We start from the raw sequence: 72,089 nt of genomic DNA on the forward strand, positions 1-72,089 counted from the left end.
GCCATAGGTGACAGTAAGGTCCGTGGAAAGAGGTTTTAACAGCTACAGATAAGAGCGTCTGTGTAGCTAAGGCTGGGAGTTCCTTGCTGCATTTCACCATTAGGAGGGATAGAAAGTGTGGCTTCCTTTCCTCTAAACTGACCCACAACCCGGCCACTGTACCCTCCTGCCCTTTGCACACTCAAGCTCATTGTTACTAAGCCATTATACTAGCAAACACTGAGGAAACTTAGTGGCATCCAAAAAGTGTCTGTTAGACTTCCATTAGTGTCCTACTAGTGCAAATCTATTTGCAGCACTTCTGCATTGCACACTCAAGCTCATTGTTACTAAGCTATTATACTAGCAAACACTGAGGAAACTTAGTGGCATCCTAAAAGTGTCTGTTGGACTTCATTATTGTCCCACTGGTGCAAAGATATTTGCAGCACCTCTACATTGCACACTCAAGCTCATTGTTACTAAGCCATTATACTAGCAAACACTGAGGAAACTTAGTGGCATCCTAAAAGTGGCTGTTTGACTTCCATTAGTGTCCCACTAGGGCAAATCTATTTGCATCACCTCTGCATTGCACATTCAAGCTCATTGTTACTAAGCCATTATACTAGCAAACACTAAGGAAACTTAGTGGCATCCTAAAAGTGGCTGTTGGACTTCCATTAGTGTCCCACTAGTGCAAAGATATTTGCAGCACCTCTGCATTGCACATTCAAGCTCATTGTTACTAAGCCATTATACTAGCAAACACTGAGGAAACTTAGTGGCATCCTAAAAGTGGCTGTTGGACTTCCATTAGTGTCCCACTAGTGCAAATCTATTTGCAGCACCTCTGCACTGCACACTCAGGCTCATTGTTACTAAGCCATTATACTATCAAACACTGAGGAAACTTAGTGGCATCCTAAAAGTGGCTGTTGGACATCCATTAGTGTCCTACTAGTTGAAATCTATTTGCAGCACCTCTGCATTGCACACTCAAGCTCATTGTTACTAAGCCATTATACTAGCAAACACTGAGGAAACTTAGTGGCATCCTAAAAGTGGCTGTTGGACTTCCATTAGTGTCCCACTAGTGCAAATCTATTTGCAGCACCTCTGCATTGCACACTTAAGCTCATTGTTACTAAGCCATTATACTAGCAAACACTGAGGAAACTTAGTGGCATCCTAAAAGTGGCTGTTGGACTTCCATTAGTGTCCCACTAGTGCAAATCTATTTGCAGCACCTCTGCATTGCCCACTCAAACTCATTGTTACTAAGACATTATACTAGCAAACACTGAGGAAACTTAGTGGCATCCTAAAAGTGGGTGTTGGACTTCATTATTGTCCCACTGGTGCAAAGATATTTGCAGCACCTCTGCATTGCACACTCAAACTCATTTTTACTAAGCTATTATACTAGCAAAAAATGAGGAAACTTAGTGGCATCCAAAAAGTGGCGTTGTACTCCATTTGTGCCACACTGCTGCCAAGCTATTTCTAGCACCCTCCTGCTCTGTTTTTAATAAGCTATAATAATAGCAAAAATTGCTGCCAGTAAGGCCTGTTTCACACGTCACTGATTCTGGTACGTTTGTGCTTTTTTTTAAACGTACCAGAATCACTGACATACGCAGACCCATTATAATGAATTGGTCGGCTCACACATCAGTAATTTTTCACTGCACGTGTCTCCGTGCGGCGTACCTGCGTGTCCATGATTGCCGCACGGAGACATGTCCATTTTTTTCTGGCATTACTGATGTCCCACGGACCACGCAGTGGTGTGGTCCGTGAAACACGTGCCAGAAAAAAAACGTGCTTTTAAAATAAAAATCATTTTTACTCACCCGGCTCCAGTGATGTCCTCTGCAGCCCGTGCAGCTTGTTGCTTCTGAGCTGGCTCATTACTGTCGCGCATATTCCTGATGCACGACACAGCCGACCCGGAAACAGCTGCTGCGGGGGTCAGCGCCGGCCGGATGCTGCACCGCGGGAGCGATCAGCACCATGGAGAGTGGGAGCGGGCACAGGTGAGTTAATCTCTAAGTGCAATCTTGGGCCACGGAGAACGGAGCCCAGATTGCACTTAAACAACCCACGTGTGCCGTGATTCATGGCATACGGAGGGACATGTGCGTGTTTTACACGCCAGTGAAAAACGTCAGTGTTTTTCACTGACGTGTGAAACGGGCCTTAGTGGCATCCAAAAAGTGGCTGTTGTACTCCATTTGTGCCACACTGGTGCCAAGCTATTTCTATCACCTCTGCATTACACCCTCCTGCACATTTTTGTAAAGCCATTTTAATTTAAAAGAGTGCTGCCAGTTAGTGGCATCCAAAAAGTGGCTGTTGTACTCCATTTGTGCCAAACTGGTGCCAAGCTATTTCCAGCACCTCTGCATTACACCCTCCTACTCATATTGCTACGCAAATTTTATAGCAAACTATAAAACTATATAACCATAGCCAACAAGAAGGTGCCCGGTCTGTAATTATGCTCCGAAAGAGCACACCTCCATGAGTTGAACCCATTGCGGCTTTAGGCCAGAGGTAGGGAGGGAGAGGGCATCGATGCAGGCCGCCACCACAGTTGGTAACGCAGAATATTTAAGAACAGCTCCTGTCCTACCAGTCCTGCTAGTGCAGCACAGTGGCATAAACAGGCCTGCTGCTGCTGATGCGCCTGCTGTCCACAGGTGTGTCCCCTACGCACACGGACAGCGTACTTAATGGCCCCTGTGTTGTTAACAGTGAGTTCCGAGGCTGGGTGGTCATGTGGACCCTGTGACGCTAACAGGGCTCCCAGTCTCCAAATCCGAGTGGCATCTAACTCGGTTCAGGCTACTATTTGTTTCAGAGTCAACCTGCTCTGTATCCTCCATCTAACCTTCCAGTTGCCAACCTCTCCTTTTCCATCTGTGAGCACGGTGGACCCCGAATGGCGATTGAGATATCTACCTTTCTCTTTCTTTTCTTCTTAATATTTTTTATATAGCGGTAGCATAGTATATACCACCTTATCCAAATCTGCCAGTCCCACCATACCAGATGTTGTTTCTTCAGCAAATGTTAATGTTGCTTAACCACCAAACCCACAGACACAAACGTTTTTACCCTTTCCAACACACCTTTTCCCCTTTCCACCAGCATCTGTCCTTTTTCAACTCAGTTTGTATATGACCAAAAATGCAACTCTGCAGAAGCTTTGAGATTCACTCTGTGCACCACTGGTGTTTAGTGGAAAAGCAGATGTAAGATTGCGTACCACCTTCTGCTGATACTCCTGCATACGTGCGTCCCTTTCTATGGCAGGAGTTATTTCGCAAAATTTTGTATTGTACCGGGGATCTAACAGTGTGGCAACCCAGTAGTCAGCATGACTTGTAATTCGTACAATCCGAGGGTCATGTTGTAGGTAGTGCAGCAAGAAGGCGCTCATGTGTCTTGAGCATCCAGGAGGACCAAGTCCTTAGTGTGTTAGTGGCGGAGAGGTGAGAATCGTGCCTCCATCCTCTGCCCTCTCCCCACAATCTCGCACAACCAAAATGTAAGCAAGCTCTCACTAATCTGCTGAGTCTTCCATGCCCATCGCCAGTTCATCCTCCATTTCTTCCTGGGCTCCTGCACCTACCTCAACTGTTTTGCTGATACTATGCGCCCTTGATAATCCCTCTCCCCCACCGTACCATGACTGCCGCCAAGGTGCCGCTGACCGTCTGGATCTTGTAGATCTTGTTATCCCTTCCGCATATGACTCCTACAGTACTTCCTCCCTTCCTCTTGGACCAACACCTGACTCCGAATAATGATTACAGTGTGCTCCATCATGTAGTTGACCAAAATTGTCACGCTGAGAATGTCATCACCAGTGTTAAACATCTGCGTCAACATTTGTAAACTGTGTAGAACGGTGCAAATGTCCTTGATCTGACACCACTCCAGCAGCGTGATCTGCACCACCTCTGGATCAAGTTAGCCCAGGGTATATGTCATAACGTATTTCAGCTGGGCTCTGCGGTGCTGGTACAGACGCTGCAACATGTGCAGATTCAAATTCCTGCGTGTCGGAACATCGCATTTCAGACGTTTAACCGCCAGACCTTAAGACTTCAGGAGTGATGAAAGTTGTTGAGCTGCTGTGTGCGAAGGATGAAAGTGAGCACATAGCAGTGTGCCCGCTGTACAAGGCCATGTAGGCCGGGATGTTGTTTTAAAAATTGCTGGAGAATCAGATTAAACACGTGAGCCATACAAGTCGCGTGTGTCACATTGGCCTGACGAAGGCACGCTGCCATGTTTGCATCATTGCCGCACACGGCTGTTAAGTCACCACCATAGTCCGCTACGTCAATTTGTACTACTGTCGCAAAGTGACGTGTTCCTTTCATGCATAGTGCTGATGATGGGAGAGGAGTCGACGCCAGCGGTGCAGGTGGACGCAGGTTATGCTCACCCACTGGGCTGCGTTACCTTGACATATCCAGAACCAATGGCTGAATGCAGGTGGTGGGTATCTTACAGATAAAGTACCATCATTCAGCTACAACCAATGGGAAGACACAACACCCTTTTTTGGGCCCCTCCTGTCTGCAGACCACTGCCAGACATAGCTATGAACCTCTGGTTACTGTTACCCCCAGTTTAGTTTTATGGGTTTGTGTGCTTGTTACCTGACTACTTTTCCTGCTTGCTGTTTAGGTACCTCGTTGGCCGATTTGCATTTCACCTTTGCTTGTTTTCTGACTAAGTCCTGTCCCTCCCATTCTGTTCCTGTTCCTCAATTAATGATTTGACCCTGCATGACTACTATTCTCTGGAACTATATAGGATATGGAAAAAACATGGCCAAAAGGGGCGGAGCTGTGTTCACATTCAGAAAAAAACTTCATACTAAATAGGATAACTGAAGTGAGCACTAATATATATTATGAGTGCAAGCCAAAAAATACATAGTACATAAGGACAATGCTGCACATCAAAATTAGATAGTAGTATAATGCTAAAAGCATACCGAAAAACATTGAAGCATAAAGCTTCAAGAGGAACGTCAAGACCCACCTCTTCCAACAAGCCTACAACCTACAATAGCCCTCAGTCCAGTAGACCACTGCGCAACCAGCTCTGTCCTCACCTATTGTACCATCACCCATTCCCTGTAGACTGTGAGCCCTCGCGGGCAGGGTCCTCTCTCCTCCTATACCAGTCTGACTTGTACTGTTAATGATTGTTGTACGTATACCCTCTCTCACTTGTAAAGCGCCATGGAATAAATGGCGCTATAATAAATAATAATAATAATAATAATGTAAAATGCCACTTGCTAACTTGAAAGTGTGAATAATGAAATGCATACCTGCCATGAATATTAGGAAAAAAGGAGATATTTAGCAATCGCATTGATCAATGTAACTGAGCCCCAAAACCTCGTCAAGGTATATCTCTATATTGGGGTCCCTAGCTCTATGACCCTAACTGTGTGTCATCTCATTGCAATTAAAAACTGCTGTGTGTGGAGAGGGGTAACCAAGGACTTTCTTATATAGGAGATGGAAAAAACATGGCCGACAGGGGCGGAGCTGTGTTCACATTCAGAAAAAAACTTCATACTAAATAGGATAACTGAAGTGAGCACTAATATATATTATGAGTGCAAGCCAAAAAATACATAGTACATAAGGACAAGGCTGCATATCAAAATTAGATAATAGTATAATGCTAAAAGCATACCGAAAAACATTGAAGCATACAATGAAAAATGCCACTTGCTAACTTGAAAGTGGCAGGTATGCATTTCATTATTCACACTTTCAAGTTAGCAAGTGGCATTTTTCATTGTATGCTTCAATGTTTTTCCCTCTCCACACATAGCAGTTTTTAATTGCAATGAGATGACACACAGTTAGTGTCATAGAGCTAGGGACCCCAATATAGAGATATACCTATTCTCTGGAACTGCAGCCTTCCACAGGTATTGATCAACTTGGGCCCTGTGTCATTCAAAATCACTGTATAGGGGTTAAAGGGTTTCAGGGTTCCAGGTGTCCAGCTTGGTGAGTGGCTTGCCTCTAGCCTATCCTTTACAGCCCGTCTGAGTGTGTCGATCCAGGCAGGCGTTACACCGTGCCCTCGACACAAGGACATGTAGGCCAGGATAGAGTTTTAAAAATTGCTGGAGATTCGGATTCAACACGTGAGCCATACAAGGCACGTGTGTCACATTGCCCTGAAGATGGGCCGCAGACTGTTTAGCATCATTGTCGCACCCGGAATTCCCTGGCTGCTGGTTGAGTGGAGACAACCATTGATGAAACTCGGTCTCACTCTTCAGAGCCAACCGTCCACAACTCCTCAGCGGTGTCTCACATTTCCCCTACATTTCAAAGTAAACATTTGACCGCCTGATGACCTTGAGCTCTGCTGCCAGCATAGTAAGGAGGTGTGTGGGATTCCTTGGGCGCAGTTACAAGGAAGATTGGCCTGACCACACAGGGTTTGGGCTGAGGTGCAGGAACAACACAAGGTTGATGAGGCAGAAGCAGTGGAGGAACTTGTACATACAGAGGAAGGATTGAAACACACAACTCGTGGGGATGGAAAGACTTGTACAGCAGACACTTCTCCATCTATCACCAAAGTTACCCAGTGCCCAGTCAGCGATATGTAACGCCCCTGTCCATGCTTACTGTTCCAAGTATCTATGGTGAAATGCACCCTGTCACACACAGAGTTTCTCAAGAAAGTGGTGATGTTGTGTGCGACCTGCTGTGCTAGCGCGGGCACCCCTTTCTTGGAGAAGGAGTGGCAAATGGCCATCGGCTCTTGGGGCACTGCAATGGGCATAAGGTCTCGAAATCCTCGGTGACAAAAGGGTGTAAAGGCAGCCTTTCTGTAGCCAACAAGTTTGAGATGCTGAAACTAAACCTCTTAGGCATGTCATGCACTTCAAAAATCATGTAAAACAAAAGCGAGGGGACTCCAATCACAGTCTCCCTCGTTGCCACTAATTGGGCCACACACACCACACTTGACTGTCATCAGTTGACCCCCCCTTTTCAAAATGAAAAAGATGCTTTGCATGAAGCACTCTCAAAAATATGCATGCCTTTCGCCTCCCCTGGATGACCCAGGGGAAGAAAAGTCCTCTGAGAGCCATGACTTGTTCATCTTGGTTCTTTTAGAAACACAGCAAGGGGACTCCAACCACAGTCTCCCTTGTTTCCAATAATTGGGCCACACACACCCCACTTGACTGGCATCAGTTGATCCCCCTTTTCAAAATGAAAAATATGCTTTGCATGAAGCACTCTCAAAAATACGCGTGCCTTTCGCCTCCCCTGGATGACCCAGGGGAAGAAAAGTCCTCTGAGAGCCATGACCACATTGTCAGTGGACAGACGCGTGTGCTTATCTGTCAGCAGACCCCCAGTAGCACTGAAGACAGGTTCCAAGAGAACGCTGGCTGCAGGACACGACAAGATCCCCAAGGCGTATGTGTCGAGCTCAGGCAATTTATCCAGATTGGAAGCCTAAAATGAGCAAGGCTCAAGTTGCACAGTAATGGCATCGATGTTCCCTTGCATATACTCATATATCTGTGTCTCCTCCTCTTTTTCCTCGTAACGCTGTTTTGTTTTCGCATGAGAATTTGTTCTTGTCACTTTCCCATGTGTTTGTGTTGTGTTGTGAGTTGTTTGTCACCTTTTGGACACCTTTGAGGGTGTTTTCTAGGTGTTTTTATGTGTTTGTGATTGCCTCCTATTGTTTCCTATGCGGTTCGAGCGGTTCGCCGAACCGGTTCTCCAAACCGAACTCGAACGAGACCTCCGTTCGGCGAACCGAACTCGAGCTGAACCACGACCGGTTCGCTCATCTCTATCACTAAGTCTTGATGTTGGTGACTTGACAAGTAATAGTGGATGACATGTTGTGACACAAACCAACTTATATACTGTATATCACAAATGTGAGTCCACCCCTAACATTTTTGTAAATGTTTTAGTATATATTTTCATGTGACAACACTGAGGATAGGACACCTTGATAAAATGTAAAATAATCAGTGTCCAGTTTCCATAACAGTGTAACTTTGGTGCACACTTGTCTAAACCACTGGAAACAACAGTTAGTACTAAAGTTGAGCGCGGTTCGCGGTTCGAGGTTCTCCAGTTCGCGGCTCGAGTGATTTTGGGGGCTGTTCTAGATCGAACTAGAACTCGAGCTTTTTGCTAAAGCTCGATAGTTCTAGATACGTTCGAGAACGGATCTAGCAGCAAAAAGAACAGCTAATTCGTAGCTGGCTTTCCGCTGTAATAGTGTAAGTCACTCTGTGACTCACACTATTATGAAATTTCAGTGTATAGTGTGCAGGAACAGCGCATTCAGATCACTGCTGTATGGATAATGGCGATCGCTATTTTTTTTTTTTTTCCTTGTCTTCCTTCCCTAAGCGCGCGCATGTAGTGGGGCGGGCCAGCATGTCAGCCAATCCCAGACACACACACAGCTAAGTGGACTTTTAGCCAGAGAAGCAACGGCATGTGTGATAGGATGTCCATGTCACATGTCCCTGCATTATAAAACCGGACATTTTCCTCCAGCACGCCATTATCTGCCTTCTGCGTCCTTGGTGTCAGTCATCACTGGCGCAGCTCCTATCGCCGATATTGCTGTGTACGCTCTATACACAGCACTATACAGAATAGGGATAGCACTTTCTATCAGTCCTTTTAATTGCTCATACCGGCAGGGTCAGAGCCATAGGTGACAGGTCCGTGAAAACAGAGTTTAACAGCTACACAAGATGACAGCGTCTGTGTAGATAAGGTCAGGGATTTCCTCGCTGCATTTCCCCATTAGGAGGGATAGAATGGCAGGCTTCCTTTCCTCTACCCAGAGACCCACAACCCTGCCACTGTAGCCTCCTGCCCTTTGCACACTCTCACTTATTGTTACTAAGCCATTAAACACTGAGTGAACTTAGTGGCATCCTAAATGTGGCTGTTGGACTTCTGTATTGTCCCACTAGTGCAAAGATATTTGCAGCACGTCTGCCTGCACTGCACACTCAAACTCATTGTTACTAAGCCATTATACTGGCAAACACTGAGTGAACTTAGTGGCATCCTAAACGTGGCTATTGGACTTCTGTATTGTCCCACTAGTGCAAAGATATTTGCAGCACGTCTGCCTGCACTGCAAACTCCAACTCATTGTTACTAAACCATTATACTAGCAAACACTGAGTGAACTTTGTGGCATCCTAAACGTGGCTGTTAGACTTCTGTATTGTCCCAGTAGTGCAAAGATATTTGCAGCACGTCTGCCTGCATTGCACACTGAAACTCATTGTTACTAAGCCATTATACTAGCAAACACTGAGTGAACTTAGTGGCATCCTAAACGTGGGTGATGGACTTCTGTATTGTCCCACTAGTGCAAAGATTTTTGCAGCACCTCTGCCTGCATTGCACACTCAAACTCATTGTTACTAAGCCATTATACTAGCAAACACTGAGTGAACTTAGTGGCATCCTAAACGTGGCTGTTGGACTTCTGTATAGTCCAACTTGTGCAAAGATATTTGCAGCATGTCTGCCTGCATTGCACACTCAAGCTCATTGTTACTAAGCCATTATAATAGCAAAAACTGCTGCAACTTAGTGGCATACAAAAAATGGCTGTTGTACTCCATTTGTGCCCCACAGGTGCCAAGCTATTTACAGCACCTCTGCATGACACCCTCCTGCTCTGTTTTTAAAAGCTAAAATAATAGCAAAAACTGCTGCAACTTAGTGGCATACAAAAAGTGGCTGTTGTACTCCATTTGTGCCCCACAGGTGCCAAGCTATTTACAGCACCTCTGCATGACACCCTCCTGCTCTGTTTTTAAAAGCTATAATAATAGCAAAAACTGTTGCAACTTAGTGGCATACAAAAAGTGGCTGTTGGACCTCTGTATTGTCCCACTAGTGCAAAGATATTTGCAGCACCTCTGCCTGCATTGCACACTCAAACTCATTGTTACTAAGACATTATAATACCAAAAATTGAGTAAACTTACTGGCATACAAGAAGTGGCTGTTGTACTCCATTAGTGCCCCACTGGTGCAAATCTATGTGCAGCACCTCTGCATGACACCCTCCTGCTCTGTTTTTAATAAGCTATAAAGATAGCAAAAAATACTGCCATTTAGTGGCATCAGAGAACTGCCTGTTGGACTTCCATTAGTGTCCCACTGGTGCAAATCTATTTGCAGCACCTCTGCATGACACCCTCTTGCACATTTTGCTACGCTAATTTTATAGCAAACTCAGTGAATTCATTGCTGCATTTGATAATTCGGAGGAATAGAAAGTGAGGCTTCCTTTAGCTTTTCCTTCTGTTCATAGACAGCATCTCCAAGTCCACACCCGAAGAGCAATTTCTCCTCCACGTCTAAGTGTGGAGAGGCAGCTAGTGCGCATGCGTGTGCCGATTTACCCCAGCTGCAGCCTAACTACAGTATTTCGCCTAGTGAGTATGCTTAGCCTGACTGTGCCATTCCTGAGGCTAAGTCTTCATTTCGGGATACAGCGCATGCTCCCACACTTAGTGCGAAAAGCCTCTTTGCACAGGTACTTGCATTCCGTGCCGGGTCTAAGTCCTGTTTTGTGCCTAGACACCATGCTAAAGCTGATAGTCTTTTTCAGAGACTGTATTTCATGAAACTGAGCATGCTCAGGTACTTACTGCATCAGAGACTAGGTCCGGTAATGAACTCTTTGGCCCTGCCCCTGATGTAGGGGGGCCCATATAGACCACAGGGCATCAGGTGTCCTGACGATGTGGCTAGGCCACTCCCAAATGGCTTGCAGAGGCCCGCCCCTATGACTTGTCACCTCATTATTGATGGTCAGACGATAACTGGGGAGGTGTTTGTGTCGTGGCAGCCATGAGGTCATTATTGAAGTTTCGGTTCCAAATAGGACGCCAGTTATGTCACTCATGACGTGTCACTCTGCTTTTGTCTCCAGGAGGTGCATTGTGGTCCACCCTGGTTTGGGGTGGACCAAGGTTATAAAACGGGCTGGAGCCAACAAGGAGGTGCACAGTCTTCTATTATGCTCCGAAAGAGCACACCTCCATGTGTTGAACCCATTGCGGCTTTAGGCCAGAGGTAGGCAGGGATAGGGCGTCGATGCAGGCCGCCACCACAGTTGGTAACGCAGAACGGTTAAGACCAGCTCCTGTCCTACAAGTCCTGCTTGTGCAGCCCAGTGGCATTAACAGGCCTGCTGCTGGTGATGCGCCTGCTGTCCACAGGTGTGGCCCCAATGCACACGGTCAGCGTACTGAATGGCCCCTGTGATGTTAACAGGGAGTTCCTTGGCTGGGGGGGCGTGTGGACCCTGTGACGCTAACAGGGCTCCCTGTCTCCAGATCCGAGTGGCGTCTAACTCGGTTCAGGCAACTAATAGTTTCATAGCCACACAGATCTGTATCCTCCATCTAACCTTCCAGTTGCCAACCTCTCCTTTTCCATCTGGGAGCACGGTGGACATTGACTGCTGATGGGGATATATACCTTTCTCTTTCTTTTCTTATTAATTTTCGTTATATAGTGGTAACATAGTATATACCACCTTATTCAAATCTGCCAGTCCCACCGTAACAGATGGTGTTTCTTCATCAAATGTTACTTTTGCTTAACCAACAAACCCACGGACAAAAACTTTTTTCCCCTTTCCAACACACCTATTCCACTTTCCACCAGCATCTGTCCTTTTTGAACTCATTTGGTATATGACCAAAAGTGCAACTCTGCAGGGACACCGTACTCAATGCCATCTCAGCACAGCAGCCAGCCCTCGGTCCCTCAGATGTGGACAAGTAAAAGACCATTTCCTCCTATCCATGACAAAGCGTTGAGATTCACTCTGTGCAGCACTGGTGTTTACTGGAAAAGCAGATCTAAGAATCCGTACCACCTTCTGCAGATACTCCTGTATACGTGCGTCCCTTTCTATGGCAGGAATTGTTTAGCCAAATTTTGTCTTGTACCAGGGATCTAACAGTGTGGCAACCCAGTAGTTAGCATTACTTCGAATTCGTACAATCCGAGGGTCATGTTGTAGGTAGTGCAGCAAGAAGGCGCTCATGTGTCTTGTGCATCCAGGAGGACCAAGTCCTTGGTGTGTTGGTGGCAGAGAGGTGAGAATCGTGCATCCTTCCTCTGCCCTCTCCCCCCAACCTCGCACAACCAAAATGTGAGCAAGCTCTCACTCATCTGCTGAGTCTTCCATGCCCATCGCCAGTTCGTCCTCCATTTCTTCATGGGCACCTGCACCTTCCTCAACAATTTTTGCAGATACTATGCGCCCTTGTTATTCCCTCTCCACAACCGTCCCTTGACTTCCGCCTAGGTGCCGCTCACCGTCTGGACCTTATTATCCCTTCTGCATATGACTCCTCCTGTACTTCCTCCCCTTTCTCTTGGACCAACACCTGACTCCGAATAATGCATACAGTGTGCTCCATCTTGTAGATGACCAGAATTGTCACGCTGAGAATGGAATCGCTAGTGCTAAAGATCTTCGTCGATATTTGTAAACTGTGTAGAAGGGTGCATAGGTCCTTGATCTGACACCACTCCAGCAGCGTGATCTGCACCACCTCTGGATCAAGTTAGCCCAGGGTATACGTCATACCGTATTTCAGCAGGGCTCTGCGGTGCTGCCACAGACGCTGCAACATGTGCAGATTCAAATACCTGCATGTTGGAACATCGCATTTCAGGCGTTTAACCGCCAGACCCTAAGACTTCAGGAGCGATGAAAGTTGTTGAGCTGCTGGGTGCGAAGGATGAATGTGAGCACATAGCAGCGTGCCCGCTGCACAAGGCCATGTTGGCCGGGATGGTATTTTAAAAATTGCTGGAGAATCAGATTCAACACGTGAGCCATACAAGGCACGTGTGTCACATTGCCCTGACGAAGGGCCGCAGACAGGTTTGCATCATTGCCGCACACGGCTGTTAAGTCACCAATGTAGTCCACTCAATCAATTTGTACTCCGGTCGCCAGGTGACAACGTGTTCCTTTCGTGCATAGTGCTGATGATGGGAAAGGAGTCGATGCCAGCGTTGCAGGTGGATGCAGGTTATGCTCACCCACTGAGCTGCGTTACCTTGACAGATGCAGAACCACAGGCTGAATGTAGGTGGTGGGTATCTCACAGATGAAGTACCATCATTCAGCTACAACCAATGGGAATACACCGCACCCTTTTTTAGGCCCCTCCTGTCTGCAGACCACTGCCAGACAAAGCTATGAACCTCTTGTTACTGTTACCCCCAGTTCAGTTTTATGATTTTGTGTGCTTGTTACCTGTGACTAATTTTCCTGCTTGCTGTTTATGTACCTCGTTGGCCGATCCGCATTTCACCTCTGCTTGTTTTCTGATTAAGTCCTGGCCATCCCATTCTGTTCCTCTTCCTCAATTAATGTTTTGACCCTGCATGACTACTATTCTCTGGAACTGCAGCCTTCCACAGGTATTGATCAACTTGGACCCTGTGTAATTCCAAATCACTGTATAGGGATTAAAGGGTTTCAGGGTTCTGGGTGTCCAGCTTGGTGAGTGGCTTCCCTCTAGCCTATCCTTTACAGCCCATCTGAGTGTGTCGATCCAGGCAGGCGTTACACCGTGCCCTGGTCAGAAGGCCATGTAGGCCGGGATAGTGTTTTAATAATTGCTGGACAACCAGGTTCAACACGTGAGCCATACAAGACACGTGTGTCACATTGCCCTGAAGAAGGGTCGCAGACTGGTTTGCATCATTGTCGCACCCGACCTTCCCTGGCTGCTGGTTGAGTGGAGACAACCATTGATGAAACTCGGTCTCACTCTCCAGAGCTAACCGTCCACAATTCCTCAGTGGTGTCTCACATTTCCCCTACATTTCAAAGTAAACATTTGACCGCCTGATGGCCTTGAGCTCTACTGCCAGCATAGTAAGGAGGTGTGTGGGATTCCTTGGGCGCAGTTCCAAGGAAGGGTGGACTGACCACACAGGGTTTGGGCCGAGGTGGAGGACCCACACGAGGTTGAGGAGGCAGAAGCAGTGGAGGAACTTGTACATACAGAGGAAGGATTGACACACAAGTCGTGGGGACGGCAAGACTTGTACAGCAAACCCTTCTCCATCTCTCAATATAGTTACCCAGTACCCAGTCAGCAACATGTAACTCCCCTGTCCATGCTTACTGGTCCAAATATCTATGGTGAAATGCACCCTGTCACACACAGAGTTTCTCAAGGAATCGGTGAGGTTGTGTGCAACCTGCTGTGGTAGCGCGGGCATGCCTTTCTTGGAGAAGGAGTGACGACTGGCCATCGGCTCTTTGGGCACTGCAATGGGCATAAGGTCTCGAAAATCCTCGGTCTCAAAAGGGTGTAAAGGCAGCCTATCTGTTGCCAACAAGTTGCAGATGATGAAACTCAACCTCTTAGTCATGTCATGCCCTTCGAAAATCATGTAAAACACAGCGAGGGGACTCCAACCACAGTCTCCCTCGTTTCCTCTAATTGGGCCACACACACCCCACTTGACTGGCATCACTTGACCCCCCTTTTCAAAATGAAAAAGATGCTTTGCTTGAAGCTCTCTCAAAAATACGCGTGCCTTTCACGTCCCCTGGATGACCCAGGGTAAGAAAAGTCCTCTGAGAGCCATGACTTGTTCATCTTGGTTCTTTTTTCAAAAGCGAGGGGACTCCAACCACAGTCACCCTGGTTTCCACTAATTGGGCCACACACACCCCACTTGACTGGCATCACTTGATCCCCCTTTTCAAAATGAAAAAGATGCTTTGCATGACGCACTCTCAAAAATACGCATGCCTTTCACGTCCCCTGGATGACCCAGGGGAAGAAAAGTCCTCTGAGAGCCATGACTTGTTCATCTTGGTTCTTTTTTCAAAAGCGAGGGGACTCCAACCACAGTCTCCCTCGTTTCCACTAATTGGGCCACACACACCCCACTTGACTGGCATCACTTGATTCCCCTTTTCAAAATGAAAAAGATGCTTTGCATGAAGCACTCTCAAAAATACGCGTGCCTTTCACGTCCCCTGGATGACCCAGGGTAAGAAAAGTCCTCTGAGAGCCATGACTTGCTCATCTTGGTTCTTTTTTCAAAAGCGAGGGGACTCCAACCACAGTCACCCTGGTTTCCACTAATTGGGCCACACACACCCCACTTGACTGGCATCACTTGATCCCCCTTTTCAAAATGAAAAAGATGCTTTGCATGACGCACTCTCAAAAATACGCATGCCTTTCACGTCCCCTGGATGACCCAGGGGAAGAAAAGTCCTCTGAGAGCCATGACTTGTTCATCTTGGTTCTTTTTTCAAAAGCGAGGGGACTCCAACCACAGTCTCCCTCGTTTCCACTAATTGGGCCACACACACCCCACTTGACTGGCATCAGTTGACCCCCCTTTTGAAAAAGAAAAAGATGCTTTGCATGAAGCACTCTCAAAAATACGCATGTCCTTCCCGTCCCCTGGATGACCCAGGGGAAGAAAAGTCCTCTGAGAGCCATGACTTGTTCATCTTGGTTCTTTTAGAAACACATCAAGGGGACTCCAACCACAGTCTTCCTCGTTGCCACTAATTGGGCCACACACACCCCACTTGACTGGCATCACTTGACCCCCCTTTTGAAAAAGAAAAAGATGCTTTGCATGAAGCACTCTCAAAAATACGCGTGTCTTTCCCGTCCCCTGGATGACCCAGGGGAAGAAAAGTCCTCTGAGAGCCATGACTTGTTCATCTTGGTTCTTTTAGAAACACAGCGAGGGGACTCCAACCAGAGTCTCCCTCATTTCCACTAATTGGGCCACACACACCCCACTTGACTGGCATCAGTTGACCCCCCCTTTTGAAAAAGAAAAAGATGCTTTGCATGAAGCACTCTCAAAAATACGCATGTCTTTCCCGTCCCCTGGATGACCCAGGGGAAGAAAAGTCCTCTGAGAGCCATGACTTGTTCATCTTGGTTCTTTTAGAAACACAGCAAGGGGACTCCAACCACAGTCTTCCTCGTTGCCACTAATTGGGCCACACACACCCCACTTGACTGGCATCACTTGACCCCCCTTTTGAAAAAGAAAAAGATGCTTTGCATGAAGCACTCTCAAAAATACTCGTGTCTTTCCCGTCCCCTGGATGACCCAGGGGAAGAAAAGTCCTCTGAGAGCCATGACTTGTTCATCTTGGTTCTTTTAGAAACACAGCGAGGGGACTCCAACCAGAGTCTCCCTCGTTTCCACTAATTGGGCCACACACACCCCACTTGACTGGCATCAGTTGACCCCCCCTTTTGAAAAAGAAAAAGATGCTTTGCATGAAGCACTCTCAAAAATACGCGTGCCTTTCGCCTCCCCTGGCTGACCCAGGGGAAGAAAAGTCCTCTGAGAGCCATGTCCACATTGTCAGTGGACAGACACGTGTGCTTATCTGCCAGCAGACCCCCAGCAGCACTGAAGACAGGTTCAGAGAGAATGCTGGCTGCAGGACACGACAAGATCCCCAAGGCGTACGTGGCAAGCTCAGTCAATTTATCCAAATTGGAAGCCTAAAATGAGCAGGGCTCAAGTTGCACAGTAATGGCATCGACGTTTCCTTGCATATACTCATATATCGGTGTGTCCTCCTCTTTTTCCTTGTCCAGCTCGTTTGTTTTCGCATGAGTATATGTCCTTGTCACTTTCCCATGTGTTTGTGTTGTGTTGTGAGTTGTTTGTCACCTTTTGGACACCTTTGAGGGTGTTTTCTAGGTGTTTTTATGTGTTTGTGAATGCCTGCCATTGTTTCCTATGCAGTTCGAGTTCGGTTCGTCGAACGTTCGACGAACCGAACTCGAACGGGACCTCCGTTCGGCGAACCGAACTCGAGCCGAACCACGACCGGTTCGCTCATCTCTAGTTAGTACATGTGAAAATAGCAAAATTGTGCCCAAAGTGTCAAATATTTTGTGTGCCCACCATCATTTTCAAGCACTGCCTTAAACCTCTTGGGTATAGAGTTCACTAGAGGTTCACAGGTTGCCACTGGAACTCTCTTCCACTCCTCCAAGACGATATCAAGGAGCTGGTGGATGTTAGAGACTTTCCATTTGAGGATGCCCGACAGATGCTCAATATGGTATAAGTCTGAAAACATGCGTGGTCAGTCCAGCAGCTTTACCCTCAGTTTCTTTAGCAAGTCAGTGGTTGTCTTAGTGTTGTGTTTGGGATAGTTATGATGCTGAAATAATGGCCTATGGCCAAGTTTACAAATGGAGTGGATCATGCTTTGCTTCTGATTGTCACAGTACATTTTGATTTTTATGGTCCTCTCAATGAACTGTAGCTCTGCACAGCCGGCAGCAGTCATGCAGTTTCAAACCATAACACTCCCACCTTCTTACTTGACTGTAGACAAAACAAACTTCTTATAGCCTAGGCCATCTTTATATAGAGCAACAATTATTTTTTTCAGAGCCTCAGAGATTCTTTGCTATAAGATTTTATATTAAACATCCCATGTGTGAGCGTGTGAGCAATAACACCAAATTTAACTCAACTGCTCCCCATTCACACGTGAAACCTTGTAACGCTAAGGGGGTCACGTGAAATTGGGGAGGAAAGATGGCTAATTGGACACAATTTGGACATTTTTAATTAGGGGTATACTCACTTTTGCTGCCAGCGGTTTAGACATTAACAGGATAATTATAGATGAATCCTAGGGGAGCAAGAAACTTATCAACCAAACAAAGCGACAGAGAGTCAGTCAGAAGAGAGAAAGCCCAGGATTTCAGACCTCCCTGAAGGAAGGATATCAAAATCCTTACCCAGTGTTCCTCACTCCCGGAAGAATGTGGGTGAAGCTTAATGTACAATTTGCAGGCCTCCTTAAAAACAAAAAACTTATCCCATCCTCCTGAAAATCTATCCAGGAGTGCCACCTTAGGTTCAGGTATAGAATAGCTGCTCAGGTTGCAAAACCTTGGATCGCAGGTCTTACAGGCCAAGGGACAGGCTTTGCACCCATTCTGCAATGGCCTCTACAGGATCCATATAAGGTTTAGGAGAAAAAATTGGGCAGTGATTACATCACTAAGTGAAAAACAGGATTTTGCCAGGTAACAGGAAAACCCCCAGCAGGTTCTGCAACACACAGGGTATACAGGGGCCATAATACAAAGAGGAACTCTGGCACTAGGGAGAGGGGAGCTGAGTAACCATTTGCACTAACCTGAGGCTGTACCCTGCACTCCCTAATATCCCTATATGGATTCTTTCACCCCATCGCTGGTGACATGCCTAAGCCCTTGCTTGCCCGAAACTCACCCTTGCTAGTTAGCAGGCTGGCAAGGGCAGTAGTCTAACCTCTGCAATAAAGAAAAACAAGGGTAGGATATTGGATATGTGATCCTCCATGAAACACCGGGAAACTTGGTATGAATAATTTTCGTGCTCTTACTACCATTTAACTTCCACCACAGCCCTCTAGCACTTACTATGGCCTTTTTAGGATGGGAGGGCCAATAACCATAGTGCTTTCCATCCTAATTATACTAGCCCCCACTTGTCTACTTTACCGTAGCTGGATATCAAAACTGGGGGGACCTTACTAGAGTTGAGCGCGGTTCGCGGTTCTCCAGTTCGCGGTTCGAGTGATTTTGGGGGCTGTTCTAGATCGAACTAGAACTCGAGCTTTTTGCTAAAAGCTCGATAGTTATAGTTACGTTCGAGAACGGTTCTTGCAGCAAAAAGCCAAGCTAATTACTAGCTGGCTTTCCGCTGTAATAGTGGAAGTCACTGTGTGACTCCCACTATTATGAAATTTCAGCGTATAGTGTGCGGGAACAGTGCATTCAGATCACTGCTGCTGGGATAATGGCGATCGCCATTTTTTTCCTTGTCTTCCTTCCCTAAGCGCGCGCGTGTAGTGGGAAGGGCCAGCATGTCAGCCAATCCCAGACACACACACAGCTAAGTGGACTTTTAGCCAGAGAAGCAACGGCATGTGTGATAGGATGTCCATGTCACATGTCCCTGCATTATAATAACGAGTATCTGCCCATCCGGACGCCATTATCTCTTCTGCGTCCTTGGTGTCAGATATCACTGGCGCAGCTCCTATCGCCGATACAGCTGTATTACGCTCCATACACAGCGCTGGACAGCTTAGGGATAGCACTTTCTATCAGTCCTTTTAAGGGCTCATACCGGCAGGGTCAGAGCCATAGGTGACAGGTTCTGAAAACAGAGTTTAACAGCTACACAAGATGACAGCGTCTGTGTAGCTAAGGTCAGGGATTTCCTCACTGCATTTCCCCATTAGGAGGGATAGAAAGGCAGGCTTCCTTTCCTCTACCCAGACCCACAACCCTGCCACTGTACCCTCCTGCCCTTTGCACACTCCAACTCATTGTTACTAAGCCATTATACTAGCAAACACTGAGTGAACTTAGTGGCATCCTAAACGTGGCTATTGGACTTCTGTATAGTCCCAGTAGTGCACAGATATTTGCAGCACCTCTGCCTGCATTGCACACTCCAACTCATTATAACTAAGCCATTATACTAGCAAACACTGAGTGAACTTAGTGGCATCCTAAACATTGCTATTGGACTTCTGTATAGTCCCAGTAGTGAACAGATATTTGCAGCACATCTGGCTGCATTGCACACTCAAACTCATTATAACTAAGCCATTATACTAGCAAACACTGAGTGAACCTAGTGGCATCCTAAACGTGGCTGTTGGACTTCTGTATAGTCCCACTAGTGCACAGATATTTGCAGCACGTCTGCCTGCATTGCACACTCAAACTCATTATAACTAAGCCATTATACTAGCAAACACTGAGTGAACCTAGTGGCATCCTAAATGTGGCTGTTGGACTTCTGTATTGTCCCAGTAGTGCAAAGATATTTGCAGCACGTCTGCCTGCATTGCACACTCAAACTCATTGTTACTAAGCCATTATACTAGCAAACACTGAGTGAACTTAGTGGCATCCTAAACGTGGCTGTTGGACTTCTGTATTGTCCCAGTAGTGCAAAGATATTTGCAGCACGTCTGCCTGCATTGCACACTCAAACTCATTGTTACTAAGCCATTATACTAGCAAACACTGAGTGAACCTAGTGGCATCCTAAACGTGGCTATTGGACTTCTGTATAGTCCCACTAGTGCACAGATATTTGCAGCACGTCTGCCTGTATTGCACACTCAAAATTATTGTTACTAAGCCATTATACTAGCAAACACTGAGAGAACTTAGTGGCATCCTAAACGTGGCTGTTGGACTTCTGTATTGTCCCAGTAGTGCAAAGATATTTGCAGCACGTCTGCCTGCATTGCACACTCAAAATCATTGTTACTAAGCCATTATACTAGCAAACACTCAGTGTACCTAGTGGCATCCTAAACGTGGCTATTGGACTTCTGTATTGTCCCACTAGTGCAAAGATATTTGCAGCACCTCTGCCTGCATTGCACACTCAAACTCATTGTTACTTACTAAGACATTATAATACCAAAAATTGAGTAAACTTAGTGGCATACAAGAAGTGGCTGTTGTACTCCATTAGTGCCCCACAGGTGCCAAGCTATTTACAGCACCTCTGCATGACACACTCCACCTCTGCATGACAGCCTCCTGCTCTGTTTTTAAAAGCTATAATAATAGCAAAAACTGCTGCAACTTAGTGGCATACAAAAAGTGGCTGTTGTACTCCATTTGTGCCCCACAGGTGCCAAGCTATTTACAGCACCTCTGCATGACACCCTCCTGCTTTGTTTTTAAAAGCTATAATAATAGCAAAAACTGCTGCAATTTAGTGGCATACAAAAAGTGGCTGTTGTACTCCATTTGTGCCCCACAGGTGCCAAGCTATTTACAGCATCTCTGCATGACACCCTCCTGCTCTGTTTTTAAAAGCTATAATAATAGCAAAAACTGCTGCAACTTAGTGGCATACAAAAAGTGGCTGTTGTACTCCATTTGTGCCCCACAGGTGCCAAGCTATTTACAGCACCTCTGCATGACACCCTCCTGCTCTGTTTTTAAAAGCTATATTAATAGCAAAAACTGCTGCAACTTAGTGGCATACAAAAAGTGGCTGTTGTACTCCATTTGTGCCCCACAGGTGCCAAGCTATTTACAGCATCTCTGCATGACACCCTCCTGCTCAGTTTTTAAAAGCTATAATAATAGCAAAAACTGCTGCAACTTAGTGGCATACAAAAAGTGGCTGTTGTACTCCATTTGTGCCCCACAGGTGCCAAGCTATTTACAGCACCTCTGCATGGCACCCTCCTGCTCTGTTTTTAAAAGCTATAATAATAGCAAAAACTGCTGCAACTTAGTGGCATACAAAAAGTGGCTGTTGTACTCCATTTGTGCCCCACAGGTGCCAAGCTATTTACAGCACCTCTGCATGACACCCTCCTGCTCTGTTTTTAAAAGCTATAATAATAGCAAAAACTGCTGCAACTTAGTGGCATACAAAAAGTGGCTGTTGGACTCCATTTGTGCCCCACAGGTGGCAAGCTATTTACAGCACCTCTGCATGACACCCTCCTGCTCTGTTTTTAAAAGCTATAATAATAGCAAAAACTGCTGCAACTTAGTGGCATACAAAAAGTGGCTGTTGTACTCCATTTGTGCCCCACAGGTGCCAAGCTATTTACAGCACCTCTACATGACACCCTCCTGCTCTGTTTTTAAAAGCTATAATAATAGCAAAAACTGCTGCAACTTAGTGGCATACAAAAAGTGGCTGTTGTACTCCATTTGTGCCCCACAAGTGCCAAGCTATTTACAGCACCTCTGCATGGCACCCTCCTGCTCTGTTTTTAAAAGCTATAATAATAGCAAAAACTGCTGCAACTTAGTGGCATACAAAAAGTGGCTGTTGGACTCCATTTGTGCCCCACAGGTGGCAAGCTATTTACAGCACCTCTGGATGACACCCTCCTGCTCTGTTTTTAAAAGCTATAATAATAGCAAAAACTGCTGCAACTTAGTGGCATACAAAAAGTGGCTGTTGTACTCCATTTGTGCCCCACAGGTGCCAAGCTATTTACAGCATCTCTACATGACACCCTCCTGCTCTGTTTTTAAAAGCTATAATAATAGCAAAAACTGCTGCAACTTAGTGGCATACAAAAAGTGGCTGTTGTACTCCATTTGTGCCCCACAGGTGCCAAGCTATTTACAGCACCTCTGCATGACACCCTCCTGCTCTGTTTTTAAAAGCTATAATAATAGCAAAAACTGCTGCAACTTAATGGCATAGAAAAAGTGGCTGTTGTACTCCATTTGTGCCCCACAGGTGCCAAGCTATTTACAGCACCTCTGCATGGCACCCTCCTGCTCTGTTTTTAAAAGCTATAATAATAGCAAAAAGTGCTGCAACTTAGTGGCATACAAAAAGTGGCTGTTGTACTCCATTTGTGCCCCACAGGTGCCAAGCTATTTACAGCACCTCTGCATGACACCCTCCTGCTCTGTTTTTAAAAGCTATAATATTAGCAAAAACTGCTGCAACTTAGTGGCATACAAAAAGTGGCTGTTGTACTCCATTTGTGCCCCACAGGTGCCAAGCTATTTACAGCACCTCTACATGACACCCTCCTGCTCTGTTTTTAAAAGCTATAATAATAGCAAAAACTGCTGCAACTTAGTGGCATACAAAAAGTGGCTGTTGTACTCCATTTGTGCCCCACAAGTGCCAAGCTATTTACAGCACCTCTGCATGGCACCCTCCTGCTCTGTTTTTAAAAGCTATAATAATAGCAAAAACTGCTGCAACTTAGTGGCATACAAAAAGTGGCTGTTGGACTCCATTTGTGCCCCACAGGTGGCAAGCTATTTACAGCACCTCTGGATGACACCCTCCTGCTCTGTTTTTAAAAGCTATAATAATAGCAAAAACTGCTGCAACTTAGTGGCATACAAAAAGTGGCTGTTGTACTCCATTTGTGCCCCACAGGTGCCAAGCTATTTACAGCATCTCTACATGACACCCTCCTGCTCTGTTTTTAAAAGCTATAATAATAGCAAAAACTGCTGCAACTTAGTGGCATACAAAAAGTGGCTGTTGTACTCCATTTGTGCCCCACAGGTGCCAAGCTATTTACAGCACCTCTGCATGACACCCTCCTGCTCTGTTTTTAAAAGCTATAATAATAGCAAAAACTGCTGCAACTTAATGGCATAGAAAAAGTGGCTGTTGTACTCCATTTGTGCCCCACAGGTGCCAAGCTATTTAAAGCACCTCTGCATGGCACCCTCCTGCTCTGTTTTTAAAAGCTATAATAATAGCAAAAAGTGCTGCAACTTAGTGGCATACAAAAAGTGGCTGTTGTACTCCATTTGTGCCCCACAGGTGCCAAGCTATTTACAGCACCTCTGCATGACACCCTCCTGCTCTGTTTTTAAAAGCTATAATATTAGCAAAAACTGCTGCAACTTAGTGGCATACAAAAAGTGGCTGTTGGACTCCATTTGTGCCCCACAGGTGGCAAGCTATTTACAGCACCTCTGCATGACACCCTCCTGCTCTGTTTTTAAAAGCTATAATAATAGCAAAAACTGCTGCAACTTAGTGGCATACAAAAAGTGGCTGTTGGACTCCATTTGTGCCCCACAGGTGGCAAGCTATTTACAGCACCTCTGCATGACACCCTCCTGCTCTGTTTTTAAAAGCTATAATAATAGCAAAAACTGCTGCAACTTAGTGGCATACAAAAAGTGGCTGTTGTACTCCATTTGTGCCCCACAGGTGCCAAGCTATTTACAGCACCTCTACATGACACCCTCCTGCTCTGTTTTTAAAAGCTATAATAATAACAAAAACTGCTGCAACTTAGTGGCATACAAAAAGTGGCTGTTGTACTCCATTTGTGCCCCACAGGTGCCAAGCTATTTACAGCACCTCTGCATGGCACCCTCCTGCTCTGTTTTTAAAAGCTATAATAATAGCAAAAACTGCTGCAACTTAGTGGCATACAAAAAGTGGCTGTTGGACTCCATTTGTGCCCCACAGGTGGCAAGCTATTTACAGCACCTCTGGATGACACCCTCCTGCTCTGTTTTTAAAAGCTATAATAATAGCAAAAAACTGCTGCAACTTAGTGGCATACAAAAAGTGGCTGTTGTACTCCATTTGTGCCCCACAGGTGCCAAGCTATTTACAGCACCTCTACATGACACCCTCCTGCTCTGTTTTTAAAAGCTATAATAATAGCAAAAACTGCTGCAACTTAGTGGCATACAAAAAGTGGCTGTTGTACTCCATTTGTGCCCCACAGGTGCCAAGCTATTTACAGCACCTCTGCATGACACCCTCCTGCTCTGTTTTTAAAAGCTATAATAATAGCAAAAACTGCTGCAACTTAATGGCATAGAAAAAGTGGCTGTTGTACTCCATTTGTGCCCCACAGGTGCCAAGCTATTTACAGCACCTCTGCATGGCACCCTCCTGCTCTGTTTTTAAAAGCTATAATAATAGCAAAAACTGCTGCAACTTAGTGGCATACAAAAAGTGGCTGTTGGACTCCATTTGTGCCCCACAGGTGGCAAGCTATTTACAGCACCTCTGGATGACACCCTCCTGCTCTGTTTTTAAAAGCTATAATAATAGCAAAAACTGCTGCAACTTAGTGGCATACAAAAAGTGGCTGTTGTACTCCATTTGTGCCCCACAGGTGCCAAGCTATTTACAGCATCTCTACATGACACCCTCCTGCTCTGTTTTTAAAAGCTATAATAATAGCAAAAACTGCTGCAACTTAGTGGCATACAAAAAGTGGCTGTTGGACTCCATTTGTGCCCCACAGGTGGCAAGCTATTTACAGCACCTCTGGATGACACCCTCCTGCTCTGTTTTTAAAAGCTATAATAATAGCAAAAAACTGCTGCAACTTAGTGGCATACAAAAAGTGGCTGTTGTACTCCATTTGTGCCCCACAGGTGCCAAGCTATTTACAGCACCTCTACATGACACCCTCCTGCTCTGTTTTTAAAAGCTATAATATTAGCAAAAACTGCTGCAACTTAGTGGCATACAAAAAGTGGCTGTTGGACTCCATTTGTGCCCCACAGGTGGCAAGCTATTTACAGCACCTCTGCATGACACCCTCCTGCTCTGTTTTTAAAAGCTATAATAATAGCAAAAACTGCTGCAACTTAGTGGCATACAAAAAGTGGCTGTTGGACTCCATTTGTGCCCCACAGGTGGCAAGCTATTTACAGCACCTCTGCATGACACCCTCCTGCTCTGTTTTTAAAAGCTATAATAATAACAAAAACTGCTGCAACTTAGTGGCATACAAAAAGTGGCTGTTGTACTCCATTTGTGCCCCACAGGTGCCAAGCTATTTACAGCACCTCTGCATGGTACCCTCCTGCTCTGTTTTTAAAAGCTATAATAATAGCAAAAAGTGCTGCAACTTAGTGGCATACAAAAAGTGGCTGTTGTACTCCATTTGTGCCCCACAGGTGCCAAGCTATTTACAGCACCTCTGCATGACACCCTCCTGCTCTGTTTTTAAAAGCTATAATATTAGCAAAAACTGCTGCAACTTAGTGGCATACAAAAAGTGGCTGTTGGACTCCATTTGTGCCCCACAGGTGGCAAGCTATTTACAGCACCTCTGCATGACACCCTCCTGCTCTGTTTTTAAAAGCTACAATAATAGCAAAAACTGCTGCAACTTAGTGGCATACAAAAAGTGGCTGTTGTACTCCATTTGTGCCCCACAGGTGCCAAGCTATTTACAGCACCTCTGCATAACACCCTCCTGCTCTGTTTTTAAAAGCTATAATAATAGCAAAAACTGCTGCAACTTAGTGGCATACAAAAAGTGGCTGTTGTACTCCATTTGTGCCCCACAGGTGCCAAGCTATTTACAGCACCTCTGCATAACACCCTCCTGCTCTGTTTTTAAAAGCTATAATAATAGCAAAAACTGCTGCAACTTAGTGGCATACAAAAAGTGGCTGTTGTACTCCATTTGTGCCCCACAGGTGCCAAGCTATTTACAGCGCCTCTGCATAACACCCTCCTGCTCTGTTTTTAAAAGCTATAATAATAGCAAAAACTGCTGCAACTTAATGGCATACAAAAAGTGGCTGTTGTACTCCATTTGTGCCCCACAGGTGCCAAGCTATTTACAGCACCTCTGCATGACACACTCCACCTCTGCATGACAGCCTCCTGCTCTGTTTTTAAAAGCTATAATAATAGCAAAAACTGCTGCAACTTAGTGGCATACAAAAAGTGGCTGTGGTACTCCATTTGTGCCCCACAGGTGCCAAGCTATTTACAGCACCTCTGCATGACACCCTCCTGCTCTGTTTTTAAAAGCTATAATAATAGCAAAAACTGCTGCAACTTAGTGGCATACAAAAAGTGGCTGTTGTACTCCATTTGTGCCCCACAGGTGCCAAGCTATTTACAGCACCTCTGCATGACACCCTCCTGCTCTGTTTTTAAAAGCTATAATAATAGCAAAAACTGCTGCAACTTAGTGGCATACAAAAAGTGGCTGTTGTACTCTATTTGTGCCCCACATGTGCCAAGCTATTTACAGCACCTCTGCATAACACCCTCCTGCTCTGTTTTTAAAAGCTATAATAATAGCAAAAACTGCTGCAACTTAATGGCATACAAAAAGTGGCTGTTGTACTCCATTTGTGCCCTACAGGTGCCAAGCTATTTACAGCACCTCTACATGACACACTCCACCTCTGCATGACAGCCTCCTGCTCTGTTTTTAAATGCTATAATAATAGCAAAAACTGCTGCAACTTAGTGGCATACAAAAAGTGGCTGTTGTACTCCATTTGTGCCCCACAGGTGCCAAGCTATTTACAGCACCTCTGCATGACACCCTCCTGCTCTGTTTTTAAAAGCTATAATAATAGTAAAAACTGCTGCAACTTAGTGGCATACAAAAAGTGGCTGTTGTACTCCATTTGTGCCCCACAGGTGCCAAGCTATTTACAGCACCTCTGCATGGCACCCTCCTGCTCTGTTTTTAAAAGCTATAATAATAGCAAAAACTGCTGCAACTTAGTGGCATACAAAAAGTGGCTGTTGTACTCCATTTGTGCCCCACAGGTGCCAAGCTATTTACAGCACCTCTGCATGACACCCTCCTGCTCTGTTTTTAAAAGATATAATAATAGCAAAAACTGCTGCAACTTAGTGGCATACAAAAAGTGGCTGTTGTACTCCATTTGTGCCCCACAGGTGCCAAGCTATTTACAGCACCTCTGCATGACACCCTCCTGCTCTGTTTTTAAAAGCTATAATAATAGCAAAAACTGCTGCAACTTAGTGGCATACAAAAAGTGGCTGTTGTACTCCATTTGTGCCCCACAGGTGCCAAGCTATTTACAGCACCTCTGCATGACACCCTCCTGCTCTGTTTTTAAAAGCTATAATAATAGCAAAAACTGCTGCAACTTAGTGGCATACAAAAAGTGGCTGTTGGACTTCTGTATTGTCCCACTAGTGCAAAGATATTTGCAGCACCTCTGCCTGCATTGCACACTCAAACTCATTGTTACTTACTAAGACATTATAATACCAAAAATTGAGTAAACTTAGTGGCATACAAGAAGTGGCGGTTGTACTCTATTAGTGCCCCACTGGTGCAAATCTATGTGCAGCACCTCTGCATGACACCCTCCTACTCTGTTTTTAATAAGCTATAATGATAGCAAAAAATACTGCCATTTAGTGGCATCATAGAACTGGATGTTGTATTCCATTATTGTCCCATTGGTGCCAAGCTATTTCTAGCACCTGTGCAGGACACCCTCATGCACATTTTGCTACGCTAATGTTATAGCAAACTCAGGGAATTCATTGCTGCATTTGATAATTCGGAGGGATAGAAAGTGAGGCTTCCTTTAGCTTTTCCTTCTGTTCATAGACAGCATCTCCAAGTCCACACCCGAAGAGCAATTTCTCCTCCACGTCTAAGTGTGGAGAGACAGCTAGTGCACATGCGTGTGCCGAAGTACCCCAGCTGCAGCCTAACTACAGTGTTTCGCCTAGTGAGTATGCTCAGCCTGACTGTGCCATTCCTGAGGCTAAGTCTTCATTTCGGGATACAGCGCATGCTCCCACACTTAGTGCGAAAAGCCTCTTTGCACAGGTACTTGCATTCCGTGCCGGGTCTAAGTCCTGTTTTGTGCCTAGACACCATGCTAAAGCTGATAGTCTTTTTCAGAGACTGTATTTCATGAAACTGAGCATGCTCAGGCACTTACTGCATCAGAGACTAGGTCCGGTAATGAACTCTTTGGCCCTGCCCCTGATGTGGGGGGCCCATATAGACCACAGGGCATCAGGTGTCCTGACGATGTGGCTAGGCCACTCCCAAAGGGCTTGCAGAGGCCCGCCCCTATGACTTGTCACCTCATTATTGATGGTCAGACGATAACTGGTGAGGTGTTTGTGTCGTGGCAGCCATGAGGTCATTATTGAAGTTTCAGTTCCAAATAGGACGCTAGTTATGCCACTCATGACGTGTCACTCCGCTTTTGTCTCCAGGAGGTGCATTGTGGTCCACCCTGGTTTGGGGCGGACCAAGATTATAAAACGGGCTGGAGCCAACAAGGAGGTGCGCAGTCTTCTATTATGCTCCGAAAGAGCACACCTCCATGTGTTGAACCCATTGCGGCTTTAGGCCAGAGGTAGGAAGGGATCGGGCGTCGATGCAGGCCGCCACCACAGTTGGTAACGCATAACGGTTAAGACCAGCTCCTGTCCTACAAGTTCTGCTTGTGCAGCCCAGTGGCATTAACAGGCCTGCTGCTGCTGATGCGCTTGCTGTCCACAGGTGTTGCCCCAATGCACACGGTCAGCATACTGAATGGCCCCTGTGATGTTAACAGGGAGTTCCTGGGCTGGGTGGGCGTGTGGACCCTGTGACGCTAACAGGGCTCCCAGTCTCCAGATCCGAGTGGCGTCTAACTCGGTTCAGGCTACTATTAGTTTCATAGCCACACAGCTCTGTATCCTCCACCTAACCTTCCAGTTGCCAACCTCTCCTTTTCCATCTGGGAGCACGGTGGACATTGACTGCTGATGGGGATATATACCTTTCTCTTTCTTTTCTTATTAATTTTCGTTATATAGCGGTAACATAGTATATACCACCTTATCCAAATCTGCCAGTCCCACCGTAACAGATGGTGTTTCTTCATCAAATGTTACTTTTCCTTAACCAACAAACCCACAGACAAAAACTTTTTTCCCCTTTCCAACACACCTGTTCCCCTTTCCACCAGCATCTGTCCTTTTTCAACTCATTTGGTATATGACCAAAAGTGCAACTCTGCAGGGACACCGTACTCAATGCCGTCTCAGCACAGCAGCCAGCCCTTGGTCCCTCAGATGTGGACAAGTAAAAGACCATTTCCTCCTATCCATGACAAAGCGTTGAGATTCACTCCGTGCAGCACTGGTGTTTACTGATAAAAGCAGATCTAAGGGTATGTGCGCACGTTGCTTTTTACCTGCTTTTTACCTGCTTTTTTGCTGCTTTTTCTTCTGCGCTGTTTAATGCCAAAATGCATGTGTTCTTCTATTCAAGCAAAGTCTATGGGAATTTGGGTTTCTTGTTCACACTATGTTGTTCAAAATGCTGCCTTTTTGTGGCAGAACTTTGGTCAAAAACTCAGCTTTGCAGTGCAAAACCCAAATGGCAAAAACAATTGACATGTTGCTTCTTTGAAAAGCTGAGTTTTTGACCAAAGTTCTGCCACAAAAAGGCAGCATTTTGAACAACATAGTGTGAACAAGAAACCCAAATTCCCATAGACTTTGCTTGAATAGAAGAACACATCCATTTTGGCATTAAACAGTGCAGAAGAAAAAGCAGCAAAAAAGCAGGTAAAAAGCAGGTAAAAAGCAACGTGCGCACATACCCTAAGAATCCGTACCACCTTCTGCAGATACTCCTGTATACGTGCGTCCCTTTCTATGGCAGGAACTATTTAGCCAAATTTGGTCTTGTACCGAGGATCTAACAGCGTGGCAACCCAGTAGTTAGCATTACTTCGAAGTCGTAGAATCCGAGGGTCATGTTGTAGGTAGTGCAGCAAGAAGGCGCTCATGTGTCTTGTGCATCCAGGAGGACCAAGTCCTTGGTTTGTTGGTGGCAGAGAGGTGAGAATCGTGCCTCCTTCCTCTGCCCTCTCCCCCCAACCTCGCACAACCGAAATGTGAGCAAGCTCTCACACATCTGCTGAGTCTTCCATGCCCATCGCAAGTTCGTCCTCCATTTCTTCATGGGCTCCTGCACCTTCCTCAACAATTTTTGCTGATACTATGCGCCCTTGTTAATCCCTATCCCCCACCATGACTGCCGCCTAGGTGCCGCTCACCGTATGGACCTTGTACATCTTATTATCCCTTCTGCATATGACTCCTCCTGTACTTCCTCCCCTTCCTCTTGGACCAACACCTGACTCCGAATAATGCTTACAGTGTGCTCCATCTTGTAGATGACCAGAATTGTCACGCTGAGAATGGCATCGCTAGTGCTAAACATCTTCGTCGACATTTGTAAACTGTGTAGCAGGGTGCATAGGTCCTTGATCTGACACCACTCCAGCAGCGTGATCTGCACCACCTCTGGATCAAGTTAGCCCAGGGTATACCTCATACAGTATTTCAGCAGGGATCTGCGGTGCTGCCACAGACGCTGCAACATGTGCAGATTCCAATTCCTGCGTGACGGAACATAGCATTTCCGGCGTTTAACCGCCAGACCTTAAGACTTCAGGAGCGATGAAAGTTGTTGAGCTGCTGGGTGCGAAGGATGAAAGTGAGCACATAGCAGCGTGCCCGCTGCACAAGGCCATGTAGGCCGGGATGGTATTTTAAAAATTGCTGGAGAATCAGATTCAACACATGAGCCATACAAGGCACGTGTATCACATTGCCCTGACGAAGGGCCGCAGACAGGTTTGCATCATTGACGCACACGGCTGTTAAGTCTACAATGTAGTCCACTCAATCAATTTGTACTCCGGTCGCCAGGTGACAACGTGTTCCTTTCGTGCATAGTGCTTATGATGGAAAAGGAGTCGATGCCTGCGGCGCAGGTGGACGCAGGTTATGGTCACCCACTGAGTTGCGTTACTTTGACAGATACAGAACCACAGGCTGAATGTAGGTGGTGGGTATCTCACAGATGAAGTACCATCATTCAGCTATAACCAATGGGAAGACACCACACCCTTTTTTAGGCCCCTCCTGTCTGCAGACCACTGCCAGACAAAGCTATGAACCTCTTGTTACTGTTACCCCCAGTTCAGTTTTATGAGTTTGTGTGCTTGTTACCTGACTACTTTTCCTGCTTGCTGTTTATGTACCTCGTTGGCCGATCCGCATTTCACCTCTGCTTGTTTTCTGATTAAGTCCTGGCCATCCCATTCTGTTCCTCTTCCTCAGTTAATGTTTTTGACCCTGCATGACTACTATTCTCTGGAACTGCAGCCTTCCACAGGTATTGATCAACTTGGGCCGTGTGTAATTCCAAATCACTGTATAGGGATTAAAGGGTTTCAGGGTTCTGGGTGTCCAGCTTGGTGAGTGGCTTGCCTCTAGCCTATCCTTTACAGCCCATCTGAGTGTGTCGATCCAGGCAGGCGTTACACCGTGCCCTCTGCAGAAGGCCATGTAGGCCGGGATAGTGTTTTAAAAATTGCTGGATAACCAGGTTCAACACGTGAGCCATACAAGGCACGTGTGCCACATTGCCCTGATAAGGGTCGCAGACTGGTTTGCATCATTGTCGCACCCGACCTTCCCTGGCTGCTGGCTGAGTGGAGACAACCATTGATGAAACTCGGTCTCACTCTCCAGAGCTAACCGTCCACAGTTCCTCAGCGGTGTCTCACATTTCCCCTACATTTCAAAGTAAACATTTGACCACCTGATGGCCTTGAGCTCTGCTGCCAGCATAGTAAGTAGTTGTGTGGGATTCCTTGGGCGCAGTTACAACGCGGGTGGCCTGACCACACAGGGTTTGGGCCCAGGTGGAGGACCCACACGAGGTTGAGGAGGCAGAAGCAGTGGAGGAACTTGTACATACAGATGAAGGATTGACACACAAGTCGTGTGGACGGCAAGACTTGTACAGCAAACCCTTCTCAATCTCTCACCATAGTTACCCAGTGCCCAGTCAGCAACATGTAACTCTCCTGTCCATGCTTACTGGTCCAAGTATCTGTGGTGAAATGCACCCTGTCACACACAGAGTTTCTCAAGGAATCGGTGAGGTTGTGTGCGACCTGCTGTGGTAGCGCGGGCACGACTTTCTTGGAGAAGGAGTGACGACTGGCCATCGGCTCTTGGGGCACTGCAATGGGCATAAGGTTACGAAAATCCTCGATCTCAAAAGGGTGTAAAGGCAGCCTTTCTGTTGCCAAAAAGTTGCAGATGATGAAACTCAACCTCTTAGGCATGTCATGCCCTTCGAAAATCATGTAAAACACAGCGAGGGGACTCCAACCACAGTCTCCCTCGTTGCCACTAATTGTGCCACACACCCCACTTGACTGGCATCAGTTGACCCCCCTTTTGAAAAAGAAAAAGATGCTTTGCATGAAGCACTCTCAAAAATACGCGTGCCTTTCGCCTCCCCTGGCTGACCCAGGGGAAGAAAAGTCCTCTGAGAGCCATGTCCACATTGTCAGTTGACAGACACGTGTGCTCATCTGCCAGCAGACCCCCAGCAGCACTGAAGACAGGTTCCGAGAGAACGCTGGCTGCAGGACACGACAGGATCCCCAAGGCGTACGTGGCGAGCTCAGGCAATTTATCCAGATTGGAAGCCTAAAATGAGCAGGGCTCAAGTTGCACAGTAATGGCATCGATGTTTCCTTGCATATACTCATATATCTGTGTCTCCTCCTCTTTTTCCTTGTCCAGCTGTTTTGTTTTCGCATGAGTATATGTCCTTGTCACTTTCCCATGTGTTTGTGTTGTGTTGTGAGTTGTTTATCACCTTTTGGACACCTTTGAGGGTGTTTTCTAGGTGTTTTTATGTGTTTGTGATTGCCTGCCATTGTTTCCTATGCAGTTCGAGTTCGGTTCGTCGAACGTTCGACGAACCGAACTCGAACGGGAGCTCCGTTCGGCGAACCGACCTCGAGCTGAACCGCGACCGGTTAACTCATCTCTACTGGAGACTGAGTTTAATAAATGGTTGTCTCCACTCAACTTGCAGCCTGGTAAGGCCGTGTGCGACAATGCTGCAATCCTGGGTGCGGCCCTTTGCCTGGGCAAGGTGACACACTTGCCTTGTATGGCTCACGTGTTGATCCTTGTTGTGCAGCAATTTTTAACACACTATCCCGGCCTAGATGGCCTTATGAACAGGGCACAAAAACTGTCTGCTCACTTCCGCCGTTCAACCACCGCTGCTGAGCGACTTGCATCGCTCCAAAAGTCTTTTGGCCTGCCAGTTCATCGCCTGAAATGCGATGTACCGACACGCAGGAATTCGACTCTCCACATGTTACAGCAACTGTGGCAGCACCGTCGAGCCCTGGTGCAATACATCACAACATATAGCCTGGGCCAACGAGATGCAGAGGTGGGGCAGATCACCCTGATGGAGTGGTCTCAGATCAAGGACCTTTGCACCCTTCTGCACAGTTTTGACATGGCGACGAATATGTTTAGCGCTGACAATGCCATTATCAGCATGACAATTCCAGCCATTTACATATTGGAGCACACGCTAAACACTATTCGGAGTCAGGGGGTGGGACAACAGGAAGGGGAGGAACTGCAGGATGATTCATAAGTGCAAGACACAACAACATCACCAAGGTCCAGACGTTCAGCATCACCAACGCGGCAGGCATGGGACCATAGGGGACTCGGATCAACAAGGGCGCATAGTAGCAGGCAAAATGTTGAGGAAGGTGCAGTAGAACATGAAGAAATGGAGGACAAACTGTCCATGGACATGGAAGACTCAGCGGATGAGGGAGACCTTGGTCAAGTTTCTCTTGAAAGAGGTTGGGGGGAGATGTCAGAGGAAGAAAGAACGGTTAGCAGCTCTATGCCACAAACACAGCGTGGACTTGTTCCGCATGGCTGCGCAAGACACATGAGCGCCTTCTGGCTGCACTACCCCCAACATGACCCTCATATTGTCAAAATTAGAAGTGATGATGACTAGTGGCTTGTCACACTATTAGATCCCCGGTACAAGTCCAAATTTTGTGACATAATTCCAGCCATAGAAAGGGACGCACGTATGCAGGAGTATCAGCACAAGCTGTTACTCGATCTGAGCTCGGCTTTTCCACCAAACAACCGTGGTGCACAGAGTGAATCTCCCAGTTGTAACTTGACCAACATGGGACGGTCTCGTCATCTTCAACAGTCTACCCGTACCAGTAGCACCGTATCTGGTGCTGGTAACAGCAATTTTATTGAATCTTTTCATAATTTTTTTAGACCCTCCTTTGCAAGGCCACCAGAGACAAGTCTGACACATAGTCAATGGCGGGAGAGGATGATACAGGAGTATCTCCAAATGAACATCGATGCCATGACTTTGCAAATGGAGCCTTGCTCATTTTGGGCTTCAAATCTTGAAAAAGGTCAGAGCTCTGCACTTACGCCTTGGAGATTTTGTCGTGTCCAGCTGCCAGCGTTGTCTCTGAACGTGTCTTCAGTGCTGCTGGGTGTGTGCTGACAGATAAGCGCACGCGTCTGTCCAGTGACAATGTGGACAGACTAACGTTCATCAAAATGAACAAGTCATGGATCCACAAGGAATTTACTACCCCTGTGTCATGCTGTAGAGAGTAAATGCTTGTGGATTTTGTGCTTGATGCAAATCTACCTGTGAAGTGTACAACTGGGGCACAAGTGCTGCCACTGAAGGGGTGGGTGTGCGTGGGGCCCAATTTTTGGAAAAAAGGGAGACTCCGCTTGGAGTAACCCTTGCTTACAGTGTTTTTAAAAATGATCCAAGATGAACAGAGCTGGGATCAGGAAAGACTTAGCTACCCACCCCGGTGTCATCCTGGGGACGGTTAAGGATGGCGTATTTTTGAATGTGCTTGATGCAAATCTACCTGTGAAGTGTACAACTGGACAACAAGTGCTGCCACTGAAGTGGTGTCTGTGTGGCCCAATTTTTCGCAGAACCGAACTCGAACGAGACCTCTGTTCGGCGAACCGAACTCGAGCCGAATCGCGACCAGTTCGCTCATCTCTAGACCCTACATCTTTTTTCCTTTTCTATTTTGATATCCAGCCTTGGTAAAGCTCACAAGTGGGAGCTGCAGCCTGCAGCTGTTGTTTCACCTGCTCTGGCTCTCAAAATATGGCAGGAGCATATATAATTTTTTCTAAGTATTAATATTTTTTACTTCTTTTTATATTACCATACAGAAAACTGCCTATTTTTCAAGCACCACTGTATATCTTTTTTATTGTTACGAATTTGTAAAGTCAAACATCAGTTCATTAAATTGGCAAAAATAATTTTAAAGTAGTTTCAGGGCGTGTATTGTTCTAATAAAAAGCCCTATTGTAGTGGGATAGTCACAGTTAAATAAAAGAAACAAACACTTCATAGAAATTCCTTCTAGTTTGAAGAGTTCACACATCACAGATTTTAATAATAGAATTTCCGTGAATATTGTTTATTGTGTTGTAGAAAGAATATCATCATATCATACTTTTGGTATTTTCTAAATCTGTATAATCTACATAAACATTACGCCACATAAGACGTTTTTAAACGTTATGGAATAGCAATTTAAAATTTTATAATCCTTATTTAACCTATCAAGCTGAGCTTGCCAGCAAAATTGGTATACAGGACTACTTTGTCCAAAAAGTCCCAATAAAATATACACCGTGGGATTAATTCAATTCTATGCTTTATAGCCAATATAACCAAATATTACAGCCTACATGTTCTTACCCTGGAAACGGTTCAGTATTCTAGTGAGCTGTAATTACTAGTGGTGAATAATACAACTCTGTGGGCACTTTTACAAGTTAACTTTTTTACTCTTGCAATTATTGCCCTTAGCAGTCAAGCTGGTTTTACAAAAGCTAAACTGCAGTTTTTCTAGTCTGCTGTGTGTTGCATCCTAGCATTGCTAATGTGGATTTCATCCAATTTTACATTATTGGGCTAGGGTTGTTTATAATTTATTAAGCCAACAGGATGTTGTTTGAATTTCACAGGCTTTGTTTTTCTTGCAAAGCACAGCAAAGCATTTATCAGACTCGTGCTAACTAAATAAACTCACCATAGTTATATTTTATACAGAATACTATGAAATCAATGAAGTTTACAGACTACAAAATTTCCAAAAATTAAATTTGCAATGTATCATTTAGATGGGAATCACAAGTACTCTAAGGCTGTGTCCGCACTTTGCGTCGTCCTACTTGCAGTTCAAAACGCACCCTCTGGCAGTAATTGATTTTGCCAAAGTTGCTTTTGGCCACAAAATAGCGCTAAAAACGCATGCGTATTTACCGCGTTTTAGATGCGTTTTTTGCACTTTTTACATGCTTTTCCATTGCGTTTTGAAAGATGCGTTTTGAACATAAAGACACTGCTAAATAAAGTTTAAATAGTCAAACACAATGAAAAAGGGGGAAAAAAGGAACACATATAATTATTTAAATGATAAAGAAAATAGTTATATTTAATAGAATTATAGCGGTTTTTTTACTATTTAGCGGTAAATTAGCATTACATTTATATTTTTCATTAATTTAATTGTCGGACTATGTGTGTGTGTAAAGGGACATATTATTCCATTATTTTTAAGTCAGAAAAGAAGGCATTTTGGAAGTCCAAAACGTCTTGTTTTTGCAGCTAAAAAGCAGGTTAAACGCTAGAATTTTGATATTTCTTGCTTTTTACTACTTTTCATTGACTTCAATGTTAGCAAAATGCAGCCCAAATGGCAAAAACAATTGACATGCTGCTTCTTTGAACGCATGGTTTTTGCCACAAGATATGCAAATTAAACGCTGCGTTTGGAAACGCAAAGTGCGGACTAGAAATCCCCATTTTCCATAGACTTTGCTGTAAAATCAAAAATAATGCATTTTGGCATGAAATCGCTGCAGTTCAAAACGGACCTAAAAAGCACCTGACATGCAGATGGAAACGGAAAGTGCGCACATAGCCTAAATCCTTTAATTGCCTGAAAAAGATATGTTACAGTCTGAGTTCCCATTTCGAGCTTTGTAATGTAAAAGCAGCCTTAGAAATGTAATCCGTGGTAACCAATAGCCCATTTAGCAAAAAAATCTGACTTTTCTGCCTTTTTAATATGTAAATATGTTTAAAAATATCCATTTTTGATGTCAGATATGTCTTGTTGGTGGTGATAATCAAAAAGGAAAAAGCTGTTTTTTACAAGTAGAGGCCCGAAATTGTCCATCTTATGAAGCAGCAAGAGGTTTGGTACTTGTTTAATGAAGACGACACTATAGTATTTTAAGAAGCCTACCAAAAATTATCCTTTTGGGATTAATTATAGATTCAGTTTAAAAGAGAAGAAGCAATGGCTTTTCAACAAGCTGTATAAAAAGTAGGTCTGCATCTTGGAATTAGCAACAAGTTTTCTATTTTCCAGATGAAGAAACAATGGCTTTTTATCATTCAGTCCAAAAATTATTCAATTTTTTTGGGAGCAGAATCAGGTTTGCTGTTTTGAAAGTGAGAACGCAATGGCTTCTTATCCCCTACCCAACATGGCTAATTTCCATTGCATTTTTGCTTTATTCCTTCCTTTATTCCAAGAGCCATATGTTTTTTGAGTTTTCTGCCCACATTGACTTAGGAAGGTTTTTTTTTGCAGGATGACTTGTACTTTTGAATGAATCTACTAATTTTACCACATAATGTACCGGAAAATGGGCAAAAAAATCCAAGTACAATGAAATTGCATTATGACATTGTTTGGTGAATTATGTTTAGTGCATAAAATATGAGATTAAAAAAAAAAAGAACTGCCATTTAGATTTTATTCATCAGTATCATTACAGAGATACCAAATATGTCAAGATTTGTTCATTATTTTAGTGGTGAAAAAATATCAGAGATCTGTAAAAAGAAAGTTTTTATTGTGTCACTATATTCTGAGACATGTAACATTTCCATTTATTGGTTGATAGTGCTGTGTGAGGGTTTATTTTTCGCAGAGTATTACAATATTTTTATTTATACTATTTTGGGATAGATAGATTTTTTTGCAGTGTTCAGGTGATCAAACATGCAATTTTGCCATTTTTATTTTTTTCTGTTTAAATGTTTATCAATCTGTTTTTTTCTTTAGATTTTGATAGATCAGACTCAAGAAATGCAGCAATACCACAAATGTGTTTTTTTTCCAATCTTTTATTATCTTTCTTTTTAATGGGTGGAAAAGGTGGTTGATTTGAACTTTTTTCAACTTTTTTTTCTACTGCATTTAGAGCTGTGATCATCTATTCACTTGTAATATATACAGCAATGCCATTGTACTGCTGCTTACAGAACCATCGTCTCCTTTGAAGCCAAGCTACAGGCTGGGTTTTAAAGGAGCTTCATGATGACTGGCATGAATGTCTTCAACAGATCCAAGCTATCATAGCATAGCAATTTATTGTCATACGACAATGGATCCAGCAGCAACTACACAGTGCAAGGCCAGCAGTGGTAGCTCTGTCAGCAGCAGTACACTGTGGTTAGGTTAAATATGTGTGGCTGGATAATGATAGGATAGGATGAAGCAGGCAAGGAGATTTGTTCAGCACTTTCAGCCATGGCAGTGTCAGTATAGTATAACTATAAATTATAATGAACAGGCTGGGAATGTATAGCTGGCGTGGCTGTCTATAGGAAGAAGCAGTGTCAGGAGCAGCACAGTATAGAATATAGAATATATTTTAAATAAAAATATTTTAGAGTAGGACTGCCCCAAAGAAAATTGCCGTGAAGTGGCTGGGTAGCTCAAGAAATTGCAATTTGTTGCCAAAAATCTCAAATTTTAAAATAGTACAGTTTAGAATTTTTAGTGTAGTGCACATCTTATAATACATGCCATTTTGAGTTTAGTTGGCTTTCTTGTTTTTTCTTCAGTATAGAATATGGCAGAAATGGAGATATCTGGCTTTATACAGTAAGCAATTACAGCCCTGGGAGCAGCAGAACAGCATAGATACAGTATACTATGATGAAAAGGCAGGAGATACGGGTGTGCTCATGTCCATTAGAGAGGAGGCAGAGGAGGTGTTGGGAAGGAGATAGTAAATCACTGTATGGCAGTAGAACCAGACATAGCACCCAATATTGGAGGAATCACCAATAGTGATGATAATGAACATTAATTTCAAATATGCTGAATGTTCCTCAAAAAATCAATTTGAATTAAAACATTTTAAATTAGAATTTTTTTTACCAAATTGCAATACTGCAAAGCCTCTAATGGCCCCCAAAATACTCTCCATGCACAATTTTTAGCCAATTTTACATTTTGATTACTAATTTTACCACTGAGCAACTAGACTTATCTTGGTTAACCCAAAAGGTTAATAAACATGAAACTTTAAAGAAAGAAAAAGTGAGGTTGTATCATTCTTAATTATCTGTGTGCATAATTATTAGGTAGGTATTAGTGTGCAGAATTATCAGGTATCTAAATGAAAAACATAAATGTTCACATCTCAACTGTTTATTTTTCACCTGTTAAAGTGAGAATAATAACCAAAGAACTCAAAATGTACAAAAATATATTTCTGTTATTCCAGCCCAGGATGCTTTCACTACATCCCACAACTTATTTGCCTTGGTTGGCTTTGCCTCAAAAATTACATTTTTTATGTCACCCCACAAGTGCTCTATTGAAATAAGGTCCGGGGATTGTGCTGGCCACTCCATAACCTCAATTTTGTTGGACTGGAACCAAGATTTTGCTAATTTACTGGTGTGTTTAGGGTTGTTGTCTTGTTGAAATACCCGTTTCAATGGCATTTCCTCTTACACATAAGGCAACATGACCTCTTCAAGTATTTTGATATATGCAAACCGGTCAATGATCCCTGGTATGGAGTAAATAGACCCGGCATCATAGTAAGAGAAACATGCCCATATCATGATGTTGCACCACCATGCTTCATGATCTTCAGAGTGTACTGTGGCTTGAATTCAGAGTTTGGGGGTCATCTGAAAAACTGTCTGTGGCTCTTGAACACAAAAAGAACAATTTTCTTTCATCAGTGCACAAAATGTTTCTCTATTCCTCTTTAACACATTTGATGTGTTCTTTGGCAAATTGTATCTTCTTCAATTTATGTCTTTTTTTTTAACTGTGGAAGTTTTCGGGACCTTCTTGATAATAAATTAGCTTCACACAGGCGTCTTCTAACTATCGCAGTGCTCACAGGTAACTTCTATTGTTGATCATCCTGGAGCTGTTCATTGCCTGATCATTTGCCATTCTGGCAATCCATTGATCCATTCAAATAGGAGTCTTCCGTTTTCTTCCACATCGCTCAGATTTTGCTTTCCATGTTAAAGCATTGGAGATCACAGCCTATAAACATTGTATGTACTTCTTTATAAATTTTTACCTCTCCAATCAACTTTTTAAAGAAAGTACGCGGTTCTTTTGAACAATGTCTCAAATGACCCATATTTCTCAGGCTTTCAAGGAGAAATGCTCGCACAACATGTGCTGGCTTCATCCTTCAATAAGGACCACCTGATTCACACCTGTTTCTTCACAGAATCATTGACCTCACTAATTTATATCCACACTGCTATTATTTTGAACACACCGCCTTTCAATTAATTATTCAAATACACAGACTCAAAAAACTTGCAGATCATGAATGCCACGTCTACTGCACCAACTGGTAAATGATTTGACATGTGGTGATATAATTTATACCAAAAACAGTGAATAATCTGATAATCCCGTTAGTCATATTGGACGGCTATTACTTTGAAGGCTACTGTAATGGGGCGCAATATTTTAGTGGTTAAACTTTTCTCATCACTCAACAAAATGTGGAAAGTGTGAAAGTGACAAGAAACTTGGATGTTGTCACAAAAGGAGATTTATTTTATTTAATCGTATGAATGTATAGCTTACCATCATATAAAAATAAACACCAAACAATAGACAATGATTGTAAAATATCAAAAGGATAAAAATCAAAGTTGAATATCAAGATTTTATGTATGCAATAGTATTCTCATTTACAGTTTAGAACTCATTTTTGTCACCATCTCAGGGGGCACTCCTCAAGAATGTGCTGGATAGTTTGACGATCTGCTCCACAGTCACTGGTCGCAGAGTCAAATTTTCCCCATTTATAAATAAAATCTGAACAGACGCCAAAAGGCGACAAAAGGAGATGCAGAAAGGATATGGTTGGCACTCTGGGATGATGGTGCTGCACAGTGATAGGAATGATATCCATACAACAGTGCAAGAAAGGCCATGACTCTCCTTAGTTGCAGTGAAAACATTTTTATTGATATTCAGCAGGTCATATTCAAGGGTACCACACTTTACAAGATGGCCAATGCTTTGGTTCTCCCAGACCTTGATTATGACCTGTTAGGAGTAATGTTGTGGATGTTAGTGAGGGGGAAGATGGAGCATCTCCTGCACTCATCTGCAGCTGTACCCTACTCTCCTAGCCAGTCCAGGTTCCGCACCTGCCACCGAACAGGATACCTGAAACCCTAAAATACCCAGTATTAACCCTGGCTAGTGAGCTGGCAGATGAGAATCACCTGCACTAATACAACAAGAAGGGAATGATAGACACACAGAGGGGGAAAGAATACAAACAACTAACTCCACGGCTGCAGCCAGACTCTAAGACAGCAGATGGGCACAGGACAGTATTGCAGCAGCTCCTTTCACCAAGGTGGCCAAAATAAAATTAATTCTATCAACAGCAATGGTTGCTGGGTATAGCAACTACGTATAGGTGATGGGTGTGGTAACTAAGAAGCTGCACCGGACATGGACTGTTGGAAAGATGCTGGCAATAAAACTGATATTAGCCCTTTCAGCACCAAAGGAAAGAAACACATTTAATATTCTCCAGAGAGAATCAGACTCAGGCCCTGAACCTGTCATAGCTTTCCATATGCAGAGAGACCACAATGAAAGAAAGATTATATGAGAGTCGAGAACATATATTCAGAAAAGAGTATCATATGTACAAAAATACCATAGTTTGTTAAAATAGGAATTATGACAGTAAATAGACAATATATAGGATGTGTATAAATGCTATTGTATCTTTGTTTATTGGTTTGTTAACAGATATTGGTCAGTTAGGACCATGAACTCCTTGCCATAGAGGTATCACTGTAGTGTTTTTAGGGCCCAGACTATTGTCAGCCATTGTTTTTTTATATTGTGCCATATGCCTTTTGTCCCACAGCTTCCAGGAGAGGTAGGCTATCAGGTGTTACTGACTGTTGGCCTCCAATTGGCTGAGTATGGCTCCCAGTTCAGTATGTGATGTGTCTGTTTGAACAATGAACCAGCAGCGGAAGTAGGGAGCAGTCAGGACTGGGTTGTGGGATAGCTCTGAACACTGAGCATTGAGTGTTCCGTGCACCCCGATGCTCGATCGAGTACCGAGCAGTGCTGAGCACACTCGCCCATCTCTTTTTGAGTGCATTTTGGAATAATCCTGAACTGTCACCCGAAAGCCAAATATCCCTAACTTTTTGTGTATAGTGTAGATAATTTTCAGATAAATATTTAAAAAATATTTAGAAAACCAAGTATAATTTCCATCACACTTCACAAATATTTGCTACTTTGTGTTGTTATAGCACATAAAGTCCCATTAAAATAAATGTAAGTTTGTGGGTGTTATTTAAAAATAAAGTGTGGAAAAGTTCATGTGCTATGAATACTTTTTCGATGCACTCTATATAGATATATATTATTAAAATAATATGACAGAAAGATTTTGTTTTCTTTACACAAAACACAAGACTATGACTTACACAGTTCCCTTGTTCCTGATATAGACTGCCCTTCTATTTCACTCAGGGTGATATGTAAGTGAAAAAAATAACACCCACCATTTATTACAATAGTTAATCAAGCATTGCGAATATAATTGAATGTACAAGTGTAGTCATTAGTTAATTAATTACCTTCCTGGAATAATCAGAGTAGTACATGCAGTGATTCACAAATAATATGTAACATAGTAAGGAGAAAGATGTTTGCAGAAGTAAGAAACTTTTTTTTACTTTTAAAGAAGATGTCTAAGCAAGTTTGTATTCTTAAATCTACATACATCAATTATTACAGTATTCTTCCCTTTGTTTTGCTGTAACTTTCATTTATAAAATACAAAATTATAACAAAGTAATGTGTTTTACAGAGAAAAAGGTGATTAAAAATGAAAGAGGATCTATTTTTTTATTATTAATAATAATAATAATAATAATACATACATACATCAATGGTGTTTAATTATGTGAATATGTGTATTTAAGATAGTATTAAAGAAATAATTATCCTATATATATAGATTTTTTTTAGCCACTAGGGGGTGGCTAAAGGGTTTCATTTGCTGATGTACAGAGCAGGACACTCGCAAAGCAAATATGGCACATACAGGCCCCAGGCCCCAGGAGAGTAGGATCAGTCTCCGAACACGTTCCCATGCTGTGGCTACATCATCTGTAAACTGCCTTGCTCCGTTCGGCGAACATTCGACGAACCCCTTCGAACCCCATTGAAAACAATGGCAGGCAAACACAAACACATAAAAACACATTATACATGTACACATACAGTTAATAAACATTGCCATTACACTTACAGGTACCCTTGACGCGTCCTGTACTCTGTCTCCCACAGCTTTTCCTTCCGATAATCGCTGCATCCTCCCGGTAACCAGCACTGATGATAGGACCTTCCGTGATGTCAAAATAGCATGTGACCAGTCATGTGTATTATCTCATTGGCTACAGACTGGTCACATGGCTAGACGTCATGCTAGGTCCTGTCAGTGCATCTCTCTGGTACGCGATGCTCATTCCAGCATCTCCGTGTACTGGCGAGATGCTCTGGCACATGGTCGGCTTCCCTGTTTCTGCATGTGGGCGCTCTTTACAGAGTCAGCCCACATGCAAGGACTGGCTTCCACAGCCGGTGAATTGCGGCACCGGGAATCACGTGATCGCAGCACCATTGCTATAGTAACCACCTGTCAGATTACTTTAGCAACGATGGCAGCGGTGACGTCACCGCTTACAGCCCGCAGCCTCTGCTCACTCTCACTGAGTGATTAGACTGCACGTGAGCAGCAGCATCTTCCTACCATGCAGTGCTGTCTGATGTAGCAGAGCTGCATGGGTTGAAGGAGAAAGAAGACAGAAGACCAGGATCATGGAGGGCTGAGAGTGAGTAATAAACATGGAGTCTCTAAGTGTGTCTGTGTATTAATTTCTATTAAAGTATTTTTTCTCTGTGTGGTGTCTTTATTTTAACCCTTTATTGGAGATTCTTAATGGCCGGGTTAAACTTGCCTGACATTAAGAATCTGTTGCTTAATACTAGCTAGTAAAACAAAGCTAGTATTAACCCATTATTACCCAGCAAGCCACCCGGATTCAGGGCTGCTGGAAGAGTTGGATACAGCGCCAGATGATGGCGCTTCTATGAAAGCGCCATTTTCTGGGGCGGCTGCAGACTGCAATTTGCAGCAGAGGGGCCCAGAAAGCTCAGGCCAACCCGTGCTGCGGATTCCAATCCGCAGGTGCCTAGTTGTACCTAGCTGAACACAAAAATTGGGCGAAGCCCATGTCGTTTTTTTTTTTTTAATTATTTCATGAAATTCAAGAAATAATGAAAAAAAAAGGGCTTCCCTATTTTTTTAGTTCCCAGCCGGGTACAAATAGGCAGCTGGGGATTGGGGGCAGCCGTACCTGTCTGCTGTACCTGGCTAGCATACAAAAATATGGCGAAGCCTATGTAATTTTTTGGGGGGCAAAAAACTCCTGCATACAGTCCTGGATGGAGTATGCTGAGCCTTCTAGTTCTGCAGCTGCTGTCTGCTCTCCTCCATTTACTAGTGAATTGAGCATGCTGAGCCTTGTAGTTCTGCAGCTGCTGTCTGCTCTCCTGCATACACTAGTGAATTGAGCATGCTGAGCCTTGTAGTTCTGCAGCTGCTGCCTGCTCTCCTGCATACACTAGTGAATTGAGCATCCTGAGCCTTGTACTTCTGCAGCTGCTGTCTGCTCTTCTCCATACAGACAGACAGCAGCTGCAGAACTACAAGGCTCAGCACACTCCATCCAGGACTGTATGCAGGAGTTTTTTGACCCCTAAAAAAATTACGTGGGCTTCGCCATGTTTTTGTATGCTAGCCAAGTACAGCACGCAGCTACGGGCTGCCCTCAACCCCCAGCTGCCTATTTGTACCCGGCTGGGAACAAAAAATATAGGGAAGCCCTTTTTTTTATAATTATTTCATGAATTTCATGAAATAATTAAAACAAAAACACGTGGGCTTCGCCCAATTTTTGTGTCCAGCCAGGTACAACTAGGCAGCTGGGGATTGTAATCCGCAGCGCAGGGTGCCCAAGCTTTCTGGGCACCCCTGCTGCGAATTGCAGTCTGCAGCTGCCCCAGAAAATGGCGCTTTCATAGAAGCGCCATCTTCTGGCGCTGTATCCAACTCCTCCAGCTGCCCTGGTGACGGGTGGCTCACTGGGTAATAATGGGGTTAGGGCTAGCTGTAATATTATCAACTGGCCCTAAGCCCGAAATTCATGGTGTCACGCCAATATTAGACATGGCCACCATGAATTTCTAGTACAGATTAAAAAAAACACAACACACAGAAAAATATTTTTATTAGAAATAAAACACAACACAATTAGTGACTACATCTTTATTGAAATAAAGAACCCCCTCCGCAGTAATTCTGGGTCAAGGGTCCTGCGCCGTCCAATCCGGATCCAATATCATCTGATCGGTTTGCTAGAAGGCAAATCGATTAGATGATGTGTTAGGTTCAAGGGCCTGAATCACATGACACAGCAGCTGATTGTATAAACGGCTTTTTTACAATCAGCTGATGCATCAGTGCAAAAAAAAAACCAACAAAAAACTACACAGTTTTGTGCAGACTGCTGTCCGACAGCAGCTGATAGTTTAGCCGGCCGGGCGGTAAAAAGCCGGCCTCACCGCTCGACTTTTAATGTCAGCTGATCCCGTCAGGTGACCGCATTAATAATAATAATAATAATAATCTTTATTTCTATAGCGCCAACATATTCCGCAGCGCTTTACAATTCAGGAGGAACATATACATATCATATACATAAACATATACAAACAAGTAACAATTATAGAGGCTACAATATTTAAAAGGAAAAATGGCAACCCTGCTCGTGAGAGCTTACAATCTACAATGAGATGGGGGGAGGGGCAAGGTACAAGTGTTTATTTAAAATGACAATCCAGCCAGCTCATGGGGGATAGATGATGGCTTCCTGGACCAGTTGGCAAGAGCCTTGAGATGCATTTGGGTGCCAAGGAGTTTGACGTGGGGTTATGTTCTGAGAAGTTGTAGAGGGATTATGTGAAATTAGTTTGGCTAGGGAGTGTGATAGGCCGCCCTAAAAAGATGCGTTTTTAGGGAGCGTCTGAAGCTGAGTAAGTTGTGATTTGTCCTAACTTCTTGGGGTAGAGCGTTCCAGAGGTTTGGTGCAGCTCGGAAGAAGTCTTGGATTCGGGAGTGGGAGGTTCGAATTAGTGTGGATGTTAGTCGAAAGTCATTTGCAGAGCGTAGAGAACGGGTGGGATGATAGACAGAGAGGAGGGTGGAGATGTAGGAGGGTGCTGCACTGTGGAGAGCTTTGTGGGTGAGAACAAGCAGTTTGAATTGGATCCTGTGATATATGGGCAGCCAGTGCAATGACTGGCACAGCGCAGAGGCGTCCGAGTAGCGGTTAGCCAGATAGGTGACCCTGGCTGCTGCATTAAGGATGGACTGTAGAGGGGAGAGTCTAGTTAGGGGGAGACCAATTAATAGAGAGTTACAGTAGTCAAGGCGAGAGTGGATCAGGGCCACGGTGAGGGTTTTTGTCGTTTCCATTGTGAGAAAGGGGCGGATTCTAGAGATGTTCTTAAGGTGCAAGCGGCAGGTGCGGGCAAGAGATTGTATGTGGGAGGTGAAGGAGAGATCAGTGTCAAGTATAACCCCCAGACAGCGGGCCTGCGGCCTAGGACTTATCGCTGTGCCACACACAGAGAGGGAGATGTCAGGTTTAGGAAGGTTGGGAGATGGAGGGAAAAGAAGAAGTTCAGTTTTGGAAAGGTTAAGTTTCAGATAGAGAGCAGACATGATGTTGCAAACTGCAGTCAGGCAGTCACTTGTGTTCTGTAGTACAGCGGGGGTGAGCTCAGGGGATGAGGTGTATAGCTGTGTGTCATCAGCATAAAGATGGTACTGAAAGCCAAATCTGCTGATGGTCTGTCCAATTGGGGCAGTGTAGAGGGAGAACAGAAGAGGGCCAAGGACTGAACCTTGAGGGACCCCAACAGTGAGAGGAAGAGGAGAAGATGTGGAGCCAGCAAATGATACACTGAACGAGCGGCCAGAAAGATAGGAAGAGAACCAGGAAAGCACAGTGTCCTTTAGGCCAATAGAATGGAGCATAGAGAGAAGGAGATGGTGGTCAACAGTGTCGAAGGCTGCAGAAAGGTCAAGAAGAATAAGCAGCGAGTGGTCACCATTACGTTTTGCTGTCAATAGGTCATTGGTCACTTTGACAAGAGCAGTTTCTGTTGAGTGTAAAGGGCGGAAGCCAGGCTGTAAAGGATCTAGAAGAGAGTGAGAGGAGAGGTAGCGGGTGAGACGAGAGTAGACCAGGCGCTCCAAGAGTTTAGAGATGAAGGAGAGATTGGAGACTGGTCTGTAGTTGCTTGTGCAGGACGGATCGAGAGAAGGTTTTTTTAATAATGGAGTAATAATAGAGTGTTTGAGGGAGGAAGGGAAGATACCAGAAGAGAGAGAGAGATTGAAGATTTTAGTTAGGTGAGTGGTGACAACCGGAGAGAGTGTCTGGAGTAGGCGTGAGGGGAAGGGATCAGTAGGGCAAGTGGTAGGATGAGAAGAAGAGAGGAGCCTGGAGACTTCCTCCTCTGTGACTGGGTCAAATGTGGAAAGTGAGCTGGATGGGATGTGGCGAGGGATGGGATTCACAACGCTTAGTGACTGGGAGCTGATCTCTTGGCGGATGTTTTCTATTTTCTCTGTGAAATACGAGGCCAGGTCATCAGCATGAAGGTCTGTGATAGGGGTCTGTGCTTTGGGACTGAGGAGGGAGTGTAAGGTGTCAAAGAGCTTTTTTGGATTGTTGGCTAGTGAGGAGATAAGGGTGGTGAAGTAGGTCTGTTTGGCGAGGTGAAGGGAAGAGTTGTAGGTCCTTAACATGAACTTGTAGTGGATGAAGTTTTCTGGTGTGCGGGATTTCCTCCATAGGCGCTCGGCACTCCTAGAGCATCGCTGGAGAAATCGAGTTTGTGATGTGAGCCAAGGTTGTTTTACTCGGTGTTTGGAGGTTCTGAGGGTGAGGGGTGCTACTTGGTCCAGGGTGCTTCTGAGTGTGTCATTGTAGTGCTTTACAGCCAGATTAGGGCATGAAAGTGAGGAGATAGGGGATAGTGATAAGTGTAGAGAGTCTGTAAGTGTTTGAGAGTCAATGGCCTGTAGGTTTCTGAATGTGTGATAGGTGGGAGTGTGCTGGAGTGGACGACGGTTTGTAAGCTTGAAGGAGAGGATGTTGTGGTCAGAGAGGGGAAGAGGTGAGTTGTCAAAGTGAGAGATTGAGCAGAGGCGGAAAAAGACCAAGTCAAGGGTGTTACCATCTTCATGTGTCTCTGAGGATGAGAGTTGTGAGAGGCCAAGAGAGGTGGTGAGAGATAGAAGCTGGGATGCAGAAGGGGAGGAGGGGCTGTTCATGGGGATGTTAAAGTCTCCTAGGATCAGGGTCCCTGGGGGACGGTATATGACAGCTACTCTGAGGGGAAGGGGATGGAAGAGCCTGATGGTGTGAACCTCAAAGGATGGGAATGAGAGTGATGGAGCTGGGGGGATGACCTGGAAAGTGCATTGTGGGGACAGGAGTAACCCAACTCCACCACCATGTCTGTTTCCAGGTCTTGGTGAATGGGTAAAGTGTAAACCACCATGAGAGATGGCAGCAGGGGAAGTAGTATCAGAATCCTGAATCCAGGTTTCAGTGAGGGCTAGTAAGTTAAGAGAGTTATTGAGAAAGAGGTTGTGGATGTAAGGAAGCTTGTTACATACAGACCGTGGATTCCATAGAGCACAATTAAAAGAGGGAAGTGAGGGTGTACAGGGAATGTTAATAATATTATCAGGGTTTCTATGGGAGGTGGGGAAGGGGGTAAAGTTAGCATGGGGTGGACCGGGATTAGGAGAGATATCACCTGATAGAAGTAGGAGTAGAAGGAGAAGGGTCAGATGGTTTTTGGACGTGTTTTTGTGTGATACCCTGGAGCATGAAGGATTGAGGTTAATCAGATAGGTGAAAAGGGCCTGGGAACTGTACATAGGAGAGGAGAGGAGAGAGGGACTAATGTGGATGAGCGGTGATGGAGGGGGGACAGGGCGGTGAAAGTGGACAGTAAAGGCACATAGGATGATAGAGAGAGAAATATTAGTCATGGTCTGAGAGAGAGAAAAGAGAGAGAAAAGAGAGAGAAAAGAGAGAGAAAAGAGAGAGAAAAGAGAGAGAAAAGAGAGAGAAAAGAGAGAGAAAAGAGAGAGAAAAGAGAGAGAAAAGAGAGAGAGGAGAGGAGACGAGAGGAGACGAGAGGGAGACGAGAGGAGACCGAGAGGGAGACGAGACGAGACCGAGAGGGAGACGAGACCGAGAGGGAGACGAGACGAGACCGAGAGGGAGACGAGACGAGACCGAGAGGGAGACGAGACGAGACCGAGAGGGAGACGAGACGAGACCGAGAGGGAGACGAGACGAGAGGGAGACGAGACGAGACCGAGAGGGAGACGAGACGAGACCGAGAGGGAGACGAGACGAGACCGAGAGGGAGACGAGACGAGACCGAGAGGGAGACGAGACGAGACCGAGAGGGAGACGAGACGAGACCGAGAGGGAGACGAGACGAGACCGAGAGGGAGACTAGACGAGACCGAGAGGGAGACGAGACGAGACCGAGAGGGAGACGAGACGAGACCGAGAGGGAGACGAGACGAGACCGAGAGGGAGACGAGACGAGACCGAGAGGGAGACGAGACGAGACCGAGAGGGAGACGAGACGAGACCGAGAGGGAGACGAGACGAGACCGAGAGGGAGACGAGACGAGACCGAGAGGGAGACGAGACGAGACCGAGAGGGAGACGAGACGAGACGAGACGGAGAGGGAGACGGAGACGGAGACGGAGACGGAGACGGAGACGGAGAGGGAGAGGGAGAGGAGAGGGAGAGGAGAGGGAGAGGAGAGGGAGAGGAGAGGGAGAGGAGAGGGAGAGGAGAGGGAGAGGAGAGGAGAGGAGAGGAGAGGAGAGAAGAGGAGAGAAGAGGAGAGAAGAGGAGAGAAGAGGAGAGAAGAGGAGAGAAGAGGAGAGAAGAGGAGAGAAGAGGAGAGAAGAGGAGAGAAGAGGAGAGGAGAGGAGAGGAGAGAAGAGGAGAGAAGAGGAGAGGAGAGGAGAGGAGAGGAGAGAGAGAGGAGAGAAGAGAGAGAGGAGAGAGAGAGGAGAGAGAGGAGAGAGAGAAGAGAAAGATAGAGAACAGGAGAGAAGAGAGAGAAGAGAGAGAAGAGAGGAGAGATAAGAGGAGAGAAGAGGAGAGAAGAGGAGAGAAGAGAAGAGAGAGGAGAAAGATATAAGAGAGAGAGAGGAGACAGAGAAGAGAGAGAAGAGAGAGAGGAGAGAGAGAAAAGAGAGGAGAGAGAAAAAGAGAGAAAAAGAGAAAGAGAGAGAGAGAAAAAGTGAAAAAAAGAGTGAGAAAGAGAGAGAAAAAAATAGAAAAAGAGAGAACAAGAGAGAAAAAAAGTGAGAAAAATAGAGAGAGAAAAAGAGAGAGAGACAGAGAGAGCGCAAGATGAGATAGAGAGAAGAATGAGAGAGAGAAGAGAGAGAAGAGAGATGAGAGAGAGAGAAGAGAGAGGAGAGAGAGAAGAGAGAGAGGAGAGAACAATACAGCCTCATTCCGTGAACTGCTCCGATTTTAGAGGTGTGGTCCGTGGCTCACAGCTGATGTCCGGCTCCTCCCCTCAGTGCATAATTAAATTAAATTAAATTATAAAGAAATTATACTTATAATTTAAAATGAAAAATAAATTAAGTTCTTTACCGGGGTGGCCGGGATTTGAAATCGTGAACTAATGCTCCCTAGGCAGTAGCTCTCACCATTGAGCACCGCCTCTAATGAGAAATATAAGAAGATTTGGTTATCTTGACCTCTGCGTTGCATAGTGAAGTCTCCGGTGACAGCGCGTGACTCACTTCAGGTGCTGCGTGGAGAGGACACAGATCGCTCGTGTTCTACGGGGCTCCCAGTCATCTTCATGTAGCAGAGCTGACAGTGTTGTGTGGATTACTTCGGACCTGGATTGTTGTTTGGGGATTAATAAAGAGGTAAATGAGGTTTTTTTTTGTCTTTTATTCCAAATAAAGGATTTTTTGCTGTGTGTGTTTCTTTACTTTCACTTACAGGTTAATCATGGAAGGTATCTTGGGCAGACGCCTGCCATGATTAACCCCGATATTACCTCGATTGCCACCGCACCAGGGCAATTTGGGATGAGCTGGGTAGAATCCCGGGACTGCCGCATCTAATGGATGATATTGTTAGGGTGGTGGGCTCCCCATAACGTGGTGCTCCCCATCCTGACAATGCCAGCCTCCAGCCTTGTGGCTTTATCCTGGCTGGTATCAAAATTGGGGGGGAACCGCATTTTTTTTTTTAATTAATAATAATAATAATCTTTATTTCTATAGCGCCAACATATTCCGCAGAGCTTTACAATTCAGGAGGATAATTATTTATTTATTTATTTTACTGCACAATATAGACCCGCCCACCAGCGGCTGTGATTGGTTGCAGTGAAACAGCTGTCACTCATCGTGGGGGCATGTCTGACTGTAACCAATCATGGGCGCCGGTGGGCGGGGAAGGCATGGAATACTTGATTGAATAATGAAGCGACAGCCATTTTCAAAAGAGGAAAAGCCGCCGGAGATTTTTGACAGCCGTACAGCGAGGCGCCCGTGATCGGTGAGTAGGAAAGAGAGAGGGATTGTCCTGGGGATGCAAGACACATGCAGATATGCAACGTGCACACATATTTACTGTGAAAAGCCACACTTTTGGTGATTGAACCGTTCTCGAATGGTAACTTGAACTGCCGAACTTTAAGCAAATCGTTCGAGTTCATCGAACGACTCGAACACCGCGCAAAATCACTCGAATATGTAATTGGCGAACCGTTCGACTCGAACATCGCTCAACTCTACTTATTAGGCATTGTCTTATTAATACCAGGCTGCCCGACGTGTTCTCACCTTGGAAGAAGTCAGAAATGCGGCCTAGGTGCGCAACCTGCTCTTACTGCTTACCACTCGCCACAACTTATATTGTTCAGTTCATATCAGTCAATTCACCGCCAGCTGCTGTGCTCTGAACACTGTAATTAGTAATGATAAACAGTGGTATACGGCACTCCGGAATTGTGGAAAGTTGCCCAAATAGGGCTCCAATCTGTAATAACCAATAGGTGTAAGACTCAGCATTAGTAGTATGCACAAAAGATTCATTTTTATTAACAATCCAAAAAATTAATCAAATATCTATGTTTCAGTCTCACCCTACATCTGGACCTTCATCAGAATGGAATGACTGTGCTGGGTAAAAATAGCAGCACTGCAGGAAATGCGAAAGCAGTGTGTGATGAGTGTCACACCTCCCCCAGTGCTATCATTTTTATGTTACTCTCTTAACCAGCACTATCCATCAATTTCTGATGAAGGACTGGATGTAGGGTAGGATTCTAATGCTGATACTTTCAGAATTTTTGGGATTGTGAATAAAGATTAATTTTTTGTGCAGAGTTTTATATCTATAGTAATTAGTAAAGAGACATGTAATGAGGAAAGGTCTGGAAGCTTGTTGTTATTAGTACAATGCCAAACTGCCCAACCTACCAAACCTGTTCTAATCGCCATTATTCTAGTGCCTTTACCCTCTGTCAGTCTAAAGGCCCCGTCACACTAAGCAACATCACTAGCAACATCGCTAGCAACATCGCTGCTAACGAACAACTTTTGTGACGTTGCTAGCGATGTTGCTGTGTGTGACATCCAGCAACAACCTGGCCCCTGCTGTGAGGTCATTGGTTGTTGCTGAATGTCCTGGGCCATTTTTTAGTTGTTGCTCTCCCGCTGTGAAGCACACATCGCTGTGTGTGACAGCGAGACAGCAACAACTAAATGTGCAGGCAGCAGGAGCCGGCTTCTGCGGAGGCTGGTAACCAATGTAAACATCGGGTAACCAAGAAGCCCTGTCCTTGGTTACCCGATATTTACCTTTGTTACCAGCCTCCGCCGCTCTCACTGTCAGTGCCGGCTCCTGCTCTGTGCCCATGTAGCTGCAGGACACATCGGGTTAATTAACCCGATGTGTGCTGTAGCTAGGAGAGCAGGGAGCCAGCGCTAAGCATTGTGCGCTGCTCCCTGCTCTGTGCACATTTAGCTGCAGGACACATCGGGTTAATTAACCCGATGTGTGCTGTAACTAGGAGAGCAGGGAGCCAGCGCTAAGCGGTGTGCGTTGCTCCCTGCTCTGTGCACATGTAGCTGCAGCACACATCGGGTAATTAACCCGATGTGTGCTGTAACTAGGAGAGCAGGGAGCCAGCGCTCAGTGTGCGCTGCTCCCTGTTCTCTGCACGTGTAGCTCCGTGCACTGGTAACCAAGGTAAATATCGGGTTGGTTACCCGATATTTACCTTAGTTACCAAGCGCAGCATCTTCCACGCGGCGCTGGGGGCTGGTCACTGGTTGCTGGTGAGCTCACCAGCAACTCGTGTAGCGACGCTCCAGCGATCCCTGCCAGGTCAGGTTGCTGGTGGGATCGCTGGAGTGTCGCAGTGTGACATCTCACCAGCAACCTCCTAGCAACTTACCAGCGATCCCTATCGTTGTTGGGATCGCTGGTAAGTTGCTTAGTGTGACTGGACCTTAACTGGTGTCTTCAAAGCACAACAGATGTGATGTCTTGTCACTGACTACTGCACTCTGCAACTTCAATATACAGAGTATAATGACCAGTGACAAAGTAATCTCATCTGCTGTGCTTTGCAGAGGCAGTAGTTACACTGACGAAGCATAGCTCAGACAGTTTTTAATTTGCAGAAGGCAGCAGCCATAATGATTTGACTGTTGCACGTTGCACAGTCAGTAAAAAAATAAAGAAAAAAATATTAAAAAAAAATATTTAAAAAAGTGTAAATTGAATCACCTCCTCTATAATAAAAAAATGTAAAATAGTTCATATTACTGCATCTGTTAACATATTCTTCCAATGGTAAGAAGGGATTCTTTTTTTCAATTAGCAGGAAAGGTAGAATTGACCGAGCAGAGGTCCTCAGTCACACTGCCCAGGTATTTAATTTGTAAAGGTATTTTTCAGAGTTGACACAAAAAAAAATTAAGAAAAATAAGGAATTAGTACTTAATCCCTTTACAAACCACTGTACACGTATGGCGCTGCAAGTATCTGACAACAGACCATCCTTGCATGTCACACCAAGGGCTGTAATGCCCTCAAGGAGGAAAATCACTTTTACTGTAACAGTGTTTTACAATAATTTGTAAAAAAAAAAAAAACAGAAAAAATCAATGTGACATGCTGTCATTGGTGCTGTCTGAGGATGGGGTAATCGCAATCTGATTCCTGTTTCTTATCTCATTTGAGCTGATTGGCTGATTATTTGTTACTAAACAATCATAGCCAAAAGTTTTAACTAAAAAGGATGATCACCGCTCTGCATGCCATCTTTTGCTCGAACCTGGCATGTTCGACCTGACCTGGTTTTATACTCCCTGTGAGCTAATGACAGAAAAAAAATCATTGGTGTCCATTGCGATCCTGCTGCATCTCCTGCAATCTTCTGTTCTAGACAATGGAAACCCCCCACAAGTGACCCCGATTTGTAAACTAGACCCCTTAAAGAACCTATGTAGATATGTGTTGAGCACTTTGAACCCCCAGGTGCTCCAGGGACTTTTATAATGTTGCGCTGTAAAAATGAAAAAAATAAATTTTTGTCACAAAAAAATGTTCACTTAGTCTCTATTTTTTTATTTTCACAAGGGCAATAGGATAAATGGACTTCAAAATGTGCTGGAAAATTTCTCCTGAGTATTCTCATATCCCATATGTGGGGGGAAACAACTGTTTAGGCGCACAGCAGGGCTCGGACAGGAATAAGTGACGATTTGGAGCGCAAATTTTCATGGAATGATCTGCGGGTGTCATGTCGCATTTGGAGAGCCCCTGATGTGTCTAAACAGTGGAGACGCCCACAAGTGACCCTATTTTGCAAACTAGACCCCCCAAGGAACCTATCTAGATGTGTCCTGAGCACTGTAAACCTCCATGTTCTCCATGTTGATCCAGAGGATGGCAAAAACCTTGTGTCAAAAACTCCACGTTAGGGGAAAAAATCCTTCCTGACTCCATATATGGCAATCAGACTAGTTCTCTGGATCAACGCCCCATCCCAGAATCTACATTGCGCCTTGAAAATGAAAAAACAACAAAACAAAAAAACACAGAAATGTTATTTAATATGTGGTAGGAAAACAATGTTTGGCAGGGATAGGAAGGAAAGGAGTGACATTTTGGAGTGGGCAACCTGGTATGTTAATTTTTTGTGGTGGTATGTGTGAGTTGTGTACAGTACATCAGGTTGGCATGTGCGCTGTTTTGTTTGTTTTTTTCCGTGTGAGTCATGGGAGGGAATATCAGGTTGGCATTTGAGGGAGGGAACATCAGGTTGGCATGTGAGTGCTTTTTTTTTTTCTTGTATTGTGTGAGTTGTGGGGCGTATGTCAGGTTAGCATGAGTGTGTGGTCAATTCTGAAACAGTCCTTGATGCAGAGTCCAGGTTTATCAGGGCAGGTGTCGAATTGCCATGTGGTGTCCTTTTTAATCCTGTTCCTGAAGCATACTCTACACTTTCTTTGTGTCCTCCCTTTTCTGGCTGCTTGAGGGACATTACCCGGGAAATGTGGCCCTTGTACAAAATAAGAACCGTCAGTTCCAGAGGTACTGGGGGGATTGGCATCCTCCTGATCTCCAACCATCAGGGCCTTGTCTTCTACCTACTGGAAGTGACGGAAGGTGTTGGTGCTGCCTGCTATCATCATGATAGCATGAACACATTGTACAGTGCCATCTGTACGAGATGCACAGCTTCTTATTAGTGATGAGCGAGTACTAAAATGCTCGGGAGCTCGAGGCTCGTGCAGAGCATCTCAAAATACTCGTGTACTCGGCCCGAGCACCGAGCCCAATGTTATCCTATGGGAGACCCGAGTATTATTCTGAAATGTTCCCCGGCAGCATGTAGAAACCATAAAACTTTAAATTAACAAAAAAAAACGTACGTGTGTGTGTAAGCGTGCATATATATATATACACGCGGAGTGGAGTGCGGGAGGGGCCGTAGCCGAGCGGGGAAGTGTCGGGCTAAAGGCACGGTCACGCTGTGCGGGCTGGCCAATCACTGCAATTCCACAACAGGGCTTTGGCATTGCAGTGGTCTGCCAGCCAATCCCTGCATAAGGGATGGCTGTAAAAAGAGCGCCAACATGAAGACCACGAGTACAGCACGAGTATCGCGAGATTACTCGGTCCCCGCCGAGTAGCCCGAGTACATTGATACTCGTGCGAGTACCGAGTAGTAACAAGCATACTCGCTCATCACTACTTCTTATACAACGCCTTAGCCTTTGGCATTGCACTGTAAGGCTGGAAGACTTGGTCAAAGAGATCAACTCCCCCCATGTACTGGTTATACAGTTGTGTTTTATGAACCTGTAAAATATTACCTCGAACAGTGGTGGTGATGGTGCCAGGATCATGGATTGTGGTCAAGAATAAGACATCCCTCTTGTCCCTATACTTGACCACAAGCATGTTGTCGGGCTCTGCCCTTGCCCTTTCAGAGAAGCTGTCGAGTTAACGATGTAGGGAGACCACTTTGGTTTCTGCGCACAGTACCGCATGCTGCTTTAGCTCTGGTAGAGAGGGACTTGAACAGTGGGATGCTGGTATAAAAGTTATGAACATACAGGTGATAACCCTTATCCAGCAGTGGGTGCACCAAATCCCACACAATTTTCCCACTCACCCCTAGAGCAGGTGGTCATTCTGGGGGTTCATTCCAGGTGTCTTTTCCCTCAAAAACTCTAAACCTGAGGGCGTACCCTGACTCTCAAAGAGTTTATCGAGTTTGATTCCATACCTGGCCCTCTTGTTGGGCAGGTACTGATGGAAAGTCTTTAAAAATGTGGGTCATTTTGGGGAAGACACTACGAATTGTCCCTGAAATGAAGAAATTTATTAATTGACTAAAAATGTTGATAGGTCATTACCATGCAAAAAACTGGACTGTTATATAAAATATATACACTCCAGTATTGGCGGAGTTCAGGCTTCTTCACCAACCCCATATGAAGAACCAGATCCTAGAACTTCATAATTTCCATTGCATCATTGGGAGACCAGTCAAAAAATAATAAAGCAGTATTTTGAGCCAAAAAACATTTGGCTTACAAATTGGTGTGCACCACCATGAGACTTACAAACTGCTCAGTGAAAAAGACTTTAAAAAAGTCTAGTTCACTGAGGTCGGCAGTCTCAAATTAGAATCCTGATTAGGGAATGAAATCAGTAATCCATGGTGCAAAGTTTGCGGGAGTTGGGGACCAAAGGGGATCAATAGTGCTAGGCTTGGTTGGGGTGCAGTAACACTAATGCTGAATTGGGCGGCAGAAGCACTATTATTGGGCTGGGGGGGTCACTCACCCTTGGCTGTTGTCCACTTCTTCTCCAGCGGCTTCTTGGTGCTTTTTCTTTACTAGAGGAGGAAGAGGAGTGGGAAGAATACAAAAATGTAGGGTCTTCTCCTTCACTATAAGTGTTGGAGGCAACAAAGTCATATGCCTCCTGGACTGAATACAGTCATTGTGGCCGGGATGAGCAGCATTAGTAGGACATTGTGTAGGGTGTATGGGTGTGTGTAAGAAAAAACAAACTAAACTTTATTAGTGTGTGTGTTTGTGTGTGTGTGTGTGTGTGTGTGCGTTTCTGTGAATATTTTCCTTGAGTTGAAAAAACCTAGAAAGGAAAAGAGGCAATATAAAGCAGATACAAATTTGGTAACATTAAAATGAAACATACTAACCTTATGTCAGTAAAAAAACAGAACAGAAAAAAGTCCTGCCCAAAATTGAGCACAGACGTCAATCTGTGATGTGCATCACTGATCAGCACTCAGCAGCTGCAGGATGCATGCACAAATGAGGTGCAAAATGTGACAGGGAATACGGATGAAATAAGAAAATGTCCTGCCCAAAATTGAGCACCGAAGCCGATTCGTGATATGCATCACTGATCGTCACTTGGCAGCTGTAGGATGCACGCACGGATGAGGTGCAAAAAGCAACTGGGAATACGGCCAAAAAATAAAAAAGAATAAAAAATGAAAAAAAATATATACTCACAGGACCAGCAGAAAGATCAGTGACTAGAGGAACTGCATGTGGAACAGAAGGCAACAAGATGGATGGCTCACGCGAGGACCCAGGGAGGAACCAGTGATGGAGGCAGGTGCGTTCTGACAAAGAAGACCTCAGTCGACCTGGCGGTAGGGGGATCTAAGGTGGTGGCATTCAGGGGACATCAGAGTGGGACAGAAGAAGCTGGGGGGATTGAGTCAACTGCAGGGAGCAGTAGAATCGAAGCAGGAGGAAAGAATGCAGGGGGCAGATAAAGAGGTTGGAGGGGGGGCAGATGGGGGGCAAATAGAGAGGTCAGAGGGGGCAGATGGAGGGGTCGGAGGTCACAGATGGAGAGGTTGCAGGGGCAGCAGAAACTATGAGGAACAGCGGCGGTGTGGCTCTACAAGTACCAGCAAGCGCATAGTGCAGACTGGCTGAGGGAGGGTTCTCCAGGCCAAAACAGGCCTCGGGAGCGCAGTCACCACTAGGTCAGACCGCCACCACTGCACGCTGATTGGAGCGATTGAGGACCATAGCACGATTGCTCCCATCAGTGCTGCTGGGGGGATGGCGCCATGTTTGCTGGCCTACAGCCATTGATCAGTGCTGCTGAAGGCCCACTCATAGCTATATCTCACCAAATTGCAGCGGTTTACGATTTTTTTTTTTGCTTAAAGCAGTGCATTTGCTGTGATTGGTGGTTCAGATTTGAACAGCCAATCACAGCGATCGTGGATGTGGGGGTGGCAAAACCTCCCCACCTGGGGTCAAGCAAAGGTCCTCTGCTCTAAGAAACAGTAGGGGGCATAATTGAAAGTCGTTGCTATGGCCATGGCAATAAAATTAATTTTGTGACGTACTGTTACGTCCCTGGTCATTAAGTCACATAAAAATAGAACGTAACAGTACATCTCGTAGGGTTAACTTAGGTATGCAGGTTAGTGCGGTATTAATTGAGATTGGAATAGAATAGAAGTATGCCTAAAAAGTACTTTTGGTTTTAGATTGCAGCAGCAAGGACTGTAAGTCAATAACCCCTGCCTAGATGCCTCTAATTAAATTATCCTTTCTTCAGCAACTCACCCTACACGAAATGCAGCTAAGGGCGGTATTATAAGAAAATAGAATAGATTTTGTACATTGCAGCAGCAAGAGCTGTAAGGCAATAATCCCTGCCTAAATGAGTCTAATACACTATCCCTTCTCCAGCAGTTCTCCATACACTAAATGCAGCTAGGCACAGTATTATTAGAGAATAGAATAAATTAGACAGTCCTGAAAAGGACTTATGGTTTTACATTGCAGCAGCAAGGCCTGTAAGGCTATAATCCCTGCCTAAATGCCTCTAATACACTATCTCTTTTCCAGCAGCTAGCCCTATACCAAATTCAGTAAACAGTGGTATTATTAGAGAATAGAAAAGATTTTTTTTAAGTAGAAGATGCAAGGACTGCAACAAAATAATCACTCTAATACACTAACCCTTCTCTAGCAGCTCTCCCTACACTGTTTCTGGAAAACAGTGAGCAAAGCAATGTTACCGGGTTGTATATAGCAATGATACAGTGCAGCCAGGCAAACACAGTTATGACAGTAGCCAACATGGCTATGGCATTACCATTATTGGCTGGAAATCCCTGCAAGCTTAGTGGCTTAAAACAGCAAAACATGAGGATCAGGGACTCGAACATTGCGCTCGAGCACCAGGGAGATCAGATTGAGTACCAAACATGACCAAGCACCCTGAAGCTCCATCGAGTATCGAGCAGTGGTAAGCACACTCACTAGGTGGAAACCAAATTTTTTTGCTTTATATTGATACAGTGCCTTGCAAAAATATTTGACCACCTTGAATTTGTGAACCTTTTCCCAAATTTCAGGCTTCAAACATAAAGATAAAAATGTTAATGTTACGGTGAAGAATCAACAACAAGTGGGAAACAATTGTGAAGGTAAACGATACTTATAGCTTATTTTAACTTTTTGTAAAAAATAAAAAACTGAAAAGTGGGGCATACAATATTATTCGGCCCTTTTAAGTTAATACTTTGTAGCGCCACCTTTTGCTGCAATTACAGCTGCAAGTCACTTGGGGTATGTCTCTATCAGTTTTGCACATCGATAGACTGAAATTCTTGCCCATTCTTCCTTTGCAAACAGCTCGAGCTGAGTGAGGTTGGATGGAGAGCATTTGTGAACAGCAGTGTTCAACTCTTTCCACAGACTCCCGATTGGATTCAGGTCTGGACTTTGACTTGGCCATTCTAACACCTGGATACATTTATTTGTGAACCATTCCATTGTAGATTTTGCTTTATGTTTGGGATCATTGTCTTGTTGAAACACAAATCTATGTTCGAGTCTCAGGTCTTTTGCAGACTCCAACAGGTTTTCTTCAAGAATGGTCCTGTACAGTTAGGTCCAGAAATATTTGGACAGTGACACAATTTTCGCGAGTTGGGCTCTGCATGCCACCACATTGGATTTGAAATGAAACCTCTACAACAGAATTCAAGTGCAGATTGTAACGTTTAATTTGAAGGTTTGAACAAAAATATCTGATAGAAATTGTAGGAATTGTACACATTTCTTTACAAACACTCCACATTTTAGGAGGTCAAAAGTAATTGGACAAATAAACCAAACCCAAAAAAATTTTTATTTTCAATATTTTGTTGCGAATCCTTTGGAGGCAATCACTGCCTTAAGTCTGGAACCCATGGACATCACCAAATGCTGGGTTTCCTCCTTATTAATGCTTTGCCAGGCCTTTACAGCCGCAGCCTTCAGGTCTTGCTTGTTTGTGGGTCTTTCCGTCTTAAGTCTGGATTTGAGCAAGGGAAATGCATGCTCAATTGGGTTAAGATCTGGTGATTGACTTGGCCATTGCAGAATGTTCCACTTTTTTGCACTCATGAACTCCTGGGTAGCTTTGGCTGTATGCTTTTGGTCATTGTCCATCTGTACTATGAAGCGCCGTCCGATCAACTTTGCGGCATTTGGCTGAATCTGGGCTGAAAGTATATCCCGGTAAACTTCAGAATTCATCCGGCTACTCTTGTCTGCTGTTATGTCATCAATAAACACAAGTGACCCAGTGCCATTGAAAGCCATGCATGCCCATGCCATCACGTTGTCTCCACCATGTTTTACAGAGGATGTGGTGTGCCTTGGATCATGTGCCGTTCCCTTTTTTCTCCAAACTTTTTTCTTCCCATCATTCTGGTACAGGTTGATCTTTGTCTCATCTGTCCATAGAATACTTTTCCAGAACTGAGCTGGCTTCATGAGGTGTTTTTCAGCAAATTTAACTCTGGCCTGTCTATTTTTGGAATTGATGAATGGTTTGCATCTAGATGTGAACCCTTTGTATTTACTTTCATGGAGTCTTCTCTTTACTGTTGACTTAGAGACAGATACACCTACTTCACTGAGAGTGTTCTGGACTTCAGTTGATGTTGTGAACGGGTTCTTCTTCACCAAAGAAAGTATGTGGCGATCATCCACCACTGTTGTCATCCGTGGACGCCCAGGCCTTTTTGAGTTCCCAAGCTCACCAGTCAATCCCTTTTTTCTCAGAATGTACCCGACTGTTGATTTTGCTACTCCAAGCATGTCTGCTATCTCTCTGATGGATTTTTTCTTTTTTTTCAGCCTCAGGATGTTCTGCTTCACCTCAATTGAGAGTTCCTTAGACCGCATGTTGTCTGGTCACAGCAACAGCTTCCAAATGCAAAACCACACACCTGTAATCAACCCCAGACCTTTTAACTACTTCATTGATTACAGGTTAACGAGGGAGACGCCTTCAGAGTTAATTGCAGCCCTTAGAGTCCCTTGTCCAATTACTTTTGGTCCCTTGAAAAAGAGGAGGCTATGCATTACAGAGCTATGATTCCTAAACCCTTTCTCCGATTTGGATGTGAAAACTCTCATATTGCAGCTGGGAGTGTGAACTTTCAGCCTATATTATATATATAATTATATTTCTGAACATGTTTTTGTAAACAGCTAAAATAACAAAACTTGTGTCACTGTCCAAATATTTCTGGACCTAACTGTATATGGCTCCATCCATCTTCCCATCAATTTTAACCATCTTCCCTGTTCCTGCTGAAGAAAAGCAGGCTCAAACCATGATGCTGCCACCACCATGTTTGACAGTGGGGATGGTGTGTTCAGGGTGATGAGCTGTGTGTTGCTTTTACGCCAAACCTATCGTTTGGCATTGTGCCCAAAACGTTTGATTTTGGTTTCATCTGACCAGACCATCTTCTTCCACAGGTTTGGTGTGTTTTCCAGGTGGCTTGTGGCAAACTTTAAATGACACTTTTTATGGATATCTTTGAGAAAGGGCTTTCTTCTTGCCACTCTTCCATAAAGGCCAGATTTGTGCAGTATACCACTGATTGTTGTCCTATGGACAGACTCTCCCAACTCAGCTATAGATCTCTGCAGTTCATTCAGAGCAATCATGGGCCTCTTGGCTGTATCTCTGATCAGTCTTCTTGTAATAATATCCAATCCACACAAGATGTCTTTCTCCCCTTATCTCTTATCCCCTCTTCCCACAATAACATACAAGATTTCTCACATGCATCTCTCATACTCTGTAAATCTTTACCCCAACATTATCAGACTCTTGCTCACCGTAGAAACCTTCAAAAAGAATCTGAAGACCTACCTCTTCTGTCAAACCTATTGTGATGGGGTCCTTCTCCCCTATCACACAATCAACAGAGCGAGAGATGGATGAACAATCCAAAGCATATTTATTCCATGCAATACAGAATGTCCATAAAATAATCCACCATACAGAAGGTAAAAATGTCCAGAAATGGCATAAATGTCCCGGGGATCAGTCACAATTCTCCAGCAGTCCTTTTCCAGGGCAATGGGGGGTTTTCACAGTCTCTCTGGCATGCTGGCCGCAGCTTCAACTTTTCCCTCCCAGAGGATCAATCTTCTTACTTCTCTCTTCAAGTTCTCAAACAGACTGCCTCATCCCCCCAGGTAAGCAAAGGTGGAATCCAGGCCCACCTCCCCCTGACCCCTAGGGACAAACGCTACAGTGGGTGATTACCTACAGACAATACAATGTACACACAAGCAATACAAATAATTGACAGTGAACTAAGCCTAAAATACAACCCTACACAACATGAGACATAGTACACCATATCCCATCAGCACACCTATATCTTGAATGTGGTTTTGAGCAGATTGAGAGGTGTAGATTTTAGAATGTTTTCAGATTTGGGTATTTTTATATAGTCATATAGGCTGTGATGGTGGGATATGGTGTACTGTGTATCATGTTGTGTAGGTTCGTATTTTACGCTTGATTCACTGTCCATTATTTGTATTGCTTGTGTGTACATTGTATTGTCTGTAGGTAACTACCCCCTGTAGTGTTCCTGTCCCTAAGTCTGGGGGAGGGGACTTATGATCCACATACTGTAAGCTCTCTGCTTACTTGGGGGATTTGTCAGTCTTTTGGAGAACTTGAAGAGAGAAGGATGAAGATTGATCCTCAGAGCTGAAGGTGCAGCTCCTCAAAGAGACCTGGACATTTATCGCTTACTGGACTACATTCGTGTTTTTTATCCTCTGTATGGTGGATTATGTTTGGACTATTTGATTTGCTTGGAATAAATACTCATTGGATTGCTCCCTTATCTCTCGTTCTGTTGATTGTGCGATATGGGAGAAGAACCGCGTCACAACTGGTGGCAGCAGTGGGATCAACAGATCCTGAACCACCATGGACTGAGTAAAGAGGCCTTAATTGATCTACTGGTGGGTGCGAGCCAGTCCACTGCCTCCCAAATGTCTGATGGACAAGCACAGGGGACGGAGATCCCTGCCCCAAAATGCCAGTGGTTGGTGTGGTTTAAAGAAGAGATGGCAGCTCTTGGCCCTGGTTTATCTCAGCAGTATAAGGAGGGGGCTGTGCGCCGAGGACAGAGGAGACAAGAAGCAATGGAGTCCGACAGAGGGAGTAATGTGAGTTGGAGTATAAACCCAGCGATCCGGAAGCCTGCACGGATCACCCGGGCGGACTTAAAGCCATTTGATGAGGCTTCCAGAGATTTGGAAGGATTCTTCAAGGACTTTGAGGAGCAGTGTGCCGTGATGGAGGTTCCCCACTCTGGCTGGATGCGTTTGTTAAGGGGACTCCTGAACGGAAGCCTGGCAGAGGCTTATCGCACCATTGACTCACAGCAGAACCGTGATTATAATATAATACCTTCACTGTAGAAGACGTTATGCAGGTATTTATTATAGAACAATTTCTTTCCAAGTGTCTCTCAGAAATACGGGAATGGGTCAGAGAACGCACGCTGTGCACCTGGGATCGAGCTGCAGCCCTGGCTGATGAGGCCCTTACTATCCAACCGAAATGGAGTGGCTACTGGACAATAAGTCACAGCCTGCTCCTGCTCCCCGGCCCTCTCCAGTTATATCTGCCCCTCCATGCAGCTGCAGGCCGATGACAACCACGGCTTACGATTCTGGGCCCCAACAGTTCCGACCATGCATTGGGGGAATTACAGACAGGAGATGTTATGGGTGCACATGGGTGCAAGGACTTTGAGGAGCAGTGTGCCGTGATGGAGGTTCCCCACTCTGGCTGGATGCGTTTGTTAAGGGGACTCCTGAACGGAAACCTGGCAGAGGCTTATCGCACCATTGACTCACAGCAGAACCGTGATTATAATATTGTAAAGCGGACTATCCTGGATCATCATGCTATCACCCCAGACTCACATAGGGCACAGTTCCGAGACCTCCCATGCACCACGGGGGAATCGTTTAGGATGAATGCCCGTAAGATGTCCTAGGCATGTCGGAGATGGCTGGAAGCGGAAAATGCCTTCACTGTGGAAGACATTATGCAGGTATTTATTATAGAACAATTTCTTTCCAAGTGTCTCTCAGAAATACGGCAATGGGTCAGAGAACGCACGCTGTGCACCTGGGATCGAGCTGCAGCCCTGGCTGATGAGGCCCTTACTATCCAACCGCAATGGAGTGGCTACTGGACAATAAGTCACAGCCTGCTCCTGCTCCCCGGCCCTCTCCAGTTATATCTGCCCCTCCATGCAGCTGCAGGCCGATGACAACCACGGCTTACGATTCTGGGCCCCAACAGTTCCGATCACGCACTGGGGGAATTACAGACAGGAGATGTTATGGGTACACCTGGGCACCTGCAATCCAGTTGTCCCGCAAGGACTTGGAGGGACCCCAGCGCACCTCCACCTTGTCCGGTTCATCTTGTGCAGTCCATCCTGCCTGAGGAAGAAGTACAACCACCTCCACCGGAGTGTACCGCTGACCCCTGCACCATAGATGCCCCTGTTGGAGTGTATGGTTCTCCTACTGCTTTCTCCAGAATGCAAGGAGTATGACGCAGAGGAGATTTTATCAATGTGGGCAGCCTGGGCATTTGCAAGACACTTGCCCTGCTGATCGATTGAAGAATGATGTTGCACCAAATCGACCTGTTCATTCTCTACAGCCACATACAAGGGGGGAAGAGTTCTCACCCCTTCAAGTTGACTTACCTAATGACTCAGACACTCGTGGTCGACCACTAGGGGTGTATGGGGTGCAAGCCACAGCCCTGAATTCCTCTCACCATCAAAGTAAGCACTTACAGGAGGTTGTGCTGGATGGACATAGAGTCATTGGATATTGTGACTCTGGGACATTTCTCACAATAGCTGATCCCCGGGTGGTTCGGCCAGAGGCGATACATCATGGACCAGGGATTGTTATTGAAATGGCTGGAGGACAAAGGAGGAATATCCCAAAGGCAACTGTAGATCTGGACTTTGGCTTTTGGGGTCAAACAATGTGTGGTTGGGGGGATGAGCAGCCTACCTGCAGATATTCTCCAAGGAAATGATGTGGGAGATCTACAATGCCGATTTGTGGGTGCAGGAAACACAGTTTGAGTAAAGGAGGACAAAAAGGGAAGCTTGTCCTTCCAACCCTACCGCTGTACAAGGGACAGTTTCTCCATCCAATACAAGCATTGAAGCCAACACCAGAATGTTGATGGATTGTCCCGGCAAGAAGAACCATAGACTATCCACAGCTGAGCAACAAGGACTTAAGTGAGATGGCCAGTTGTCTGTGTAGACCTCATGGCATACTCAGGCAACGATAAGGTGAATACTTTTGCTCGTTCACAGTCGTTCGTAGCTGTCACACGCTACGATATGTCTAACGATGCCGGATGTGCATCACGGAATCCGTGACCCCGCGACATATCGACCGATATATTGTAGCGTGTGACGCTGCCCATAAGGATGAAGATTGATCCTCAGAGGTGAAGGTGCAGCTCCTCAAAGAGACCTGGACATTTATCACTTACTGGACTACATTCATGTTTTTTATCCTCTGTATGGTTGATTATGTTATGGACCATTTGAATTGCTTGGAATAAATGTTCTTTGGATTGTACAGCCATCTCTTGCTCTGTTGATTGTGTGATATGGGAGAAGGACCCCATCACATAGGCCTCTCAAAAGTCACTTTAAATGTGATGTGGTCGCTATAAACTGGTTTTATAAATTTTGTTGGAAAAATTTGAAATCGTTGAGTTTTGATCCTTTTGTCTTCCTAACAAAAAAATATGTTTTAGAAATTATGCTACAATGAATACAAAAAAATGAAAGTTTGAAAATTGTGAATTCTTTGCCAAATTTCCAATATTTTTATAAAGAGCACAAAAATTATTGTCCAAAACTTACAACTTTTAAGAAGTACAATATATAATGAAAAAATATCAATATACAGTGCCTACAAGTAGTATTCAACCCCCTGCAGATTTAGCAGGTTTACACATTCGGAATTAACTTGGCATTGTGACATTTGGACTGTAGATCAGCCTGGAAGTGTGAAATGCACTGCAGCAAAAATGAATGTTATTTCTTTTTTTTTTTTTTAAATTGTGAAAAGTTTATTCAGAGGGTCATTTATTATTCAACCCCTCAAACCACCAGAATTCTGTTTGGTTCCCCTAAAGTATTAAGAAGTATTTCAGGCACAAAGAACAATGAGTTTCACATGTTTGGATTAATTATCTCTTTTTCCAGCCTTTTCTGACTAATTAAGACCCTCCCCAAACTTGTGAATAGCACTCATACTTGGTCAACATGGGAAAGACAAAGGAGCATTCCAAGGCCATCAGAGACAAGATCGTGGAGGGTCTCAAGGCTAGCAAGGGGTACAAAACCCTTTCCAAGGAGTTGGGCCTACCTGTCTCCACTGTTGGGAGCATCATCCGGAAGTGGAAGGCTTATGGAACTACTGTTAGCCTTCCACGGCCTGGACAGCCTTTGAAAGTTTCCACCCGTGCCGAGGCCAGGCTTGTCCGAAGAGTCAAGGCTAACCCAAGGACAACAAGGAAGGAGCTCCGGGAAGATCTCATGGCAGTGGGGACATTGGTTTAAGTCAATACCATAAGTAACGTACTCCACCGCAATGGTCTCCGTTCCTTCCAGACGAGCCCGTAAGGTCCCTTTACTTTCAAAGCGTCATGTCAAGGCTCGTCTACAGTTTGCTCATGATCACTTGGAGGACTCTGAGACAGACTGGTTCAAGGTTCTCTGGTCTGATGAGACCAAGATCGAGATCTTTGGTGCCAACCACACACGTGACGTTTGGAGACTGGATGGCACTGCATACGACCCCAAGAATACCATCCCTACAGTCAAGCATTGTGGTGGCAGCATCATGCTGTGGGGCTGTTTCTCAGCCAAGGGGCCTGGCCATCTGGTCCGCATCCATGGGAAGATGGATAGCACGGCCTACCTGGAGATTTTGGCCAAGAACCTCCGCTCCTCCATCAAGGATCTTAAGATGGGTCATCATTTCATCTTCCAACAAGACAACGACCCAAAGCATACAGCCAAGAAAACCAAGGCCTGGTTCAAGAGGGAAAAAATCAAGGTGTTGCAGTGGCCTAGTCAGTCTCCTGACCTTAACCCAATTGAAAACTTGTGGAATGAGCTCAAGATTAAAGTCCACATGAGACACCCAAAGAACCTAGATAACTTGGAGAAGATCTGCATGGAGGAGTGGGCCAAGATAACTTCAGAGACCTGGGCCGGCCTGATCAGGTCTTATAAAAGACGATTATTAGCTGTAATTGCAAACAAGGGTTATTCCACAAGATATTAAACCTAGGAGTTGAATAATAATTGACCCACACTTTTATGTTGAAAATTTATTAAAATTTAACTGAGCAACATAACTTGTTGGTTTGTAAGATTTATGCATCTGTTAATAAATCCTGCTCTTGTTTGAAGTTTGCAGGCTCTAACTTATTTGCATCTTATCAAACCTGCTAAATCTGCAGGGGGTTGAAGACTACTTATAGGCACTGTAACTGGGATCCGATGAAGCATTCCAGAATTATTAAAAAGTGATACTGGTCATAATTGCAGTGAAGGGGTAAAATAAAATGTTTGTTTTCTTTAAATCACAGCGAAATGCCCTACAAATAAAAAGTAAGATATTTTCTTAAACATAGTGTCATATATAAACCATATTACTTAACACTAGAACTACTGAGGTAGTCATTTTGACTACTTTGCACCATGTATTTCTATATAGGTGTCACAAGTCCAGTAGTTCTAGTGTTAAAGGGGTTATCCAGCTTATTTTGCCTTTTTTTGTCATTACACTATTGGGCTACATTAGGGCAGGTAAGTAGATAGTAACAACCTACTTTCCCTGCTGTCAGCCCCTCTCCACTGGCTCAGAGCAGTCATGATTCTGCCATGATTTTGCTGCTTCCTGTGATGTCACAATGACAGGGCAGGAGCTTATGCTTGCCTTGTTGACGGTCATCACAGCTGACATTATTTAGCCACCCTGCTGGGCAGGTACAGTGCGTGGCATCCCCGCCCCCCTTCCCTACACACTCTCACACATCCCATAGTGCAGGGGTCTCGCTGCCTGTATTCTGCATGCAACCCCCATGCTGCTGGCCACGCGCATGCTACTGGCTCCCTTGCTGAACGCTGCTTTTGCTGGGGCTGTGTAGTCAGTGCTGTATATCAGAAGATTAATTCACTGGCGCTGCGCAGATGGGAACACTGTATACAGCGATGATCAACCACCTGCCAATCAGAGGCCAGCAGCGGATCATTGCAGTACCTGTATACAGAGTTCGGCTTTGCAGAAGGCCCGGGAATCTGTCATCTGATATAAAGCGCTTTCAGCTCCTGATGCTGCTTGTGGCGTGCAGGCCCATTGATGATCATGGCCTGTGCAGGGGGCTGTGCAGACAGTGCTTTATAACAGATGACAGATTCCCGGGTGCTCTGCAGAGCCAACCTCTGTATACAGCTATGATCAGCCGCCGGCCAATCAGAGGCCAGAAGCAGATCACTGGAGAAGTTGCATAAAGAGCGCGTCCCTGCACAGCGCCTGGAAATCAGTCCTCTGATATAAAGCGCTGACTGCACAACTCCTGCACTGGCAGCGATCAGCAAGGAGGGGTCTGCGGCCGCAAGAGGCAGGACACAGGGCACTGAGGGAATGAGGACAGATGAGGATTTGTTTCTTTTTTTTTATGTGTGTGAAGAATGGCAGACTATAGGCTGCTTTACATGCTTCAATTAATCGTGCAATCACATTTGCGATTGCACCTGCCCTCACCGTTTGTGCGGCACGGGCAATTTGTTGCCCGTGTCGCGCAATGTTGTAACCCCCGTCACACACACTTACCTTCCAAATGACCTCGCTGTGGGCGGCGAACATCCACTTCCTGAAGGGGGAGGGACGTTTGGCGTCACAGCGACGTCACACAGCGGCCGGCCAATAGAAGCGGAGGGGTGGAGATGAGCAGGACATAAACATCCCACCCACCTCCTTCCTTCAGCATTGCTGGTGGGACGCAGGTAAGCTGTGTTCATCGTTCCCGGGGAGTCACACGGAGCAATGTGTGCTGCCTCGGTAACAATGAACAACCGGCGCACAGAAGGACGTCTGATTTTTAGAAAATGAGCGAAGTGTCAGCGATGAACGAGATGGTGAGTATTTCTGTTCGTTCATAGCTGTCACACGCTACGATATCACTAACGATGTCGGATGTGCGTCACTTACGATGTGACCCTGCCGACATCTCGTTAGATATATCGTAGCGTGTAAAGCCCGCTTAAGGGGCAATTCTACAGGACAGAGCATTACTACAAGAAGAGGAGCCCAAGGGGACATTACTACAGGATGGGCACAAGGAAAGTGGACATTACTATATTATGGGACAGGGATGGGCAGATTACAATAGTATGGGGATAGGGATGGGCACATTACTACATTAATTGTGCGGTGGATGTGAGGTGATTGTACTGCCACAGATTAGAAGCAGGATTACTGCTCTGTATATCCAATGATTGGAAATACAGAGCACTGATAGCTCATCTGTGCAGCACAATCACCTCACATCCACAGCACATATAATGTAGTAATGTGCCCATCCTTGCAGGAGCGAAGAGAGGTCAGTGCTGGGTAGAATACGAACAGCCAATGAGTGTGCAGAGGGTGGGCAGAAGGCAGGTCTGGACAGTGAGGCCGGGGGATGCCAGCTCTGACTGTGAAGTTTGGCATAGGAAGATGTCATGTTTGGTTGAGCTGCATGTAAACAAAGAGCTGCAGAGAATAAAAGGATAATTCAAGAGGAATAAAAGTTAGAAAACAAAAAAATAATAATGTAGGGATATTTTATATGACAATACAGCACAGATTAGCTTAAAAAAAATTGGAGTTTATGTCGGACAACTCCTTTAAGAATAATATCACTATTGAAAATTTCTTGTAAAATTTTATTTGTAGTTTTCACCATTTATGTTTTAGTTCTCAATGGAAACATATTCTGAAACATTACAAAAATGTTTACACTGTATATAAAAGTAATTACATAAAAAATGAAGGAGATGGTCTACCCTAAAAAAAGGACTTAGCTACATTTGTTCTTTAACTTTAAATAAATAAAATTAATTTTCATTTATCACCTTTTAGAGTAGAAACAAGAAAAACTGTGAAGATGATGTGTCAAAGAATATAATGTTTGCTAAACATATGGCATACTTTATCACAACACCAAGTTTTTATATGTTAGTGGCAATAGTATGGTTAGTTTAACCCCTTCACCCTGCGCAATTTTCCGTTTTTTT

Source organism: Anomaloglossus baeobatrachus, chromosome 6 (genome assembly GCF_048569485.1).
Source record: "Anomaloglossus baeobatrachus isolate aAnoBae1 chromosome 6, aAnoBae1.hap1, whole genome shotgun sequence".
NCBI classification, from domain to species: domain Eukaryota; kingdom Metazoa; phylum Chordata; class Amphibia; order Anura; family Aromobatidae; genus Anomaloglossus; species Anomaloglossus baeobatrachus.